This window comes from Ptychodera flava, unplaced genomic scaffold (genome assembly GCF_041260155.1).
Source record: "Ptychodera flava strain L36383 unplaced genomic scaffold, AS_Pfla_20210202 Scaffold_33__1_contigs__length_2856901_pilon, whole genome shotgun sequence".
Taxonomy (NCBI): domain Eukaryota; kingdom Metazoa; phylum Hemichordata; class Enteropneusta; family Ptychoderidae; genus Ptychodera; species Ptychodera flava.
Genome location: NW_027248355.1, coordinates 312,427 through 384,515, shown reverse-complemented (window position 1 = coordinate 384,515; position 72,089 = coordinate 312,427). Strand labels below are relative to the sequence as shown.

General features: G+C 35.7%; 1 protein-coding gene and 1 long non-coding RNA gene across 4 annotated transcripts; one reads left to right on the top strand and one right to left on the bottom strand.

The window, feature by feature from the left end:
• Nucleotides 1-35,339: 35,339 nt before the first annotated feature.
• LOC139127604 (uncharacterized) lies at nucleotides 35,340-55,801 on the bottom strand. 3 transcript variants are annotated; one of them, XM_070693515.1, is made up of 20 exons: nucleotides 55,264-55,801; nucleotides 54,383-54,561; nucleotides 54,112-54,219; nucleotides 52,881-52,959; nucleotides 51,867-52,003; nucleotides 50,834-50,953; nucleotides 48,896-49,026; nucleotides 48,155-48,308; nucleotides 47,489-47,692; nucleotides 46,577-47,002; nucleotides 45,763-45,857; nucleotides 44,894-44,977; nucleotides 43,250-43,367; nucleotides 42,372-42,536; nucleotides 41,768-41,967; nucleotides 40,602-40,751; nucleotides 38,704-38,809; nucleotides 37,551-37,612; nucleotides 36,634-36,757; nucleotides 35,340-36,091 (listed from the first exon to the last, which is right to left on the bottom strand). In XM_070693515.1, the coding sequence occupies exons 2-20, from the start codon at nucleotides 54,533-54,535 to the stop codon at nucleotides 35,807-35,809; spliced, it is 2,901 nt and encodes a 966-aa protein (XP_070549616.1). In that variant the 5' UTR covers nucleotides 54,536-54,561; nucleotides 55,264-55,801; the 3' UTR covers nucleotides 35,340-35,806. The 3 variants fall into 3 exon arrangements, 2 of the variants coding, with proteins under 2 accessions (XP_070549616.1, XP_070549617.1); XR_011551060.1 differs by having other exon boundaries at nucleotides 35,919-36,091; nucleotides 36,634-36,741; nucleotides 54,383-55,801; XM_070693516.1 differs by lacking the exon at nucleotides 36,634-36,757 and having other exon boundaries at nucleotides 35,919-36,091; nucleotides 54,383-55,801.
• Nucleotides 55,802-58,236: 2,435 nt separating this feature from the next.
• LOC139127603 (uncharacterized) lies at nucleotides 58,237-63,436 on the top strand. The gene is made up of 4 exons (XR_011551059.1): nucleotides 58,237-58,254; nucleotides 59,960-60,067; nucleotides 62,039-62,163; nucleotides 62,959-63,436. It is a non-coding gene; the product is annotated as an uncharacterized lncRNA (long non-coding RNA).
• Nucleotides 63,437-72,089: the final 8,653 nt, after the last annotated feature.

The following is a 72,089-nucleotide window of genomic DNA, read 5'->3' as shown; positions in this document are numbered from 1 at the left end:
CATTTCAAATGCTCGCACTTTTCAGAAACAATGTCGATCTCTCTACAACAGCGGCATTCCTTCGGCGTCGGCATGATTTGACAGCGACTGCAGACGCACCATGCACGGGTTGACAGGCGTGATTGATCAGCGAGAGGAATATGATTTTCGTCATCTGACTCAGAGCTGGAAGAGTCACTTTCCAAACTCTGACCGCTGTCACTTTCTGAAGATGTCGGCCTTGGGTCGTCGATTGATCGTTCGGTTCGAAGTTGTAGCCGATGATTTTCGCCATTATGTTTTCCGTCGAGTGCTGAGACTTGCGGACCGCGCGTCTGTTTATTACGTAGTACAGCTGTAAGTAACCTCGCTTTGAACTCGCTATGTACCAGACGACGCGCGTCGATGAACAAGTTTGATACGTCACTTCCGGTTTACATTCGTTCTTCTTGTGGCCACTGCGTTAATACGCGCAAGTGAAAGTGAATGAAACCAATGCTATTTTGTGTATTTTTCACTATATAACGACCTGATTACCTAAGAAAGTTTGGGTAAATTTCCCCTTTAAATCCAATTTTTCAGAGATTACTAATAAAACGTAAACACTTTAAGTAATAAATCATGGTTGGGACGAAGGCCTTAACAATGTATGCTTTCAAGGACTATATGGAATAGGCCGCCTGAACACATGAATAAGAAATGATTTGTGTGTCTTTATTGATGCACTCTTCAAGGCCATGCGCGATATTCCTGTTGGAATCGAATAAAGGGTAAAGGATAAGTGTCATACCGTGCGTGTCATACAATATCATTGAGTCATTCATGCATTAAGGATATATCTAAATTTCTCCACAGCATAGGCAAACTCCTCTTCACCTGGCAGTACAAAACGACAGTGATGTCACTACAAGATTGCTGTTGCAATCTAAAGCATCCATTGACGTACAAGATAAAGTAAGTCTGAATTGCACTTTACCATGTCGATAATTATTTACATGATTCGTACATTCATCGAGGAAGCCATGATTTATAATACATCCAATTGTATTGCAAAATTCCAAACATGTTTCCTACAACATAACAAAGGAGCCGATTGATTGTAAAACATCAATGACGGCATGAAAAAGAATTTTAACGCATAACATTTATGGTAGCCTGCCGTGGTAGTGAAAGAGAAGGTTGTAGCCTAGCCAAGCCTTTAAATATTGTAGAAATTGATTAGCATAGGGACACACCTGTCATCGGGTCAAAAAGAAAGTCATGTTTTGCCTAAATACTGCCATTACTTTTCATCACTCTGAGTTCGTTATTTTCAGCTTAAATTAATATGGCATGGGTTCTAATATCTACTTAAAACCGTAACGACTATAAAAATGGATAAGTAAAAATTTTGTAACAAAGCAAAATTTAACAAATGGATTGGTAAGCCTGTAAGAAAATTGTTACTGGTGTGAAATTGAACTATTCAGCAAAAATGCTGTACTTTTGAAAGGCAATAATCGTCCTGAAAGCCTAAAATGCACCTGTTATGTTTGTCTTGCGCTTCAGTTGAAACGCTAATCAAAACCATGCTCATTTTCATGGGAACATGGGACAGTCAACGTGATGCATTAAAGCTCTGTCACAATTAAACACTTATATCATAATTTTTCAGAGATTACTAATAAAACGTAAACACTTTAAGTAATAAATCATGGTTGAGATGAATGCCCGAACAAGGTATGCTTTCAGCAGACGATATGGAATAACCCGCCTGAACAGATGAATATAAAGAGATTTTTTTCGTCTCAATTAATGCACTCTTCAAGGCCATGCGCGATATTCCTGTTGGAATCGAATAAGGGGTATAGGATAAGTGTTATATAGTGGTTGTCATGCAATTTCTTGAGTCATTCTATCATTTACGATATATTTATATTTTTCCACAGCATAGGCAAACTCCTCTTCACCTGGCAGTACAAAACGACAGTGATGTCACTACAAGATTGCTGTTGCAATCTAAAGCATCCATTGACGTACTAGATGAAGTAAGTCTGAATTGCACTTTACCATGTCGATAATTATTTACATGATTCGTACATTCATCGAGGAAGCCATGATTTATAATACATCCAATTGTAATGCAAAATTTCAAACATGTTTCCTACAACATTGCAAAGGAGCCAATTGATTGTAAAATATAAATAATCAATAACAGCATGAAAAAGAATATTAACGCATAGTTGATTAATCAGTGAAAGTAAGCAAACATGGGTTAACATTTACCGGCAAGCGCGAGAGGAAAGCCAAACATCGCCTGTTAATTTCGGCTTTCCTCTCGCCCGCACTCATATATTAACGTTAATGATCAAGGCGGAAACTCATGTTAGTTATATTACCAAAAACCGAACATAACTGTCAAAATTTACGAAAATTCTTCATGCAAGACACAACTTAGCTCCAGAACATTTGCAATGCTCGACGCGGCACCATTTTACAAGTGGTATAGCCACAAACTGATGACGTCAAAGATGTGTGTACTTATGGAAATGAGGTCAAAGGCTACGTTCTAAAAGGGGCGATAAATTATTTTGGGGTAAGAGTTAGGAATGGGGGCTTGGAAACTTAGGGGAAATGATTGAAAAGAAAGGTCCCATTTTTTTACTATCTTCACTCCTTTCCTTCATCTTATAGTATCCTATTACTCTATCCACGTCTTCTTCATACGCCCTGATACCTATGTGGAAGCAACGGTTGATTAATGACAGGGAGAGAAGTTTATTAGTTTATTAGTTACAATTTTTTTACACAACAACTAATACCGCTGCTAGGGATCGAACCCAGCACCTCCAGCATGTGAAGTACTACCTATAAACTGTATTCCACGAGAACAAGGTGCTAGAAATGCATTGTTCCATATAAACGTTAGGATGATAATGCGAAGCTGGAACTGATGAATTTAGAATGTTCGGTTGTAATGATTTGAAAGCCTTTTACGCATTTTCCTTCTATTATTGAATTTATGCCTCTGCATTGATTTATTGCCTGTCTTTATTTTTCTCTGCATTGTCGTGTCGTTGTGCAGATTTGTTATTGTTTGAATATTTTTCATATTATTTGTTGTATTTGCACAGTTCAAGCATAAAATTGTCACTTGTTTAGGATGTTTTATATGTTGAAAACTTTGTGTTTGACATTTATTATTGAATTTGTCATTTGCTGCCTTTTTATAATACGAAAGGTATGTGTTCCGTTTTTGACAGGATGCACTTTTAAATAAAACTGGTTCATCACCCAACATGTATGAAATGCAATATTTCATTGCTATTGTAGATGAAAACGTGAACAGCAATTCGTTGGATATGCCATGAAAATTACATTATAAAATTTCCGCCGATCGACAAAGTGAATTAAGTACAGAAGCAAACAAAATTCAATGCCAATACAATGATTTAGGGTCCATACACTGTCACTAGCACGAACTTCATCAGGTTTTTAGCATTCCCAGTGTCACACATCAGCGGCAGTGGCCATCTGAGCTGTAAACTTAGGCGCGATATTATTTTTTAGACCCTCTCAAAAAATTTGGCACGATATGGTGTTATGTGCAGTGTTGAATCGATGAAGGGGCTTTAAATTCTAATGAGAGAGAAATATGTTGAACAAATGACATCCACGCCTTAGCTTTATCGCTGAAACGCCTCCGCCACATGAACTAATAAAGATAAGTTGGAAATAAGTCTGAAGATGTGAAGCCCATCCAAGTTCGCTTGGCATGCATCCACATGCCTTCCAATGTGTTGATGTGGGCGAAGGTTTAAGGATCCACCAAATGAAAACAATGATTAGCGGTGAAATGAAAGAACTGGGGCACAGTACAATAATTACCCACAATACTCTTTGATTTGTATCCTTGAAGGTTACTTTTCTAAAAACTTTTTCAGTTCTGCATGTAAGCACAAGTTTGTAGCATCATAATATTTTTTAAATAATATCTAGTAAAAGTACGTTTAGATATTTCAGTGAAAGTTTGAAAATAACCACTAAACAACCATAAAAGTCACATTCTGCAGGTACTACAAATGCAATACTTTTTAGGCAGCAAGTTATGACGAACTGAAGGGGTCATTCTCTGAGAAAACTTAGCATGCAAATTTCTTTTGTCACTTCCATTGCAAAAAATCAATATCGTTTTGTTTCATAAAACAGGTGCAACTAGTCTCCCTACTTTCCATCACATTATTCTGTATGGCTGAGGACACAATATCTGGCAAATTTCACAAAAATGCTATCTCCTCTCTCAATTATGCATAATTTTCCAAATTATTTAAAATGAGAATTGAGAAGAATGGTGTGCATAAAAGTACGTTTTCAAAATTTTGATAAATAGTCTGTGAATTTGTCTACACATGGGAGACATAGTAGACTTCACTCAGGTATCTCCGAGGATACAAATCGCAATGAATTATGGGAAATCTACAGTACTGTGTGGGGGGGAGACTTCAACAACGAAGAATAAGCCCCCCCCCCTACCTCTCATCAGAACAATACTGTAACCTGGATGAACAAATCGATAAAGCATTTGCATTACGTACGCCGGTCAATAGAAATTAAAAGCAAGCTCAAATATCGCGACCAAGACTCCAATCACCAAATGTCTGTCACTGTGTCGACTCAAGCTGTATTTTGACTTCCGGAACTTGAATTCATTATAGATGTTTTTTTTGTTTTTTCACATCCATTGATTCATAAATTTTCATAATACAGCCTGGCAAAAAACTATTGGGGCATGATCGCAAAGGTAGAGGAAAAAAAATTGTGAACAAAAATTAAACCAATCAATAACAGAGTTTGAACTATCGTACAGGTGTGATTTTTGGTCTGTAGAAGAAGTAATGCAATTGAAAACATACAAAGATTTTATGGCCGTCATATTGACTATTATTTGCATTTGAATGAACTCTGAATTGTGCTATGTAACTGTGCGCCGTCTTTGGCAACGGCTATATTGAAAAGGGGTCAATATGGCCATCGCCGTCTGGGTCAGTTTGTACATGACAACAAATTTGATGAATAAAACGTGAGCGGGGACATATTGTACCAGGAATGAGACGGGATTATTGCCGCGATCACATGAACTAACTAACCCTAACCCTAAAAGTCGGTGATGGTCTTCATTTGCTTGATTTTGTGTCGGGTGAAGCACACTGGGAACCAGAAATAGGGGTTAGCTGACCAAATTGTCGGAACGGAGCGAGCGAAGCGAGTGCAGTTCCGACAATTTGGTTAGCTAACCCCAATTCCTAGCCCCCACTGTAACAGGGATGCAGACAAGGCAAAATAATTTTTTCCCCTTTTAGGCTAACCAGAAATATCTCAGAAAAGATACGCTGATACTGCTTACGTCGTGCTTACGTCGTTGGACCATTTTCAGCTTTTGTGCCAGGTGTTGGTACAACGAAGCGTCTTTTAGTATTATTGTACCTATATCGCATCGCAATTGCCAAGTGGCATCAGAATTCGAACGAAACAATAGTCCCCCCTGGAGAGACTGTGACGAAAATAATATTCAATCAAACTGTACAGGAAAAATAGTCGCCGTTTCCACACAATGCCTTGCATGCAAATGCTGTTCGAGTCGTTTGATTTTGGTATTATCGATGTGTACGTGATTCACACCTTCCGACCGGCTTAGCCTATTAACTAACCCCGAACTTTCGGGCTTGCATACATGGCGAGTTAGCATCGGTGAAGTTGTAATGAATATTTGCAATGCAGAAGTATGAATTTACCGAAATAAAAAAAAATCCAAATCGGGCAAAAAAGAATCGGCGATTCCGATGAACAATTTATTTTTTTCTTTCTGGCCTTACCTAATGCTTATACGGTATCTAAGTCGGTAAAATTATGCAAAACAAGAGTCAACAAAGCGGGAGGCGTGCAATTAAACGGCATAACTTAGATATCTCATGAAATTGAAAATCAAAAAGCCAGGAAGGTAGAACCGCGAAAGGGTTGTCAGTAAACGACTTTCAGAACGGTTTATATTAAGTCACATGAACATTTTTGATGAATAGGAAACGTTCTGTGCTTTAGAAATACGGGTGAAGATCCAGTGTGAAGTACAGCGTGTCAACCTTTCAGTCTCTGGTATTAAAATTAGTATTTTCACCTTAATATCCAAGGAAATTAGTATATTACCCACTTTCTTTCTTTTTCATCGTGTAAATCAACAGAATTCTTTCCATCCCCTGTCAATTAGAATAAATGACTCTTTTCTATGTCAATCGAGCAACATTATTGTTATAATGTTGCTAAATTGTAGTGTTTTGAAATTTGTTGCTAAATTCGCATACCTTCCTAATTGACCAATAAAAGTTCCTAAACCACATGCTACTTATTCATTGCAAAGGTAAAGAACGTTTCCCGTGTGCCAAAATGAACAGTTGGCGATATATTTTGCGAAACTGTGAAAACATGGTTGAAGAGGGGACCATGTGTCAGTCAGTACGGCCGAGGCAAAACCGGGGGCAGAAAACGAAAGCGGCGATGTCAGGAAAGGCGATAGCTTATTTTCCTAAAGTTGAACGAAATGCTCTGTCTGGTTATGCTAGTCAATCAATAGAATCTTATTTCGTTCCAAATCGATAAAATCATGGACAATCTCGATTCTTCCGTCTGTGAATAGACATTGCTAACTTATTCTTTCTCTTTTTTGTTGATTGATGAAAGTATCTTTGTCTTCTATATTTAGTCCCAATTTGACCTATGTAATATCCTAACCTAAACTGTCTCTGATTGACCTCGCTAACAAACAAAGGCTTGTCGGCCAAAGTGCATGTATAGTTGACAAGATGTTTTGCGAAACGGTAAAAAAAGTGTTCGAAGCACGGACATACTAATCAGCTTGGCGATGTTGCCGTGAGTGTGTGGGGGTTCGAATCCCGTTTGGGTTATAGAAAAATTTATATTTCAATGGCTCAGTCACAATCAGGGTGCTCTAGAGCGTTTCACTTTTGTCAAAATTCCATCATGTAGACACACATCAAAATTTACTAAATTCACAAAGCTTAAGGTTTGGTACATATTTGCTTGAAAAGTTGTGAACCAAACTTTCTCAGTATTTTCATGGCAACCAGCTCTTTATTGTGTTGACACACCATCACGGACACTGCAAAATGTTATGTATTGATGGAGAAATAAGGTAGTAGACTATACAACATTTGTACAAATACTCTTTTTAAAAGTTGAACCAGAAATATATACATCTGTTGTAGAAAATAAGGTGAATTTATCAGGATTTTACCCAGCTTTACATGATTTCCTGCAAAATGATTTGTTACGAAAAAAAAAAAGAATTTTTCATTTTTTCTCCACATGAGCTTATGATTCCGCTAGACTACAGATTTGCCGTTTAGTACATTTAAATTATTTTACTGCAATTTTTGAAGTCTTTAGAAAACATTAATAGTATGTGCAGCAAAATTTGGCTCATTTTTTGTTAGTTTTCTAGTCATTTTTGTTGTATGGCAAAAGCGTCACGGACACTACACATTCAGGAATATGTGTGTGAAACAAACTATTCTTTAATATAACCAGTAAACCTGTAAAAACAGTAAAATTATTACAAGAATTGATTACAAACAAATCAAAAACATATTATTAAGGAAGTTTGACATAAAGAATATTTGAAGTACTGGTATTTTTCAATAACCAGAAAGTTTTATCAGAAACACAACACTAAATGCAAATTTTTTTTAAATAACTGGTATGTAGAAAATGATAACTGGTATGTAAAAAATGCTATACAATGCAAAACTGTCCTAGTAACACTATAAAGTGATCAATAAATGATTTACTGAACATTTGGTTTCCAACATATTATTGTGATCTGTATTTCAGTAGCGTCACGGATACTACACATTTGAATACTTAAAGGGGCAACTTCTTTATCAGTTTTAACAGACAATATTAAACACAAATTCTCTGTAACAGAAGACTAATAAAAGTCATGCAGAGCGTAATATAATACTCTCTTGCCACTCATAGTGATATTTGTAGGTGACTGGAGTATTTTAAGTATTTGGTCAGCATCTATTGAGTATAAGGGGGAAAGAGGTTGTAAATCTGACTATTTATGGTGGTACTGCATTAGTGTGGGCTCCATTATGGATCTTTGTCAACAGTGATGTATATAAGAGGAGGAATTATGTCCCGTAATGTTATTTTTCTGTTTATCCCCTTGTTTGCATTATAAGGTTGTATTATTTGTGTTTGATAAAATTTAAGTCGTGTGTTGTTTGTTTGTGGAAAGCTATGGCGAGACATAGTCGGATCTAGTGGTGTCTTTTGAATGCTGTGATCCTGAAAGCAATGTTTCAAAACCCAAGTGTTTGGTTCTCCTCAGTCGCAAAGCCCTGTCTTTCCTAAGTTGTTGTTTCAGATATTTTAATTTTTTATGCTTGTTCTTGTTGTCGTTTTCATGTGTTATTGGCTTAAAAAAAATAAAGCCAATATTTCCATATTTTTATCTTGTGTTGAGATTTTTTTTGTGAATTTTGTTTTTTAGTTTTTCCTTTTTCCCTGTATTCTATGTAAATTAATTTGCTTGTAAAGAAATCAAATATCTCCTTAAAATCGTTTGGGTCATTGGCTGTACAGATGTATCTGAGAATTTCACCTTCAATTCCTTTAAATTTGATTTGGGTAACATGGTTCTTTGTGCAGGTATTGGAATGTTCCAAGTAGTTTTGTTAGGGTTTTAATATACAAAATATTTTCTTGGTTGTACCTTGGGCCATTCAAATTTTGACGTCGAGAAATGTTATTTTTTTCTAGTTATTTCTTAACTGTAAATTTAAATGTTGGATGCATTTTCTTTATTCTATGGCTGAACTCTGCCAGTTGGTTTTGTTGCAGTAAAAAATATGAAAATGTATTTCTGAATCTTTTTCAAAAGTGAATCACATTTTGGTATTCATAGATGATTTCCATTTCCAGTTTATGAAATGCAATCATGGCAATCCCAAGCAATGCATTTCATCCTATTAAACAGCCTCATATTTGGCGATAGAATTCATTGCCGAATAGCCATAAAACTTGAAAGAAAGTCTTGCAAAATACTGGCAGGAACTTGAAAAGGACGAAACATTAAAAATCCTTTTCCCTAACCACCCAATAATAACCCACAAAAGGAACAAGAACATAAAAGACACACTTGTCAAAACAAAGTCCACAAAAAGAGACGAAACGTTAACAATAATGTCAACACAAGATAAAGATATAAAAATATTGATGTTATTTGAAGCCATTAAGGTGGTTGGAAAGGCTATTTTTGCACCAATTCTATTCTCAGAGTTAATGTCAAGTTTCAAGTGTTAGAATCAAGATATTTAGTTCAAATTTTCAGGATAACTCCCTTAGTTAATATTTTCTCCAAAGAATATAAAAATTGTATATTTGCAGCCATGATTTTGAAATATGACACCAGTAAATATTAAAATTTAATTTTTCATATTTTTTTTACATATTTGAATTTAATAATAATTGGATTGTATTAATATTACCAAATTAATTATAAATATGTTGACACTATTTATTGTAAGATTTGTACGGCAGATTTGTAAATAAAATTGTTTTTATGATTTTACATGGGTTTATATATCAAAAAATTATTAAAAATTCTTTCAAATTTCAAAATGTGATTTTTCAAAAAGTACTTCAAATACAGGAAAATTGTGCCGTACAAATCTTATTTGTAACCTTGTTAAAAGGCTGTAAAAATTCCATGTCCATATCTCATTTCAAAGTTGGATTAAATTGGTATACAATTATGTAGGAAAACTGTTATTCTGTCAAAAATGTTGAAAACAAGCCATATTTGCACCCCTCTTTTGAAGTCATAGAGCAGTTTTTTGGGTTAATCTCACTTTTGACACCTCTTTGACACTCAAAGAATCTAAAAATGCATTTACAATAGCAGTCACTCACTCTGAATGCCAGCACCGCCTTGTCAAACTTTCCTGGAAAACAGCAAATAATGACTTTCCCTTTTCAAACATTTTATTAAAAGCTAGGGGACCTCTACCATAGTTATATACACTAAGGACCCCCCAACTTCTTCTTATTTGGTCAGTTTTTCAGAAGTTTTAACAGGCTATAACTCTGCAATGCCTTTGTGCCCAAATGTCTAGTTTTTTTTATTCCACAGAGAATGTTGACTACTTTTATATTTTAAATAGTTTTGTTGAAATTTATAGCTGACGCTCTAGCCTTTCCAACCACCTTAACACGTTAAAACATCAACATCAACAAGTATAACAAAAAAAATATCTGACACAACAACATGGGAAAGGCAGAACTTTGAGACTGAGGAGAAACCACACACTTGGGTTTCCAACAGATTTCAGGATCACAGCATTCAATAGACACCACATGATAGATCCGACTATGTCTAACCATAGCTTTCCCTTAACAACCAACACACGATTGAAATTTATCAAACACTTATAATATATAATGCAAACAAAGGCTTGAAACAGAAAAATAATTTTAAGGGACATAAACCTTCCCCTTATATGCATCACTCATCATCATAAATAGTCAGATTTGCAACCACTTTCCCCCTTATATAATTTTAAAACCACATTTTCTTTTGTTTTTAAAAGGATTTATTATGGTCTATGAAGTTTACTTCAGATGTCAGGTGATTTTAAATGTAAATGCAGTAAAAATGGTTAACCACTTGTTAGGTGTAGTGTCTGTGAATGAAGCCAGTTGCAAATGGAAAGTGGTTTAATGTGAAAGTAAATTAGTTTGTTCAGTTTATGCCTTAATTTCACTATAAATAACATTTTTATCTTAAAGTTATATAGGGAAATAATGATAACACTATTTCTGTTCCTTTTTTAAACCCCTATACCGTTATTTCATAGGACAGTTTTTTTTACATTACAATCTTAAAATGTAGAAAAACATTTTTCACTGGTTTAATATATTTCATTTGATGTCTTACTCAAAAACTAAGTTACTCTCTTATAAAAAATGTAACTTCAGCTGGTAAACAATAGAATTACCAACTTAAATCACTGTAACAAGTAATGTATGGACTTGGTGTCACGGATACTACGGCTGTCACAGACACTGCATTCGGCCCCTTTTTGATACACTGAAACAATACAAGTGGTAAATGGATTATATTTTTATAACATATAAGAAAGGCAAACAGGGCCACTTTGACTAATGACATCAGATCCCTACTATCTGAATATGGCTGAAAGTTATGAGGGTGTCATGGACATTACAAAATGTTGGGACAAAAAATGTTGGCAACTTTCATGATTTGTCATTCATAATCAGTACACTGACCATACAAACATTTAGTACCAACTAATAACAGTTGGTCTTCCAATCAAATAGATGTTTTAGGAAACATTCTAGAGTAATGTTTTCCAAGTGATAATAGAGAGATAAATCAATGTTGTTGTTAAAATATATAAAGGGTAACGACACACTAATTTCACCTTTTATCACGCCATTGCCATTCAAATCCATGCATTAAGATGAAATAACTTGCAAAAGAACGAAGAAATGCTATGTGATACTTTAAATATTCTTAATAAACGAAAAAATTAATCTAAAAGTTCCAAAAAGTGAGTTTACAAATGTGCCTTTTCAAAAGAAATAGCATAACGCCCATTTTGACCATTTTTAGGGTACTTTTCCACTACTCAGCTCAAATAATCACAAAAACTCAATTTTTCGAAGGGGCCTGTTTGGTTCTACCGGTTGTTTCATATTAAGAACAATTTTTCATTAAATTTTGCTCATTATTTTTTTATATTAGAGCGTAACATGTCGAAATCTGTCTAGACAACCCTGATTGTGACTGACCCGCAAGTTGTGTGGTAGAGTTATTGATATTATAGTCTTTCCACAAAAACGGGTATAACTTTGTGATGGGTGAAGAATAAGTCAAATAAAAGCTTTTCGGACATTATATTTTTACATGTCAATCTTTCAACACGCATCTCATCTATTGTATGCCAGGCTTGTACAGTCAGGGGAAGTGTACTACACGCATGGTTTATGTAATCTAGCCGCGCCTTGCATGCTTGAACTCGGAGTTCATAACGATCTGAAGTGGGATTCGATTGAACGTAAACCGTCAAACTGCCGGCAACGGTATTGTTCCGTCACTCCACTGATTGACACTCCTTCAATACATGTAAATGTTGTCATGCGGTGTCCTGTCTATAAAATATTTAAATTTAGTCAGCCAGAATTACAGTCATTGCCGCCATGCTGCATCATTCAAATTCACATTTAGCGGACATTACAATTTTCGGGAAACACAGAGTTCTGACTGCCAGTACAGCAACTAGGATTAAGAAAGTAACACACCGGCCGTTTGTGTCCCGGCCACAGTACTACATGTAACGGATGTTAACCTATTGCTAGCTGCAGTACAGTAGATCGAGTTCCTTTTCTGCAGCTAATTAACCCCTTGATCGTACCGTTGTAGGCAATGACCGTGGTCAGGGGAGCAAACAGATTACATCGCCAATGCTCAACCCATAACGTAAACACTATGTACAACCATGCCCAATAACCACCAACTCAAACACTGATCCCGGTCAATGTCGAGCCAGGCTTGTAAACATATATATCATACTTGCTCATATATGCAAATATGTGAACCTACAATAAAATTAAACAAACACGCATTAACATTGCGGCAAGTGTGAACTTAATCGGACAAACATTTAATGAACATAGATAACTCATTAATTTGAAATCCCCATTAGTGAATATATAACGCCTTTGAAACATTCAAGACTGAGATTCGAACGAGCATCGTAGATGCTCTATAACTCATGTTAATGTTCTTGCAACAAAATGCAGTTGGCAGTGCAGCCTTAGGGAGCCGTCATTATTTGTGGCCTGGGGGGGGGTCGGAGGAATCTGAGGGGGGGTCACTCAAAAAATCGAAAGCTACAAGGGGGGGTTGCTCAAAGTGGAGAACAAGAAAGGGGGGGCTACTCAATTTTGTTGACATGTATTGAAGCATTTAGTGGAGTATATATATATATATATATATATTATATATATATATATATATATATATATATATATAAATCATAATACAGGTGGTTTCAAGTAGAAACTAAAATCTCATTACACTATGTGTTTCACGTTATTGTGATCTTCAGACGAGAATGATCAGCTATTGACATGGCAAGCCTTATGTTAGAGGCTAGTACTGAGTACATTTTTCAGTATTTCCTGATTAAAGATTGATATACTTGCCTGATCATTAATGAGAAACGTCTGCTTTCTATATTCTACATTGTATAGGTTACTGATAGGGGAAAATGTGTAAAGCAAGCTTATTCTGATGCTATAAAGTTTAAAACCAGTTGAATGCCTTGACAACAAACCCATCTTTTATTGCAGGAAAATAATAATAAATAATAAATGTGAATAAATGTATGTCTGTCGCTATTTTTTCGGTTTCAAAAAATATAGTTGAAATCAGTGAACTGAAATATAAGTTTTGGAATACTGTCTCAGATTTATTTTCCTTTGAGTTTTTTATACGAAAAAAATACTCCCCAAGTGCCACCAAATAACACCATTTTAACCTCTATTTTTCAAAAGCTCCAATGGCAGGAGGGGGGACACCCCCCTCCTGACCTCCCCCCGCGACCGCTTATGCGATCTCTTGTGGTGCTTTCGCACCACATCTTCCCCCTCTTGAAAAAAAACCCTACAGAATAACTGCATGTCACCAGAGCACTGGATACAGACCTGTACATCAGCCCCTGCCACAGCAATTGGAACCTCCTTCCGACAAAGACCTATACCACAGGGTTTAATCAGGGTCTGTACAGGGCCTGTCGCAGCAGCAATCCATTTTACTGTATAGATATTTAACTTTCCCATATTTTTGGGGGGGGAGGGGGGGTCACTCAAATTTTCTGTAGCAGAGAGGGGGGTTACTCAAACACGTTATGGTTGGCAGGGGCGGTTACTCGAAATTTTGGAGTTTCGAAAGCAATTCCTCCGACCCCCCAGGCCGTATATAATGACGGCCCCCTTATAGAGCTACTCTCGTCACTAGTAGATCTACGCGGTGATTATGTTACATCGCATAGTAAACTGTGAGTTATACCAAAGCAATACTACGGAGCAAATACCTTCTAATTGTTCAGTACAGCGCCGCCATCTTTATAATCTCTGCCACTGCGATTGTAAATAGCAACATATCTTTCAAGATGGTGGTGCCAGAAAGAGAAGTTTCGATATCGGCAAACTGTGGATAGGAGACAAAAGGTAGAACATAAAACTATTGCGTTTTTGTTAGATATGCTTCCGCAGATATGTCGGATTATTGAAATACAGCTAGGGAAGAGTTACAGCCAATGATCACAAGATCGCGAAAGGTATGTTGATGTCGCGACGCCGAATTCTAGAACATGCAATTGAAGCATAGTATCTCTTGATGATATATGTGATATATGCAGTGTCGGATCAAGAATGCGGCTTGGCGTCACTGACGCACATTGTCTTTTGGAATGTCGAGGCGACCGGTTGAACCCTTAAAAGTGTGAAAGTATAGACGACATGATGTCGCATGCAAATACAAGGGAAGTCACAGTGTAAACAATTTGATATCACAAATGAAGTTGACCGAAGGTACGCGCACTGATATGATTGGCGGGTTGATGTACAGCGTTAAACGAACGTCGGGGATGGAACTTCCCCTTTGTGATTCCCCAGTGTTAGTTGCTCTCTCTGTGTACGCTGATTGACATGTTACAACCCAATACTAATGTAGTAACACATATGTATACAGTGATTGTGATTGTGAATCTGTGATTGGCTTAGTATTTATTTGATAGCATATTGGTAGATTCAGTTGTTGATCAAGTTCTACACGTCTGTTCAACTGGAAGCTTTAGTCAACAGACTTTTGTACTCCTGCAGACTCGCCCAAATCAACAAAGTTGCTCACGAATTTTTGTTCAAACTGTCAAGGATTACGTGTTTTTTTCAAACCGATATCTGGTTATAAAGGTGCAACAGCAAGGGAAGATGTCGAAATGCCGAAATACGTAAAAAGATGCATTTGGGAATCTCGCAAGCTTTCACCGAAATCGATGATGACAGTTCCAGACGGCGACGGCGATGATACGCACTTGCATGACGTCAGTAGCACTTCTAAAATTGATAAGGAGATCGATTAGGTACCACCGCCATCGAAAATCTTAAAAACCCAACACGAAAGTTTTGTTAAAGATGGTTAAATGATTTTTTCTTGGCCAAGTCATTCTTAGGAAGACGAAGGTATGAAATGCCAACTTTGTATTGACGGTTAGAGGAATAATACTTTCACTGAGGCAAAGGGGTGACAAAACTTTCGTTCTACAACACTGGATCACGTTTCGTATGCGGACCAGCAAAACGCATTGTCTAAAATGAGGATGAGGTCAGCTTTTCAAAGTTCGGCAAAGCATCACAAACAAACGTCAATGAGAGAGTTGTAATGGGATTGAGGTCAGTTTACTGAATGGCTTAAAATAATATCGCCATGCACAAATATCCGTCACTCATGACATTGATCGATCTTCAAGAATGTGAAAGAACCAAAAGCATGGGCGTTTGAAAGAATGCTACGTATACATCAAAGCCTACCGGACATGATTTCATCGTCGCGATTTCTGTGATTATTGAAAATGTTGTTGTTAATGTCCGTACCAGCCGTACGTAGCAGTTTTGATAGATAGAAGTGCTGACATTTCTGTGTCTAAGGAACTTAATGTGTACATAGGCGTTGCATCATCCATAGACTTTCAACCGCGAACTTACTTTTTGGAAATTAGCTGTTTGCAACTGGACGCAGTACAGCGGAACCTGTCTGTAAGAAAGTGTTTGCTGCTCTCGTAGCCAGCAATGTAATGCTTGACAAAGTGATGGCGATGGGCACTGACGGAGCGTCGGTAATGACGGGTTCTAAACGAGAGTCAGTGCTAGGCTGAAGGCAGACAATCCCTATCTCGTGAACACACGCCGCACTGCGCATGGTTTATCGATAGTTACTAGTCAGGCTGCTCCAGCAGTTCCATATCTCCATAATGTTTACAAAAATATCTGACCGAAATGATCTACTACTTCAGTCTTTCTGCTTTAAGCACATCAACTTGCAGTGCATACAGGACTTCCTTGATCTCAAAATCCAAATCAGGGAAATTCACGCCGTAAGATCGTTTGTTTTATACTGCATTGGATGCCCAGTACCGTACATGTAGCTGTGATGCCCTGGTGAAGGGGATTGAGATCCAGCAGCTTAGGGCTCGGGAAAAATCTAACAAAAGATGAATTCGTTACTACAATGTACTTTTAGATGAACTTGTGCAGTAGCCTACGGCCAGATTGTTAATTGCATCATGACTCACAGTCTCCGATAATACTGTCGCAATTGGCTTTAGTGGGAAGTGGTCACGTTTCACTGAAACTTATTATCAATATGAAGTGAAGTGACCGACCATGGTGTCAATAATGGTGTCTTCATATCATCTTGCATCTCATTGATTATGCGCCTACCTATTGTGGCCCATCGAAGAGTTTTAAAATTGAAATCTGAAGAAAAGTGGTCTCTTATGGACTACATTTTTATGTCATTTTACGCTGGGAAAAGTTATAGCGAATGTATTGACCATGTGTAGTTATTCGGCAGAACCCCATGAAGTTAAAATTGTATATTTCTGCCATTGTTTCTACAGGATTTCTTTCAAATAAATGAAACCATAGCGAAAAGGAATTAATGGTCATTAAAAGACGTTAGCTTAATCACTGATGTGGTGTTAAACGACGTCTAAAGGAAAATCCTCGATGCACAGAAAAATACCTTATTGAAAATAAACGAAATAGTAAAAGAAACCTTTGACGCGAATTAGCCATGTTAGGGGGTAGAGGAATTATTTTTCAGTCATGATGTGTTGTATCATTAGCTTAATTGTTGATGCAATATACGATAAGGAATGATGCAGCCCTTCCCTGAACAGGAATTATCAAATACCGTTGTGTTATATGCGGGCATTCTGCCATGATGTGTATAAAAGGTCTTCGTAAACGCTGACATCTGATATCGGCAATTATGGCACCTAGCGGGCCACCACGATTCCTGTACTTTTCAAATTTGCATTTTAAAATAAATCGTCTGACTATTGACAAGTGAGCATAAACTAACCTCTACTGTGCGATGTCAACAGAAGTTATTCTGAACTTACAAGATGGAAGAAAATTAATTGTGAAAAACAGACACATGTATTACATTAGATAGCATCGATAATGTACCTATGTTACAACTATCTGGTACAGAGAGTCTACATAAGATTGAATCCCACATATCGACTTCTGTTAGTAAAGACTCACATAAAACAAATCAGAATCCATTACGAATGTAGAGACTTTCTTTCCATTGTAGACGAACTTCCATTGCCATCGTCTAAGTTACTGCTTCTCCCATGTCTTGGTGTGTCTAGGAATTGAGCAATATAGAGGGGAACACCCTTTGTGTGTCGTACTATGGAAAAAAATTGATCATTTTTAACCATTATCCAAATTGTGGACTTCAACTTTAAAATTTACAATAATGAAGATGAAGTGACTTAATTCAGTCATACATGCATTAGATGGTTATCTAGTACATAAAATCACCATACCACCCGTTGTGCATGTTAATATCACGAGCAACTGCACCGTCAATGTCATTATATTCCAATGGCCTTGTATTATTTTGTGCAGGGATGATAGGCGAAAGGTACCGAGTAAACGGCCCCTCAACATATTTCATGATAATACAAAAAATGGCATATGATGTTTGGTCCGTATCGAGTCAAATACCTCCAAGTGTGTGTCCAAGTTTTTGTAACAACTACCTTCATACTACAAGTATATTTACAGGGTGAACTAAACATACCTAGTTTGGCCTTCTATTTAGTGTTGGAAGGCGTCGAAAATCACATTTATAGGTTTTACTTCCACCTTGGCTTTGTGTTGTCATTTTGTTTTACTGTCGGGAATGCGAATCTTTGGACTATGCACTGATACAAGATGTGCAAACTTGTAAAGGAAATAAGGTTGAAGGTATTGTCCGTGATGCAAGTAACAAGAGACATATTCTAGGTATAAAATTTTGGAATAATTACAACTCGTTCTGTCCTTCTATTTTGCAAAAGAGAGATTTTACAAGTTAATTGGGGTCACAAAGTTCAGGGTCGAGACATTAATACAGTTTTCGACATTGAAAACTCTTCAAGACACACATGCTTCACGTAAGCTTACAGGCTTTGCAATCACTCCAAACATAACTAAGTTGACTTTCACAACTAGTATGACATAATTGCCGCGTTTAGTTGGATAAAATTCCAAACACATCAGTTATCTTTGGCGTCTTTTCATTTCGGACAAAATCAAAACCTCTGTCGGAAACTTGTCATGTGATTATGTCAACTAGCATTACTTCAAAATGCACATCAACATGTTGTGATCAGAACATTTTTTGCAAATGTAATGAGCATATCCATTGGCATATGGTATAAAATATTTCGGGTTTGTTCATATATTTTCCCAATTCTTAAATAGATTCTGTGCAAATCGAATGACATTAGAGGAAATAATTTGCAGTGACATCGGTCACATTTCTATGGTGTACCTTTTAAAGATGCAAATTTTACCCAAACTTTATACACGGTCCCTCCACAAAACGGTCAAGAAACGCCACCAGTTTCTTTTGTTATAGTCCGGGTTTCGATTGGGCTTTCTGTTGATTTTAACTGATGGGGATAATCCCGGATTATCACGCGTGCGGGGGGAGGTGTTAACAGTTACGTGCATAAAATTATCGTAAGCAGAAACTTAATTCTCCCAGAATGCATTCTGATTATTGTCTGCGCATGCGTCTAAAGGCCAACGTTTGTTTACATCTGCCTGCCGTGGAGTCACGCAGCGTGAACTATGTCCAAGTTCGGAGACGAATCCATCAATTTTGACGACTCCCATGTTGATTGGGACTTCATTTTGGAAGATAAAAATCCTGCGTCAACACGTACTGCTGCGAAACCCAAGCCTTGCGTGGTCTTCCAATGTCCACAGTGTAGCAACGGATACAATCAGTTTGTATATAAGCTTAAATACCCATCGATGGCTGACCACGGTCTCTCGTGGGTAACATACGAAACCCATACACGACATGATTTGTATCTCACTTGATCCTCAATCAGGAAAATCCATGGCAGAGAGTTTGGCACCCAGGCTTAGGGAGGTCATGTCACCAAAATGTTGCGACACTTGTAGGGCTTCTAGATTCTCTAAATTTGGCAGTCTGAGAATTCGAAAGGTCGACAAAATCAAAACATTGGGTTCGGCAGTAACTTGTGTCTTTAAGAAAGAACAGATTCCGTCATGAACCTGATTGCCTACTTTTGAGAAGACTGAACGATCGGTAGGGACGCACTTGACACCTCTGAACGATCGATAAAGGAGAAAAAAAGGGGGAAAAAACGTGGCACTATTACCATAACGCCAACTCTCAATGGGTCGACGCACGGTCGACGGGAGCACCTTGCAAAATAAGGTCATCGTAAGAGTTCCTTGATTTCGTGCATTGAATTTTGTTGAAAACGATAAAAATTTCAAATCGAACTCTCAAAGTTTGGAACTGAGGAATTATCATGTTAAATCGATATCAAAAGGGAGTTAAGGAAGACATTTTAGGATTTTCCCATGTAATGCAGATACGACTCGTCGATCCCAAGCGACGCCATTTTGTTTTCAGTTGAAAATATAAACGCGGCAAAAAAGACAAGTTTTCTTGTCGAATTAGGTTTCAAAATAACAACACAACACGATTCCCTATTTTTTCGAAGTCTTTGCCTTGTTAGGAGGTGCATGACTTACTTTTTTGATGAAAGGTGAAAAAACAAACGGGGGAGTAAAATTCACAGTTTTTCCGAAATGCATGGCGTCGGTCAAGATCACCTCATGTCTGAACTCAGCCATAAAATATCATCCAAGATTTCTCGATAGTGACCTAGATCTTTAAGAAACTGTTTTACTCATCTTCTCACCAGTCTTCAAATACATGCGAAACAGTGCAGAAAGATGAAAATAAAGTAGCTTGATTGACTGAAAATCGTAGGATACCGGAGCGGGACCGTGTCACAAGACGCCACTGAAACAAGACGCTAACTTGCCTATGACGTCATTCGCTTCCTGCGTCCACCGCAACGCGGACTGTTGCAACTGTGTAGGTGATTAGCACCTTTGAACAAAAGCGTTTCTTGACCGTTTTGTGGAGGGACCGTGCTTTATACAAAAATTTGCTTTACTTAGTATGCTGATAGACACTATTGTCTTTTCTTCTCGCCATTGTGCATGCGACTGTGAAGCATTAATACAATACCTTCCAATGGCTAACTTACCCTACGCATTTTACAGCGTGAATCATGGTATTGTTCTGATGCAGTGTAATAACTAAATATGTGATCTGTCATCGATTTTTCTATTACACGGTCTTAAATTTAAAGTCTTCAAACTATATTTCGAAATTTTATATTTCAGGACGGAGACACACCTTTGGACATATTGGTAAAACGTTACAAAGAATATGTTAAGTTTCAGGTAAGTTAGGTGGATGTCTGGTAATAGCATTGCATATCATGTAAATAACATTTGAAATATATTTCAGTTTCTATAGTATTTTCTGATGCTTTATTCATACTACAGTACATATACATGCATAATTCTACGAGCGATAACTGTGAACCCGTAATGTGTTCCTATATCGTTCCCCTGGGAACTGTGAATATAGCAAACCTGCAGTGAGCAACATGACAATAGTTTGACATTACTGAGATATAATAAACGAGCACATTTACTTTCGGTCCCAGTGCAAACTAACATATATATAATTACACTTGTCACAGGACAACCGATATCTGCGTTTCATCATTCTACTGCTCAGTCTGGCACCTGTTGACATATCAGTAAAGGTAAATATTTATTAAATTAGAATATTATTTAAGCGTCACATTAAACTATAAAATCTTTTTTTGCCATGAATTCCATATTTATATCACATTTTCTTTAGTCCATACAAATGTTGACGAATACATGGTGCATTATGCAGCTTGCCTCTCATGTGATTTTAATTAGTTTGTTTGTATTTTATCTTTATATGCACAAAAATAGCTGATATATGTTAGCACACGCAATCTCCAATTTGCCAATACAAGATTTATTAGCCTGTTACTTAACAAAAATCTTGCCAAGTTATTTTATTATAATAATATTCAAGTGGTGAATGATATTATCGTTTGAATGACATCCTGTAATTGGCTAAAGCAATGATATGCAATTGTTTTTCAGATTAGGCTTCACCTCTTACTGCGTTAGTAAATGCGTTTCGACAAGGAAAATCGGGAAATCTGCCCCTAAACATCCAAATATGCAAATTTCATCAAAATTTAAACAAAACGGTGATTTTTGTTATACAAATTACGTTTTTATTACCAAAATGGTTACGTTTTGTTACAAATTGGGTTAGTGTTACAAATAGCGATAAGTTTTGTTTAAAATTCGGTTAGTTTTACAAATAGGGTCGATTGTTACACACAGGGGTGATATAATAGCCATGCCCGTCGAAATATCGTGATTAAACACACCGACCAACTATGTGCTACTCGCATGCACGTCCGTTATTACCGACCCTTGATACGAGTAAACGGAATAGCAGCTACCATATACATACCGGATGATTATGACTTCTCAAATAGACGTGGCTATAGACGTAGATTTAGGTTATGCCGTCAAACAAGTTTTAGATAAAACGAACAACCAAACACGGCGATATGGGTAAAAGTAAACAATGTCATTTAGTTTTGTTTTTTACACTTCGCAAGCCAGTATTTTTGCGCTCGGTAAATCTGGCCACGTATTATGTAACGACAGCTCTCACAAACACGCCGAGCTAGGATATATGTGTAACGTTTGTACAATTTCTCAAGATCAATGGATACTTTGTTTACACCTGTAATGTAATTTGCAGGATTGCTTGATTACAATACGGAGTTGTTAATTACTGTTCATTTGCTCTAAAAACTTTACCAGCTGTCTTTCCCCTCGATATGTATGTACACTCGATTATGAAAATTACATCCGTGTCGGATATTACATCAGACTAGCTGAGGCATTACTTATTCGATACAATTACTTGTAAAATGCATAAGCCTAGATTGTTCCCTCTCGACATAATTATACGGCATTTATAATTTGGTTCTTCTACGTCACAAAAAACCCGCGTCTATGTCATCAATTTCAATACGTTTTAATCAATACGTTTAAGCATCGATCGTCCATGTGCTCGTCAATGTAAACAAACAATATGACGGCCGACAATTTACCCCTCAATCGAAATACGTATATACATACCTGACTTCAAACTTTATTCCAAATAAGGAATAGAAATCAATTCATGCAACCATTTTGTTCTAGTTTTTTTAGCTCCACTGTCAGCGACGAGGAGCTTATTGAATAGGCTGAATTTCCGTCGTCGTCGTCCGTCGTTGTTGCGTCTGGCATCCGTCAACGATTGCCTTCTTCACAGAGACCGCAAGTCCGATTTATTTGAAATTTGATTTGCAGTTCACTTGAGGTGATTTCACACAAGTTTGTTCAAATCGTTGTGAAATTTGCATATTTGTATTTTTGGCCCACATTTTTGCTATTTTGATAAACAAATCTTCATCTCATAAACCACCCGTCCGATTGCTTTGAAATTTCATACGCAGTTTACTTAGGGTGATTCCAGTGAGATTTGTTAAATCGTGATGAAATTTGTATATTTGTATTTTTAAGGCATTATGTTTGTCATTTTTATCAAAAGAAATTAAGGCTATTCTTCTTCCAAACCACAGGTCAGATAGCTTTGACATTTGGTACAAAGTTCCAAGGGATGATCTTTGTCACATTTGTTCAAAATGTGCAGAAATATGCAAATTTGTATTTTTAAGGCAATATTTGTCAGTTTTGGTCAAAAAATTGATATATTGAAATTATGATTAAATCTGCAATTTGTCTGCAATTTTTTTTTCGGGAGCAATTATTGCCACTTTTGGTCACAAAATTTGATTCTCAAACAACTACTCATCAGATAGCATTGGTTGAAATGTTCTTAGAGATGATCTTTATCTGATATGTTAAAGTTCTGAAAACATCTTCCATTGTGTATTTTTGCAGCAATTTGTGCCATTTTTGTCCGGCCACTGAATGAGCTATAAACTATTTCCGCTTCCTTCATCTACACATATGTCAAAAATAGTTGTTCTTTACATAATGCAGTGGAGCTACATGTATAACGGCCGCCAGGTTGCCTGTTTTGTTTAGTTATGTTACCTTTGTGTAGTTTCATGTTCTTTCCAAGACCCTATTGACTCTCCTTCGGACGGTAATGTCATTGACATTTTTGCTACAATAGGGTCGCACAGTAGCCTTCAAAGGCATTGAACATCAATGTATTAACGGAGCAGGATGACAAAAATCCCAACGAAAATAAAAACGCTGGATTGCTACGCATGTAAATTCCACAAGTTATGAATGAATAATGTTAGGAAAAAATACTCGTTTAAAACACGGAACGGTTTAAAGGAACTACATTTATTTGCAAGAAACAACAAATTCTTAGCTTTTGCATGTTAATCCGTATTACTCTGCGATATCTGTCTTCTTTCAGTTCGGAAATACTCTTTACGCAATGACCGTAATACCACAAATCGATGATCTTTAGATCACATGTATTTTCTTTAACTACAACAGGAGACATGGCTGAGTGAGGCGTACTTATGTCTGTAATATCACCTACGTGGTGACTTTAGATTTTTAGAAAGTGTTTGCTTTTTTGAAGTGTAATCTCAATATGCTGTTTCTCCTAAACAGAAACGTTTAAAGAAGATCGGAAAACTTGGAAAGTTTGTGATTGACTCGCCCGATATGGATACACAATCCGTTGATATTTGTGATGAAAAAACGTCCAGCACATTGACATCAGGGTACAAGAATGGTAACACAACGTCAGTCGTGGTTTTCAGTGACAACACAGCAATGTCAAAGTTATCTGATAAGTTAATGAAGGAGCATGTACTAAGTTCAATTATTTTATTTGACGTTGATATGAAGAATGTAAAAAAGGTACCAAACTCTCATGCAGTATGTTTGTTCAGTGTCAGATCATTTGATCATGAGAAGGTCATGTCGTGGCCTTTGCAATCAATCAAAATTTTCCAATGTGTTGATAGCATCATACGTGTACCATGGTCTATCAAATTGTCTTGTTCACTCGATATTCTTAATATAAGCCACTGCAATCCCAAGGTTGAAAAGCGCACTCTGGCTTCTCACGAGAATAAAATGAAATATATCCACATTGCCTGTGACAGTGTAAAACAACTGTTTCTAAATGACAATGGTTTGACTGTGCTACAGGAAGATATTGGTTCAATTTCAGGATTAGAAGCCCTAAACGTGAGTAACAACTCGATACAGAGAATACCGCCATCATTGTGTAAATTGGCTGATATCCAAACTTTAAACATAGAGGGCAACCCTTCTGTTAACATCCCCCCTGACATAATAGGGAAAGGCGGAGACGCCGTTTGCAATTATTTGAAGGAATATTTAGATTCAAACACCGTGCTAAAAAACAACGTCAAAGTGATACTTCTTGGTCACGAAGGTGCAGGTAAAACAACTCTTGTAAAAGCAATTATAGGAGGCGACGCAAGAAATGTTGATAAAACCGATGGCATCGCAATTTCTAAAATGCGTCTTGACAAAAATGATATAAATTTGACTTTCTTTGACTTTGCAGGGGATGTAGATTTCCTAGAATCACATTGTCTATTCATTACCGACGACAGTGTGTTTCTACTTGTATTTGATCTTAGTAAATTTGCCATAGGAAACTCAATAAATGAAATATCGAGTCTACATCAAATTGGTAGAGTGAGATTGTGGCTTCAGACGATATTTACATATGCCCCAAATTCGTCAGTCATCCTTGTCGGTACCCATGCTGATGCAAAAATGTTAACGAAAGATGTACTCGATTTGATTTGGCAAAGGTTTCATGACACATTCCGTGTGATGAAAGAGGCACATCGCTTGTCCTACAAGAAAAATATTCGCAGCGATTGTTTAGTGTGTCATATCACCGGTGCGTCAGACAGGAAAAGTAGGTATGGAGGGATTGCTTGCTTTGTGAGTGTTGAAGGTGGTGATGAAGCAATCGTAGGTCCAGAAGAAAGCAGTTCTGAAAAGAATATCATATCATCTTTCCCTCATATAGTAGGATATTTTGAGGTTTGTAGTACGAAGAATTCCCAAAGGGAATGTTTTTGTATGGGAACAAAAGCATAAATCAAGTTAAAATAGAATTGACAAAAGTGTGCGAAAACGTGATTGAGAATGATCCTGTTATCCCTGAGAGATGGCATTTATTCCGGGAATCGCTGAAGTCTGAGCAAATGAAACGTAAAAACCCAATCATGTCATACAATGAATATCGAAAACTTGCAAGTGTGATAGGAATTGCGCAAGAGGTAGCGCTGGATAATGTGACAAGTTTCCTGTGCAGCCAGGGAGAAATAGTTGCATTTCCTTCAAAATCAGATGATGATTCCGGTGGCAGTATAGTCATACTCGACCCTCAATGGCTTGCAAATAAATTAAGAACATTAATAACGTATGAAAGGGAGGGTCAATCTAAGGAGGAATACATCGATGAAAGAGGTATCTTGTCAAGGGAGAAAATGAAAATGTGGATAGATGAGGATAAGGATCATCGCTCATTGCTTGAAGTCTTCGAGGCAATGCATGTTTGTGTTCCATTTAGTGAGGCAAGTAAAACCGCTCAAGGCGATTCAAGTCGGTCTTACTTGTTCCCATGCAAGTTGCCCGTGGGTCAACCAAGTTATGATGATTGGTTTCCAAAAACGAAAGAAAAGCAAGCTAGTTTGCTTTTCCAGTTCGTCTTTCTTCCACCTCTTTTTTTCTGTGATCTGATTGTCAGCTTGCATGACATGGCTATGTCAAAAACAGATAAAAAGCCAAAATTCACAAGAAACAATATTGTTTTCCTTTGTTATGATATTCCTGAACGCTGTGAATATTGTGTGAAAAGCAAACGTGAAAAATATACTACTAGCGTTCCGCATCTCGTGCGCTTTGAGATGCTCTATCATAGTAACAGTATACTTGCCAGTGTCAAAGGATCCCATCCTTGCTGTGTGGTTTGTCATCTAGGTAAGGTCTTGAGTCGTGTTAAAGTAAAGCCGTTGTACAGGTATGTTGTGATGAATTCAACAACATCGTTTGCATGTCCTCACTGTATTTCAACTCGTCAATTCGAAATAGGTGAAATGACAAATGGTGGAAATAGCTATATGTGTTCCATTTCTTATGATCACAACTTTGATAGTATGGAGAAATTGTTGTTATGGCACGGTGTGGACAGAATAGACTTCACAAAGCTGATGAAAGACATACATGACGACAGACATTGTCCAGGTTACTTCGTAATGTTACCACTTAACCTAGGTAGCATGTCAGTACTTGATCAGATTGCTCACTGGGTTCAATCTCACTTCTATGATGGCTATGCAGTACACTTACTGTGTGAATGGCCAAATCAGCTACACTTCATAAATTATCCAGGATATCGGATTAGAAATGTCAAAGGGTTCATTAAACAATACGGCAAACATGTGATAAGAGTTCTGAATATTGTTCAGAAAGTTGGTTATTTGCTGAATTTCGCCCTTGGTCCACAAGCTGCTGCGCCTGCATCAACAGTGGCTAATGTTGCAAAGGAAGCAAATGCCCTTCTTTTGAAAGTTGTCAATGATTTTTGTAACCAGTATCCTGACCTTGGAATAATTCTAAAAGAGACAAAGGAAGAGTCAACGAGGGGATTGGAAAAGAGTAGGAAGGGCCTTAAACGTAGGGAGTTCCAGCGATTTCTCGGCAAAAACGATGAAGATGGTCAATTTGGTGGGTTGTACCCCATTAATCATGGTGAACGTATTATTTGGGTTTGTGAGGAACATGGAAAGATTTACGAGACCCGTTAAAGGCTTTGTACCATTTTGAAAGCAGGTTCTGCTAGCTTGAGGAACGGACATTGATTCAAAATTTTCAATTTGCTATGATCATAAAACATAGGCAACGACACAAAGGAGAACGATATACGCTGTGATACACTTTTATTCAGGCTGTATCATATTACATCAACTCGACAATTTATTTATGAAATTTGATTATTATTATCAAACGTGCAGTTAAGAGTGCAGTAAAATAATTATATGAGAAAACCGAATCCGATGATTTATGTAATATTACATAAACGGCAGTATACAAAGATATTTTTCAATCTTTCTGTCATGAAATACACAAAAATGTCATGTTTTCAAGAAGTACATAGGCGCTAATTATGGTTCACAACGCAACAATCCTTCGCATTTAAAATGCAATCGAGAAATGTGCCTTTCTGATATGACATTTTGATAGATCATGGTGATAGAAGCCTAAATTGGTATATTTTATTCTCCGAAATATACCGTGCATCAACAGAAATGTCAGTGTTTGAATGTATCGATAATTTGTATTTTGCAGAAATTTAAGAATTTTCAGGTCGGTGTCCCCGTTTGATGGCTTCCGTTTTAGTACTACTTTAACCATGACATTTGCGGAGGATAGTGGACATTCAATTGGTGTGTCTTTGTGAATTTTAGAATTTGTATAATTTATTGTCAATTTCTTTAATCTAATACTGTTTGTATAATCATCAATTATTCTTAGCGATTCGGTTGTATTTTGAAGCTAATTGCAGACCTAAACTACAAATATTGTTAAGTAAAAATTACATAGATCTCATGTAAACGATCGTGTATTTCTTGAATGAGAATAATTATTTACGCTAACTTTAATTTCATTTTATCGATTCACTACTATTGGACAAATTATTACTCATAGTATGCAAATGTTCAAGAACAAGCGTTTATTGCTGAATGTTGATTAAAACCTTTACAGAAAACCAAATACAAGAATTCTCCCGGTGCCAAGGATTGATTTCACCATTTCTATAAAGTAAAATATGGTTGTTTAGAGAGAGCACAACATTATGCTGTACTGAAAATTAACTAAACATTGCTGTTTTATTTTGAAATTCTGACGGCATTTTTCGTACAAGAAAGAACCTTTACATTCTACATGAAACGTTTCTTCATTCTTCCCGTTCATTTATTCGGTGAATTGAGTTGATGGCGATGGTGGTTTGCAAGAATAACTTACAAATAATCATTTCATCAACAGCATTCTAAAAGACATCTAAAATGCTTGATGAAATGTATCAATTTATTTTTTTTCACTTCAGAGGAAAGTGACCATTGTCTTGAATCTCAGCTGTCTTCCATGCACCATGTTCTATACCTTCATCTGCAAATTGCTACGTCTCATTTTACGCGTTTTTTGAGTTCACATACACTAAGCTTGTTCGACCGATTTCATAATGCACGACACCATTTAAAAAAACACAACACAGTGCCGAAATAATCTAATCAATCCGTTTAATCTACTTTGCTTGTTAAACAAGGTTTTACAAAGGTGAATGATACGTTGGCAATTGTGATCACCAAGCAATGTCGATGAAATATTTTTCATTTGTAAAAGTAACGAAAAGACTATTGTGCTATTTTAAGGGAGTACGCGCCTCGAAAGTTAAAGCCTTAAACTTTTGCTCGGTGACAAACTTGCCTGAATGAGACTTTCAACCATTATCTTTCAAAATAAACAATAAAGATCAGGGGTAACCGTACAAAGTTTTGAACCAGCAAAAGTAATTACCCGACATTTTGCGATATTTGAAATTCAAAATGGCCGCCATTCCTGTGTTAACTATAGAGGAAACACAATTTTTTTTTAATTTTCGAAAACCTAAGCCGGTGAAAAATTTCTTTCTCCAAGAGCTTTAAAACGACCCCCACAAGTGGTAGTTCAGCAAAAAAACTGTAGAAATTTGAGAGTCCGAGTATTTCTTCCCGAGGCACGTTCTACCTTAAGGTTATTTTGTTTGTTTTGTCAGCGAGAATGTATTTCATTAGCTCTTAGTCGTATTGACGGTTTCAATTAAATTAGTCGTTTGTTTAATTGCAAAGAAAACAGAAGAGGTTCCTACGTCCTTATTGATGTTGCCAAGCAGGGCTTTATGAGGAGCATTGCCTATCTTTTGAATTTATATACAGTAAGAAGTACTACAGGATTGTACACCCAGTCTGTAAGGCACTAATGTACGCCCTTTATGAAATTATTTTAGTAGATATTTTATGTCTAGTGTGTGTACATTTATTATGATTCTGTAAACGTTCGATTTATATATACGTTTTACATACTATGTTTTTAAAAATCATCTTGTTTTTTATATACCTGCCCTGAGGCGCAATGAAATATAATAAAGTATATGAGTGTTCCCATGAACATAGGTCTATAAACACATTATTTTTTCGTTTCCCAAGTGAAAAATGGAGCTTTAATTTTGCAATAAGGGAGCCGTCATTATTTTTAGTGTGGGAGGTTGGAGAAATTTCAGCGGAAACTCTGAAATGTCGAGTAATCTCTCTGCCAACGCTGATGAATTTGAGAACCCCCCCCCCCCCACATAAAAAAATAACTGCCCCCCCTTCAAAAACTTACACATCAAGACATGTATTTGTAAAATTTAAAGTTTACATTTACAAAAATCCAGCAATGGTAAAGACCTTACATATCCTAGTGTACCCTAATAGATTATCATCGGTTATCCCATGGCGGTTAAAAAAGATGAAACCAACAAATTTGAATTAAAAATTGCCAATGAAATATAAATGTAAAAGCCAACGCTATAACCAGTATCCACCAGATAGTATTGTTTAATTTGGATGGGTATCATGACAAGGTTTTGATTAAGATATATAACAAGGCAGAATTTGAAAGTGCAGCAGGGAGAACACATTGGAACCAACAGAGTTAATCCAAACCTGTCAGCTTCAATATCAGGATTAAAGAGGACCAAATTTTTTTAACGAGGACAGTGTTTACTATCAATGCTTTCTCAGACTTTATGTTAAACTTTAACTTTTCTCAATTAATGACAGCAAGTGCTGATCTACATAAACAATATTGTTACCTCTTTACACCTCCAGGTATTGCTATCATCTCAATCTGAACGTCTTAAGCACTAATATTTTACCAGACGGAGTAACGTGATGGTACTTTTAATTTTGTAGACTGCCTTATGATTTTTCTATCGAAGGCCACGTAGCTTTAAGCAGATGTTGCATTATCAAGAGCTGACCCGGGCGCAGAGCAAATTTTGCTATGTGAAAAAGTGTGATGTCGTCTGCTTCTGTTGACATGGCAGTGTTCAGTGTAACAAACAATAGACACGGCGCTATTATGACTCCGAGATCATGAGAGAAATGAATTGTAAAAACAGGAAATGTTTTGTAAGGCCAGAGAAAAAAATCTTGCGCATCGGATTTTTTGGACCAAGGTCCAGAAGCTGCGCGTTAAAGTTTTATCTTTTTTAGGCCAAAGGTAACCGTGGTCCCTCGGACTTTTTAGCTGGGATGCAGAAAACCACAATAACAGTAATCTTTTCCCCTTTTAGGCTAACCAGAATGTATCAGACAAGATACACTGACACTGATTATTGAATCCAACACTATATTTCTCGACAATAACATAGGGAATAACATATTTTATCATATACCCATGACCGTATCTGTGTCTCCTCTGACGCGTCGTGACGTGGAACGTAAAACATCAGTCTGATACGGCACGTTATACGTCATCAATTGTTGTTTATTTCCGATTTTGATGTTATGATGTTCATCTTGCATTTAACGATCAAATTCATCTTTTTTCACTTCAATCAAAATTTATCAATATAAAACGAAACATATTACTAGTACATATGAATTTAACGTTCCTTTATTTCAGATCTAAAGAGAGTTACAGGACAGGTTGTTGTAGAAAATTAAAATTTGATGTTTACAATCTGTTGTATTTCGCGCTACTTCGTCGTTCCTGTTTACGTCAGCCATGTTTCAGCAAGAGTTATTAAAGTGAATTCAAACTTACAATATTGTCCGTGTAATAATTATCCATCAGAACACCGGGACGGAGACAAGAATAAGTAAATTGGCTCCATTTCTTTTATGAACTGAGGTAAATTGCGCTGAAATAATCATGTTTAGACTGTATACACTCGACACGATGCGATCGACGACTTGATCAGCTGTTGTAAACAAAATGTATCAATGCGCTCATACCAGCAGCAGAATATAAAAACATAGTCCCGTCGAAAGACTGACAAAAACTAATAAAATTTCTTTATTTTTAATTACCTTTTACATAAATATACGGTCATGGCTTACGATAAATCGGTTATCCCATATTATACAGTTGGTATTTACACAACATACATATTCTGAGTATTTCAACATGATTTCAGAATAAAACTGATATGCACGGCAAATCACTGAAATCCAACAACTCAGTATTAACCTTCAATATCTTCCTGCGAGAACCTAGCATCTGAGTTTTATTTCTTTCAATTTACTTCGGCCCCATGTCTTTGTCTTTTTACCGCTTTGTCGAAACATTTTACACAATGGTCTAACATCTGAATGGAGAGACATAGTGGTCGTTCAGAAGGTTTCTCTTGTTCTGCTTCATAGAAACAGCAAGCTGATAATGTTGTTGCACTAGTACTGTAGTAAGGTGTTTCCTCTTGACTGGTACAGGCCACTGCTTGGCGTACAACAACATCACTATATGAATTTGCCGAAATATTAAAAAAATCCAAATCGGGCAAAGTAGAAGCGCGAATCCGGTGAACAATATATTTTGTTCATTCTGGCCTAATTGATAAATATCAAAACTCCATATTTGACGGTAAATATATCTTGCAGTGAAGTTTAATTAGTCCCCCTTTATGTATTGAGCTTACCGAATGCGGGTCAATGGTGTTGGGTAGGACGAGGTCCTAACACTACTATTGTAATGTTATGCACTATTTTCCGTGATTTTGATTCCCCCACCGTTCCGCTTCATGCAGACTTTCGACCAAGACAATCTTGATCAATAGTAACATTTAACCATCACAACTGAAGGAAATATACAGTTTTGACGACAATAGGGCAAGTGGAGACTTTTTGTTCACCGATTTCAACGGGAAAATGTACAGGTTGTGTGTTATGACTTGAATTGTCCAGTAAAAAACAGTAGCAAATTCAGGAAAAATTGTCAAATTGTAACTTATTTTTCTTCCTCTTGTTTTTTTTCCTAAAAAGGTAACTGTTTCTTGCTATTTCTTACTCCTCGATATTACTAATACAGACCGAAGACGATGTCCTCGTTACATTATGGAAGAGAAATGTGTGACTGTGATGAGAAAGTGTATCGTAACTTTCTCACCAACGGTGAGACTTTCATGTCATTTTACCAGGTGTGAAATATCTTGAAATTCTGACTGGTCACGTGACTTTGAGACTTTGTCTTGAATCTCACCAGTGATCAGCGAGATTTTCGAGTCTTGCCAGGGATCAGGAACTAGTACAGCACGTTTATAAGTATAGGAAATCTACCCATGACATTGACATTTTTAGAGTGTTCTGAGACCTGTTTGATATATACACGTGTTAATTTGAATGCTTATTAACTCAAAAGCTTGTTTTGTCTAAATTGACAGTATTTAGTAGTGGCAAAATAATCCTTGATGAAGATTTAAAAATACAGCGTGTTACCATTTACACGGCAATATTTCGTCGGAGTGCTCAGACTTCGTACCTGCAAAATCATTGATGATGTACGCTTATATATAATACACAAATTTAAAATTATCGAAAATATTATTTTAGACTTGAAACTTTTCAGTTGATGAAAATTCGCGCATATTTTCAGTGCTTGCTTCGTGCGAAATCCGTGGAGATTGAAAGTTTTTGTTTTCCATATAATACGTGAGTATACTTGTGGAATAATTATCGGGTTATAACATTAAATGTATAATGACTAAACCTTTGATCAAATCGGCGCCGTGGTTGCAATGGTTTAGAACTCATAATTCGTACGAGTTTTAAAACCACGTGCACAAACGCTCGCAGAAAGAACGTGTATTTCTATTATGCGATTGTACTGATTGTACTCATTGATTTGTACTGCAATCACGAGATTTGTGTGACATTCCGAGACTGTCGAACATCGCGCATTCCCTTCCGAAGTGAATGCATCGATGTTGTTGTAGCAGCAGCAAAAAAACAACAGAAATTTGTGTATTCGTACGTACTATATTCGGCGGGAAACACTTTTCCCTAGAGTAAGTTCTTCTTTGCCTTTGAAATCACTTTCCTCGAAGGGTTTATGTTATCCAAGCGTTCATCTTATCTTTGTACCAGCATAATTCTCAGTATTGTGAGGTGAGTAACATCCGATTGAAAACTATCCGTATGACCAGCACTGACGATCAGATTATCGATTTCATCGATCTTTCGTTCCGTATCCTTAACATCAATGCGGTCGCACGTTTATATTCGGTAAGGATTCGGTACACATTGGTTATTTTGACCGAACCTTCTAAATTTTTTTGCATAGAGACTGCGTTTTATTTGCGGTTAAATGTAATCGACCACATTGGGCGGAAATATTGCACAGGTTACTTTTCCTTCGTTCATTTTTTTTCAATTCTAAAAGAAAAGTACCTATGTCCATAATTCTCCATACACCTGAAAGGATTTCCCTTGCAGTGAGATTGTACCCTGACAAAGTCACCGTTTACTGACTAAAAATAAAGGCTTGTAATAAGCAATGGATAAATTGATTACGTTGTTCATGTGTAAAATATACATTTTCTATTTCAGATTAAATAGAGTTGCGTGATTCCAATTACCGTGTAGTATTTTGTTCAGATTATAACATTTAAACAAAATTATAATATTAAATAGAAACCCTTGTTTGAGACTTTTAACTCAGTGGTTTCTTTAACGTCTTTTGATATCTGCCTTAACTATCCATTAGCCAGGAAGTGTAATCTACAAAGGCCACAATAAGGTTAAGTCAAACCATGGACTGTTTCGTTCTTGGCAGAAAAGTTTAATCGAACTGTGCACGTGTTTTCCTACAGACTTACGCCTTGCAAAGAAGATAAGATTTGTCAAAGTAACGTTTCAGTGTTTTCTAGGATCGAGCCATTACAACTACAGAGGTTCGAAAATCTTTGGTGCCGATAGAGTCTCTTTGGACGGCCTTAGTCGCCCCGTTACATCGTAGAGTTCAACAGTAGGATTTCCAATACTTTCAACACTTCAAATTGAGTAATCGGCCGATCTCGTAAACTACCAACATTGCACCGCATATCCGCTTTCAAATCTCATTTTCTAAGCATGGCATTCTATAACGTATATATTGTATATACAGAGATTAATATAAACATGTGTTATATCTGCGGCCGATAGGAAGGCTCCCCATTCGTCATTCTCATATGCAGAATTCTGCAATTACAAATCCCAAAATGTCCTTCAAAATGTCATGTTCTCAGTTCTCTATTTTTCAGAGGATCGAATATTTTGTGAGCCAAGTGCATGATGCAAGTTTGATTAGACTCTTTCATAGTCCTCGTATACACACTGAGGCTGGTGGTATAGCTAGTGTTTATTTGTGTTTGGCCGTTTATCTTCAATTATCGATCCGTATTATGCACCGTAGAGTTCAACAAGGTTCCTATTGATTACTACACCACTAAAGTTAAACAGGCATGCAACACTGTTGGAACATTACTGTAACAGTGCTGTACAGCAGGAGTGTAACGGCAAAGTAACCGCACCCATGTAACATGACTGTTGCTTGTGTACTGGAACAGTACTGTTGTAGCAGCACTGCAACACACCTGCCCCAGCATCGCTGTAACAGCGCTGCTGGGGCAGGTGTGTAACATGGCTGTCACAACATTACTGTAACACTGCTGTTGGAGCAGTGCTGTTACAGCGCTGCTGGGACAGGAGTGTTGCAGTGCTGTTTCTTTAATGTAACACTGTAATCATAGTCACCACCTTTTGTACTATTCACCTGATACCATGTAATTCTAGTTATTATATCATGATTTTGTTTTATTTGTTGTGACGGCATAATTATCTGTGCTCATTACTGACTTTTTCTTACCTTTTCAGCCGTATGCTGATAAAATATGATACGTAGAAATAAAGAAAAACACACACTTTCAACACAATACATGATTTCTTTCAAATTGTTTATCTTTATTAGTAAATACAAATAGTTGTCATTTATTCATTAAAGTGTCTGATGTGAACTTATGTCTTACAGAAAAGTACACAAAAATACAATGTGTAGTGATGCCACATCCAGCCCTTGGGCTTATAAGACACTGAAATACATTTGAGTTCACATTACAAACTAACAACAACAATTTGGTTTAGTGAGGACTCTCCAGAGTTTATACATACATAGCTTCCTTTCTTTCATTCTAAGCTTCAATTTTATACTGTAATTGCAAATTATGGCTGCATTCAAAAAGGGTTTTTCATCTTCAAATGCCAACCAATACAAAATCACACATTCTGGCCAATCACAATAATAAATATAAAACAGGAAATGTTGTTGAATCCAATATTACAGCTTTACAGAGCACTATTTTATGGTTAGAATGTAAGTTCATTAGTTAACAAATGAAAACCTATTCAATCTAAAAATTTGTATGACTCCTCATGGACAAAAGTGTCCTTCTTTGTATTTTTTTTACACGACATGTGGTGTACTCACAACAATGAACAAATGATTGGAGATTAATGATACGGTTTGAGTTAATTATTATATTTTTATCTGATAATTTAAATATTTCACAATTATAATGATCATATCTCGCTGGCTGGCATGGTGATAGTGTTTGTATGCATATTAAACTCAGATCTTCTTCTTTTCCATCTGCAGCAGTTGCCACCTTCACACATCTCTGTAGTTTACCATAGGACTACATACAAAAGAAAAAAAAAATACTTTACTTGAATGATACCTGGTATAAACAGAATTAAGTGTTAGGCAAGGTGTGATAACAATAGTCACATTGCAGTATTTCATGTACATTGCATGAAACTCTTGATTGCACAATAATTGTTTTATGCATATGCATATCACCTGAAAAAAAATACAAGTTTGCCATGTTTGTCATAACACTTGTAAATTGGGATTTTTATAATTAAAAAGGTTTTAGACTGAATATTTGAATTGAATTTGATATTGTATACACACAAAGAAGTTACCAGTGTGTAGACTACGAAAAAGGTGTTAGATTAATGATGTTGAAAAAAATTCAGAGATTACTTTGTTTGGGTTAACTTTCATATCAGGTCATAAAACGGCAGGTTTTATTTTTGCATGTGCAACATGGAAAATGGCAATACCTATGCAATATTATAAAGCAATATTTTAGCGTGTATTTGCTATATGGGAAATGCTTTACCGCCATATTCCTCTTAGAGAAAATATCTACCTACTGATAAGAATAAAACATACTTTTCCATTTGAACTTGAATAGCTCATAAAAGCACCACAGTTGACCAGCCCATTCTCTGCTTGAACCGCCTTAAAGTTGGTTACATGTATGTTGTCAATGGAGACACTCTGATCAACCAGATATCTGGAGATGAAAAATTAATTTAATTTAAACCATACCCACAGAATGTAATATCTTGCACACAGGGTTTATTTTTATGCAACACAAGAATTATATTTGAATAATTTATCTCGGTTGGATAATAGCTGAAGAAGTACGGTATGCTTAAATGTATTATGAAAAATACATTACAGTGAATTGTTGGATCAAAAATGACAAGATTTTACTTCAAAAATCCATACGTGCAGGAATTTGACCAGAGAATACAACAGACAGTGACTGACAACCACCTAACCTGACTGATAAGCCCATTATTGCTGACAGCTTAGCTAGTGAATACAACTGACCTATATCACAGCCTGTCAAATGACCCTTCAACCTTCTTTGTTAAGCAAGAGAACTACGATTGAATGTATCAAAAAACATAATTCTGGGAAAGAGGTTATGATGATGGCCAATTAAAATAAAAAGAGATACTGCATATAATACAGTTAAAAAACCCTTGAGCCAGCTGCTGGAAATGACTTAGGTCAAGTGTGTTTGCTTTGACAGCCACAATCAATTTTTCAATCGCCACTGACAATAAGAACATGTCAAAATAAAGGTAATCATTTTAACTGTTTCCACATGCAGCGTTCAGTTGTTTTTAACTGAACAAGACAAACTGCAACATGTGTTTTGATATGGGGTTCTTATCAACAACGAAAAAACACAGCTGACTGCAGTCATTTCCAGCAGCTCAAATGATTGTGATTGTATTGTCATCATGTTATGCCCTGGTAACTCTAATTGATAAAATTGACAAATGATATTTCACCTCATTAAATTGGTAAAACAGCTGTTATCTTCATTAGCTTCCATATCACAAGTTCCTACAAGCTGTTGATAAATATGAGAAATAGATTAAAAACAAGATTTAAAGATATGATTTTTTACCCTAGGGCGACAGTTAAAACTTGAATAAAAAGTAATAAATTATGTCGAAACATGACATTTTACGTAAATTAAAGAAAAAATTCGAAGGGGCATCAAGCGGTTACACTGATATCAGTCCAAGTGCAAGACAGGTGTATCTCCTATGCTAGAACACAGGAGTTACACGTGTCTTGCACTAGGCCATCAATTTGTCCATTTCGTCATGCTGCTAGAGGGTCTGAATGGTGCCATCTCTGGAACAATATTGCAAAGACAGTATTTTCAAGAAGTTACAATTTTGCAATCGCAATTTGTATGCGCAGCAATGGCCATGTAGCAATGTGAATGGGTTCTATGCTGTGCTTTGTTGTTTTTTGACCAAATATTGGAAAAATTCCCCCAAAATACAATTATGCAAATCACCACAATTTGAACAAACTTGAAGGAGGTAACTTCAATGAACCCCCATACCGAGTTTCAAATCAATCCGACTTGCAGTTTCAGAGAAGAAGATTTTTGACTAAAAATGGGAAAAATTACAAAAAAATTCATGAAAAATAGCAAATTCAAGATATTGACCCAAGACACACAAAATCATATAAGGTCTACCTAAAGTACTTACATGCCAATTTTTTAAAGAATCTGACAAGTGGTTGTTGAGATTTGCAATTTTGACCATTTTTGCATTAATCCAGTTAATTTGCATATTTTTGGGCAATGACAACTTCATTTGAACAAAATCCCATCTACAGCCCATCATCCATCTACACACCAAACATCGAGATTAAACTTCCAGCGGTTTTCAAGTTTTTGATGTTGAAGGACATACATACATACCAAATGGGAGCTAAAAATCTGAGAAACATTTTAGAAGGGCTTTATAACAGCTTGCATTTGTGCAAATTTGAGACAGATATATTGAAACAAGAACTGCAGCCTCAAGGAAAAAGCAATATATTTCTGGTAACTCACAACACCCTCAGGATTATAGACGGGTGCATAGCCCATGTGACCAGGCAATATGTGTTCACTAGTCATGATGTATATAGTTATACCTTTCTCAGATATCCTTTGCTGTGTTCCACAGTCTCTCTCCTTCCATACATGAATTGCTGAACTTCAGACTTTTTGTTCATACGTTTCACACCTTCACCACAACATCTGGGAATTGATATTACAAAATATATATGATTAGACTTGATTCACACGTTTTTTGAGTGAAATTGAATAAAACTAACATGAGATGATGCTTGTTAACATAACATTTAGTTTTACACTCAATATAGTATGTATTCTCTTGCGGTGACATGATAAAACAAGCAGTCTAATAGCCCTAGATTTGTTCTGGTAATTAAGAGAGTTAAAATTATGACAAGTGAGTACTGACATCTGTATTTAATACCAGGCCAACTGTTCAAACTAATGTTTTGTTCTACAAATATTGGCCCAAAAAATGGCAAAAAAAGTCAAATTTATGCATATGAAACAAAACTGAGTCAAGTAACCCATGTGAACTTGTAAAAAAAAACAGTATAGAATGGTTATAACAGGGTTCTATGTTGCTGACAGCAGAACTAAAGGGATACCAATTACATCAGTAAAGAATTAATATTGACTGACCATATACCACGGATAAAATGGGACAGGAAACGACAGTAGAATTACATTATTAGGAAATGGGATTATCTGCCAAATGAACTCTGATGGAAAAATTATAAGGTATGATCAACAAATCTTGCCCAAGCCCCAGTGGATGGTTGACATCCGGTGGCTGAAGGTTGGGTTACATCATGAAGATTATGGATTTTCTCAAAAAAAATAGTTGATCCATTCAGTTTTTTTTTAATATTAGACTGGAATGGAATAAGAAAGTCCTTGTTGTGTTCTGTTGTTGATAAACTTTCTTGCATGGAATTTTAGCTTGCTGTTGGAAGAAAAATCAAGCAATACGTAATTTGTGTTTTGTTTACATGGGCGATGACATGTGACACAACCGTGTTGTCTAAATCGTGGAGATTGTGTCAGTTTCTCACAAATAAAATGGATGATCCACTGAATACTCTATTAAATATGAGAGTTTCATTTACTTAAAAGTGTGTCAGTTAGTTCTTCAGATAGATTGCCGTTAAACAAAAATAACACAGTCCAGACTTGTGATTGTTTTTATTTACATAGCAATGATGCTGGATAAGTTGTTTACATTATTTACGATTTCTTGAAGAAAATGGATGAGCCACCGCAATCTGTAATGAACATGAGAGATTTATTACTTAAAAGTGCACTAGTGTGTTGTTATTATTAATTTCTTACGTAGAATTTTAGTTTGCCATTGAAAGAAAAATCACACAGCACAGAATTTGTGAGTGACTCTTTGTTATGGGCGATGACATCAGGGAATTATCATGATGATTGTTCATGTTTGGTTATTTTACATGTTGTACGTACCTTTAAAGAAATCGCCAAGTACTAGGGTTGTTCTCTGATTGCAGATATACATGAATTTTATTCAGTCTGAGAAAACTGCAACAAATTGACTGCTGCCACTCTCACACTCATCATACATTGACATGTCTGCTCTTTGAGTTAACCAGCATGTTGAGAAATGCGTGAGTTTTACCAACTTTACATAATCAAGTCACTTGATTTGCTGTATTTCACGTGATTTGCATCGTTAACAGGATTAGTTGACCAAACGCTAAGCAAACGCAAATTGATTTATTCTACACAAGCTCGTACATGGGAAATACTGCTGTTTTCTGTCCCGTTTTCTCCACGGTCTATGGGCTGACCTACAAATTTAAATTAAAAATAATAATATCGCCAAAAGTTTTTAATAAAACAAACAACTCAGTAGGGACTACTTTTTTTAATCTTCTGTAAAATACCACTTTTATTTTGCCAACAAGAACCAAGTAATCTGCAGTACATATGCTATAATAATGGTTGCTCTTACCTATAGTCAGTAATATCTTTCCAATAACCTCCTTGTAGTATGAAGCGGATCTGTTGTAGCCGCCCAAAGTTGATGGCCAAGTCTCTTGATGTGTTGTGGTGGTTAGTAAAGAGGTACTGTACACGCACAAGCCCCATTAGTGACTCACATCTGAAAATAATATGTTGTATATTAGATTTCCATTGGCTGGACCTTACCGCTCGTAGCAATAGTTGTGTTTTATTGTCAACTGCAATTTCTTCATCGGTTTAACAAATTATTTTCACTCTTTGCGCTTGCAAAATTCTCATTATCACCATATGCATAACCTAGGTAACCTAGGTAGTTATTTCCACTATTATGACTTTATTCTGTGGGGATATGAACCGATAAGGAAGCGTTGGGTATTTTGTTATTCAAGTCAGCATCAGCAATAGTTCTAAAGATGCCAATGCAATCCAGTTTGTTGTCACCTTCTTCAGGAGATTGACAGAGTGACAACATCTCAAAATTTTCAGTTAATAAGAATTTCAATTTTTATTACCTGTTCCAGTTTAAATGTTTGCTTGCATCTGTACCATTTTTTGAGTTTCAGTTAAAGTTTAACAGTAACTGACTGCGAGAAACGATTATGTGGACCAAGCCATGATAGTGTGGGCCAGTCGTCGCAGAAATGTCGATGATTTGTTTCTCACCTGTTGAATGCACTAGTCACAGCCTTATACTCTGACTTCATACTTGTCTTAGTTGTGGTCATGAGCCAGACCACATCACACATTATACACAAACAACTTCAAAATATTTCTGCTTTTTTCACATGAATATTTTCTATTACTATTTATTTTCCTTTACAGATAAACATGGGTCTATGCATATGATAAATGTAAATACCCCAGCATCCCTTACTTATGCGTTGCAGGCAAGTGATTCACCCATGTAGCTCGGAGGAATACAGTCGCTACACAGGAAATCACTTGTTTGTGACACAGTCATAGTACTTTGGAATACAGTGGAATTGTTGAGTAACCTTGGTAACTGATTGGGAAACTGACTGGATTGATATGTGCATGAAAACCTCAGTAAAATTTCTTCATACCACCTCCACCCCTTACAGAAACAGTGTGTTGCCTCGTAAAATTCTGATCCACTCATCAAATAAACAATGAATACTTTTTAAGAAAAATTACCTTTCAGTATCAGTGCAATCACAAGGGCCATAATCCATGATATCATCCACCAAGTGGAGTAACATGTGGACCTTGGGTTTATTCAATGATGAAGGAAAAAGTGTCCTTATTTGGCGAACAAGGTTATGTACCAATCCTTTCATCTCCGATACATGTAGTTCATCGATGAGTAGGCAGTCCTTGTGTACAAGTATGAACACCTGTGACAAATGAATATTGTGAAACTTGATTGACATACAACTTAACCTGATACAAACAATGGGGATGGATCAAAAAATGTTTGTTCGGGGATTAAATAAAAAGTTTGGTGATGCTGATTTACTCATTTTTACCTCATTTAAGATTGATAATTCATGAGAAAGTATTTTCCTTTTAAACATTTAATAACAGAGAATGCATGTTACTTTGATGAAAGTTTATGCAATGTAAACAGTTGCGTCAGCTGCGAAAATGTAATACAAACTTCATGAAACTTGAAAATATGCTGGTGCAGGTAGTCTAGATCATAGATGCGAGAAAAATTCAGACTAATCACTGGAATCAATGTAGTTTTTATTCTTTCTGGTACTACTCAGGTAAAGTATTAAAATTGATATCAACCTACCTCACTTATTAGGTGCCACAGTCTGAGGTGTTGTGCAGAGATATTTCCTGCCAGTATAAATATGGCTATCTGGGCCCAAAGCTTAAAATCTCTCCCAACATATGACTGAAATTTATCAATAAAGGATGGCGATAATGTCCTCTTGAAAGGAGTCCAGTCAAATGCCTAGCACAAGAAGCAGAAATTAATTCTTTGACCACATAGACTATTTTTACTTCTAAGAGTTAATTTCTTAAAATACAATAAAAATGAGTACAAAATGTGATTTTAATAGGTTTATATGTCAAAGATGGGCTAAAACAGACTACAATCAGGTGTCTGTCAGATCAATATCTCTACTAATCTTCCATCAAATTTGGCTCATACTTTTAAAAGTATGTCACTTACTACAAAAATTCATTACAATATACAAACTAGCATTCATTTGACATAAGTGTTAATTAGTACCTATGGCTTAGATTTCTGGGTATAAACTTTCCATAAGACTTTCTTGCATGCCTCGATGTGAATGCAAATCAATGCCCTTGCAGCAGGAGGTATCAGGCAAATTGTCACTAGCTATTGGGCACATAACCCCATGTATTCAGGCAATAATATTTAAAGGGAAATGTTACCCAGCAATTATGTGTTCAGCAATAAAAAATCTATGAAAAACTGGTGCGAATTCTATCTTAGTCATTAACTTTCACTCACTCATAGCGATGGCACCCATTTTAAAACCTCTGATTATAGCATTGCACTGACACTTGAAGGGCTTCCCCATAGTCTATAGCATAGATTTTTTATTGCTGAACACATAATTGCTGGGTAACGTTTCCCTTTAATACTGAATGACAGTTTATAATTACTCACAATAAAAGAGAAAGAGGAGTACTTACCTTCAGCTTGAGTTCAAGTAGCTCTCTGTCCCTGGCTGTCATTGATTCAAATGTCAGCTGTGTAAATATCTTTACAATGCCAAGTTCAATGTTGTGTAACCTTTCAAATGCCAGAGATCTGAAAAGTAACATGCATTATTCAGAATTCATAAAAACAAATCAATTCATCACATATGTATTTAAAATGACCAGAGTTGAAAACAACTTCATGCAAAAATACAGTAGGAAACCCCTGTACATGCTTGTAAACATATTCTTTACACCACTGTTAATCTGACTGCTGGTATTGTGTGAGTTTAAAAAAAACAAAACAATTCAGAATACAGACTTTTAATGTATATGTGACATAGCCATTTTTGGAGTAACCCTGCATCACAAAGTCAAGTGGAAATTGAGATTCAGATAGAACAGAAATAAATCGCTTATTCTACTGTATACTGTCTTGTTTCATTTTTCCTTTAGCTTTCCCATAAAATTTATGAAACTTCATTCTATCTAACAGTCAAACTGGGATTATCACATGCACAAGCCAATGTTGTCTTCCGTGAACAGAAAATACCGTAATTTATCCTCTGGTCATTCTAAGTCATGACAACCCGCATCTATGTCATCACTTTCACCATGCCGGAACTTCTTTTTGTGTTGTTTGTCTCTGTTCCTTTCATTTTAAACAAACAAGATGGCGCTTATGTCGTTGCCGCCAAATCCTCGCCAAATGCTGCAAGAAAATATCAACAAATTTCCCAAATCGACAGACAATGTCTCCACAATAGTTTGATAAAATATTACAATTGTCCTGCTTGCTACGTCCCCCAAAAATAGAGACCATCGGCACATGATCAGCAGCAGCACAGTGCGAGAAAGATGAACGAGTCGTAAAAAATCACAGTGACGTTACTATGGCACCAAAATGATTGACAGTTGGTGCGTTGCGGATGAATATTAATGAAAACGTAGTTCCCCATCTCAAAACTTATTGTTTGCTATGTATTTTAAATAAAATATGGATAAGTTTGGCTTGTGCATGTGATAGGTATGTTATTCCCTAATATTTTTCTTTGAACAAAGAAAAATATTAGGGAATAATATATAATTAAACTGGGTAACCCAATCTTAATCTACTTTTTCTACACAGAAAAATATGAACATTATTACATATGTACCACAGTTTACTTGCATCGAAGCGCGCGCGTACTACCGGTATTTGCACTGCAGTGCAAATACCAAAAACATTATTCCATACCTGCATGCAAATGAATAGAACAGCGCGTGATCCTTGTCTTTCAATGTGTGTCGCGTAAACTATTTAAAATGTGTTCGCTTGTGTTTTTAATTCCTGTGTTTTCTCGATAAAATAAACAGGGGGAAACATATGTAATAATAACAGAACCCCATGGCGAGCGAGCAAGCTTGCCGTACCTGGGGTATTTGCACTCGTGTTTGCGTTGAATCCGGCTGTCCTTTCACTCGCTGCGCTCGTGAAAGCATGACCGCCGGATCCCCCGCAAACACTCGTGCAAATACCGCTGGTACGGCGCGCTTGCACTCTCTCGCCATGGGGTTCTGTCATATTATTAACCAAATGATTTCTTAATTGTGTTCATATATCATACATGTACTCAATGATAATTTGACCCATCATACCTGCCATTATCAAATGTCTCTAACTCCATCAAAGGGTTTTCATGCTCATAGAGTCCAAACTGGGTTCTCAATTTCTTCTTTGAACTGGGATACAAAAGGAAATATTTTATCACTAACACGTTAATAAATTCTTATCACATGAATTCAAAAGATATCACAATCAATAATTTTACACTAATCATAGAAACAAAAACCTCATCTGATGAAAACAATAATTATTTGCTCACATGAGCATATGGTTTAGCCGTGTGTGTGTGTGTCTGTCTGTATTCCTGATATCTCAAGGACAGCACATCAGATTTCAACTGAATTTAATACACATGTACAGGACCAAAATGGCTAGAACTGAAAAGATTTTGGTTGTTGTGGCTTGTAGTTTAATGAAGCTATCACAGTTTTAATTTTTCTGATACATGGTTGTCTACGGGAAGCATGATGACCATAGTGTCATAAAACAAGACTTACTGTACCAATTACCATGAAACTTACCATGCAAGCTATTATCTGAATAATAACATAGTTCAAGAAGCACCATGCCAAATTAATAATAATTTGCATATTTAATGAACTTTACTAATTAGTGATATAATTTAATACTGCTGCTAGAAATCTCTGCAGGAGAATGACACAGAACAAACTATTTCCACCTTATCATACCGATACTTTGACAGTGCATTTAGCTGATTATTAAGTCTTTTCCACCTTACCACACTGATACTGTGAGGATAAATTTATCTGTTAATATGTTTAGGTAAACATAAGGAAGTCTGATATTGTGGCAATTTACACATGTTAGCAATGCTGACCAGAAAAACCTGCCTTTTCTTATGGAGATAACTAACCAAAAACTCATGTTCATAAATACTAACCTTTCTGTCTGAGCAGACGCTATTTCCCTCATGCTGTCTTTAGTAATGTCTTTTGTTCTAGGGTTGCCCAATGTACATGGATCATCTCTAGAAACCTACATGGATAATCAAGAATAGTTAGAAAGAAACAGATTTGGTCAAAATATCAACACTCTTTCAAAGATGACATTAGTCGTTCTCATTGTTACATATTGGAAAATATAATGTCACTGTTCAATATTAAAAAACAACAATCTTGTCTAGTACTGCAAACTAGGAATTTCACAAGAAAATGCAGTCAACAAATAACAGGGATAAAAAAAATACTGCTAATAAGACAGTGTTGCCCCCAAATGAATTGTCTAAAAAATCAGTCAACAGGATTCTGAGTGTCTTTGACAGTAATTGGGGAAAATTACTATAAAATACAATTATGCAAATTACCACAATTTGACAAAATAGCAACAATGCACTATCTGAAATATACCATTAAAAGGGACACCAAAGAAAATTAGAAAGGTGTATACAACATGTAGTTTTGAATAAGAAGATTTCTCATCTAAAACTCAATAAATCGAAATATTCTTACAGATGCAAACTTATACATACATACATACATACATACATACATACATACATACATACATATCATACATACATACATACATACATACATTCATACATGTACATATATACATACATACTTTTATCCTAGCTTATAAGAATAGCCTCCAGCTAACAAATCATCAAGCATTACAAATATTATCCTTGCAGCTCTATGGCCAACCCTTTTAAAGTTGATTTCATTTCATTGGTGTATATTTACTGTACTTACGGTACAGCGTTGACAAAATTTGATGGATGTTGCACCAGTATGATTGACCATCTCTGATTGTCGAACATTGTCAGCTTTAACAAGAAGGACTGGTGAAATCACCAACACTTCTGAATCCAGATCACCATGGTACATTACCACTCCTGTTTTCTCCAAAACCTTCAATTCTGCTACAAGTGGCTTGCTCAATTCTACTGCACCAACACTGGTAGATGCGTTCACAACAGAGATATTTTGAAGTTTATTATTCTCTTTCTTTGGGAGGCCTCCCAACATGATACACCACACACTGAGGGGACTCCATTTCCTGGTTCTGCTGCTCCCAACATCATCCGAAAATAAAACAACAGGAACAGTAACTATACTCTTACCAAGTTGTCTAGCTAATTTCTTGGTAGGATGTCCGCTTATTGCTGATTTGATAAACTGGAACAGATAAACAAAATACAAGTTAGTGTCAATCATATGATTGTCCACATTGAACCATTATGTATCTTTTCTATACATGTAATCTGATAAAATTTAAAACAAGCGACCTTGCCGCTGATATAGCTCCACTGTGATATTAAAGAAAACTGAAATGATGACACCAATGATTTTTAATTTTTTTATGTACTAATGATTGTCTACACAGTTTTGCTGTGGTTGACTCCTACAAACCTACATTCCAAACTTCAAATTAATTGGACTTGTGGTTTCAGAGAACATTTTTTGCCAAAAAAGTTTCAATGGTTGTAATGACTGAAACTGGTGTGTTGGTATCAGTTTCAAACACATTTAAACCTTTCACCCCCAGTTCCCTGTATACAGGTCCAACTTTACCATAGAAAACAATGGATTTGGGACAAACCATGGTGGTGAAAGGGATTCAAACACATTTAAATGTAGGATGAAGAAATCAAATTTTAGTACCTCATTTGGCAGTCTTTGTAGTCCTTTCTCTGTCATCTTCCAACCAACAGTTTCAAAGTTTAAACTTCCTTGGTATTGATATTTCAACTGGTCACTATGAATATTCAACACTCTATTGGTGTGACATACTTTGTTATTATGAATTTCACAGATAATCAGCTTCACAAATACATCTGGCTGTCCTCCACATTCTGCCTGTGTCATCTGTAAATAAACTGATTATGGTAAGCAAATAGACTCAAAAAGTTAAGCTGCATGTGGGCGCTTTTGTACTTTTGACAAAACACATGACTGAAGGTTCAGTGTTCGATATCTGTTCTAAAACAAAATGTTATTGAACCGATCAGATTGTAGCACCTAGTTTATTGACAGTATAATGGTTAATAAAACTGCTCACGCAACTTGCACGTGTGTGATTGAGATTAGCATATTCAGAACAACAGCTAGTCTGTTGTCATGCCTACATCCTGTCCTAGTCATTATAATAGTAAAATACCCATATGACCTCCAATTTACATGTCTGAGATGTCTGTCTTGACAGATGTGGGCAGCACTTTACTTCGGATCCTTTGATTTTACATTGACAATGATTGATATGGTTTAGGTGGTGTTGACTTTTATTTTTCAATATTTTGGCAGAAAAATATAGCCACAACTACATAATACCTCTATATATATTGATGAAATGTAGCCAAGGTTTTCTATTCCTTCATTGTCAAACCATACAAAGTCCTTCAAGAAATAAGCTTCATTGTTCACCTCAACCATTGGAGTGTGGTATGTTTGATGAAGTTTCCATTTCTTGGCTTCATACATTTCTCTGTTTAGGTAAACAAAGGCATGTTAATAGGACATTTAGTTCAAACTTCTAGCATTTAATTCATTTGGTTGGTGTTGATCGAAATGCAAGACGACACCGATGATCAGTAGTATGACTGAACATGAAATTGGGATTATTAAAAGTACAGATAATTATTACAGGCCATTTGACAGATTCGGACTCACGCTGGGTGTACTTGTATTGCTAAAGATGAACTGCTACAATTTCATGGGGCTAATGCCCTCACAAATTACTACGGCATGTCAACAGAAAAGGAATCCCCATCTCCCTGTTTAGATGGAACACTGGGACGAAATTAAAATTATGTTGATCTATGCTTGAAAAAATATCTCAGATTTTTATGCAGACCTTCAGACCACAAAAAAAATTCATAAATAAGTCATGGAACGCAAAATGTAAGGGTGTTTACCAATTTACACATCAACAGGAGTGTGTTTCTACCAATCACTGATCAAATACATCAACTTGTCATCCTAAACAAAATATGGCGGATCACACTGCATAGATTAAAATATTATATGGCAGTCAGATTACATCTTATGTTGGACAAAAAGAATAGCAAATACCTGATAGCATTATTTGTTGATTTCTTTGGATAATGAACCAGTTTGAAGGATAAACTAGGAATAGCCAGTTTTCGACGTATGATATCAATGACAGAAAGAGAATAATATGATTGACCCTGGCAGTCTGAAAACTAAAGAAGAATATACCAGAAATTCATTATTTGTTTGCATGGTGTCACATGATAACAGGACATGCATATGCATGCATGCATGCATGGATGCATACAGTATCCTTGTCCATCTTATTCTGTCAGGGTATGTCTAGGATAAAGACTGATATATTGGACCCATTATTACATACACATGCTGGTAGATCACATGTACTGAAAGATTTACTACTGAGGGAATGTGATGCTACAATAACAACAGTTAAAATTATAACTTGTGAACTAAAAGTACTACTTAACTGTGTTTGTGACAGTGTTGTCTTGAATTTTAAATTTTAGACAGAAGTGAATCATACTACTGTATAAAACTTTCCGCAAAGCTATAGCTACAGATGATAGCATGGACATACATGTATGGGCTGAGTCAACTATACAAGTTCTCCTGTACTTTATCAGCATTGTCTCAAAATATATTTTAACAGGCGGCCTAGCGGCCGATATAGCTCCGCTGTGATATTTAAATGAATTGAGACGATGAAACCGATGACAAAAGTGTCATTTATAAAGAACCAAAGCTAAACTGTCGAGAAAATCATTTTGTTTGTTAAAAATTTTGCAAAACTTGTCAAAGGGTACGGTATACCAGTAAATATGGAAATTTTTCAATAACTGCAACAAATATGGGTAAAGTAGCCCATGGGAAACTGAATAAAAATCAATCACAATTCTCAGATTTTATGATAAAAAATGGGACAAACTACACACACAAAAAATGATATATGCAAATTTCACACAAATTTGAACAAATGTGACGAAGGTCAACTAAAGGAACCTCAATATCAAGTTTCAAGTCAATCTAACATGCTGTTTTATAGATGATTTTTTGACCAAAAATAGGAAAAATAGTGCCAATGGCACTGCAGCTACCTAAGACTTGAAAGGTACCAAAGAATTAAGTTGGGAAAATTCCCCATAAAGACAATTACGCAAAATTAACCACAATTTGAACAAATCTGACAGAAGTTAGCCCTACAAACTTCCAAGTTCTGAATCAGGTGGACTTGTGGTTTCAAAGAAGATGCTTTGAGGAAAATGACAAAAAATTCATGAAAAAGAGCAAAGTCAAGATATTGACTCAAGATGCAAGTACATACATGTATATGCAAATTCAATACAATTATGCAAATTTCACAGCTATTTCATCTAATCTGACTTACGTCACCCCTAGGTACCTCCGTACAAAGTTTCAAATGAATTGAACTTGCAGTTTCAGAGAAAACAATTTTTTGACCAAAAACAGGAAAAATTGCCCCAAAAATTCAGTTATGCAAATTTCACCACAATTTCATCTAATCTGACTTACATCACCCCTAAGCACCTCTATACCAAGTTTCAAATGAATTGGACGTGTGGTTTCTGAGAAAACAATTTTTTGACCAAAACAGGGAAAAATTGCCCCAAATATACAATTATGCAACTTTCACCACAATTTCATGTAATGTGACCGACTTCACCCCTAGGAACCTCCATACCAAGTTTCAAATCAATGGGACATGCAATTTCAGAGAAGAAGATTTTTTGACCAAAAACAGGGAAAATTGCCCCAAAAATACAATTATGCAAATTTTGCCACGATTTGAAGAAATCTGACTGAGGTTATCCCTAGGAACCTCTATACCAAGTTTCAAATCAATTGGACTTGCGGTTTCAGAGAAGAAGTCCATTGTTGACGGACGACGGATGGACAACGACGGACAATCAGCCTATCAGATAAGCTCCGCATCTCTGACAGCGGAGCTAAAAAATCCACACTCAACATACTGGTACATACCACACTAGGTTCCAGAGTCCCTGGCAACTCAGCCAAATGCTGTTTGACCTGGTAAAGTGTTGGTGTGGTAAGGTCTCGTTTTCTTAATAGATAAAATATATACTTTAAGTTTGCATCTCCCTGTTCAGAAACAATAAATTCATGTGGTAAATATAACAGATCATCATCAAGTATAATACATTCCAAAGAGATAGACAAGGGCAATTTATTAAAATATGTATATGACATCAAATAAAACAAGTCATTAACAATGGCATAGTCCCCTTGTAATTGGGAATTTGTCACTGAAAGTGACTGCAAATTAACATAAATATGATATGATGCACATGAACCATAACAAAATGGCTGCCTGGTTATATCGCCAAACTAATTGATGTGCCTATGGCCATAGGATACTAGCCTTGTGTAAAGTTTGAAAGGAAATTGACCAAGGCATGTCTGAGATACCGGCATGGACAGACACATGGATGGACGGAACCCAAACTACAAGTCCCCTGGACTTGGTCCGGGGGACTAACAAAAGATACAATTCAAACACCATAAGATACAGGTTAACATTTTGTCAAATCTACAGGGTGCACAGTAGATGATAATAGGCCATTTTCATGACCCCTAATTTAAATGACACCACATCCTGGTCTTTTCGGTGGTATGACATCCCTCAACATCGAGTGATTCTCACTTTTGCAACAGATTACATCTCCAGTTTTGTTCTAGGATGATTGTGAATGCATAAATTGAATTTTATGGTCAACTGTTACAGAGTTTGAACTCGAAATGGTAAACTCATACCAACAAAAAAGCAAGGATGTAAGGTCACACAGGGATCGTTCTGGGCCTATTCAGCTTCCCCTTTATTACTGATGTGATCATCCATATACCTGCCATGTACAAAGAAACACAAACATTCTGGTACTGTTTTCAAACAAAACATTTTTAAGATCACCTTTTAAGTTATAGAAAATCGTTGTATTAGTACTTAATGGTCTACCGTCTAGTTATAAAAGAGAAACAAAAGTAATTAAAACATTACCAGGGGTCTTGGCGCACAGAGAAGACAAGCCAGTTCAGCATAGTGTTCATTTCTAAATGGGTGAAAACTCTGATCCAATGGATCTTTCTCTTCAGTAAACATAGTTTCATCTGTGTCATCATCTGTATCTTCATACACTGTGTATTATAAATACGTACCATTATAAAAAAGAAATGTCATATTAAGCATAAATTTGACATAAAAACATTAAGAGTGTGCTGATAAAAAATTTATAAGGATGGCCAATATGGAAAAATCTGAAATTGGAAACAGCAAAAAAAATCAAAATTAACTATCTGGTTGCCATACAGACTCAAACATTTGGCTGTGTGCAGGCAGTAAGTCATCCAAGCCCTTTAAAGACGCCATTCTCAATCCCTGGTTGTCCTATTAGTGGATGTGTGAAGTGCTCGTTAACAGTTTGTCTTTCTATTGTTCTCCATTGAAATTTTTATCAATTAAATAAATTTCCTGTTAGATAAATCAGATAATTGAGTGGAGCCTTTAAAGCAATTGAAAGAACACTCTTCACCTGAATATCTGTTCACCAATAAAACCTTGTTGAAACCACAACCAATGAATACACATGCAGCCTTATTTATTTGTGGTATGACAAGTGGGAAGCATGTTCATGGCATTCTCGCAAGCCAGAGCCGTATTTCCGCTCAGCAAAAAAAAAAAGCAAAAAGTTACAGCTACCGTGGCTTTAATCAGGGTTCCCTTGATATTATATCAACACAATCCTATTATGAGGATACATGTATGTTACCAGGGTTCCCTAATGATCTACAACTGTAGCAAATGATTTTAAGAAAATGGATTTTTTTTACCAAAAGTCAAACTATTACAATGTATGTCCATATGTAAATACTGTATATGTACCGTATTCATCTGATCATAAGTCCCTGCTCACATTCATAATCAAAGATAGATAATGTTTTGTTCTACAAGCATTGACAAAAACATTGGTTCTATAATGGGACGAATATGGTAATACACAGAGATCATACTCACAATCATTCCATTGATTAATTTTCTCTATATCTGTCACATCATCTTCTTGGGTAGAGTTATTTTCCATACGAATATAACCCTGGTGAGAATAACATATTTATTTATTTATAAATTGCATCTTTTACACATGAAAAATAGTATCATTTTATTATATTATTGGCTATTTTTCTCAATTATAAATATTATACTACTTCTTTATATATTGCCTATTTTACTCAATTTAATAAATGCTATCCAGCTAATTTTGTAGAGACAAGCCCTCTATCAGCTACATTAGTTCAACACAATTTTGGCGAATATTACAAATTTATCTCAAATATTAGAACTTTGTCTGTGTTGTCACATTTTTCCACATTTCCAAACCAGTACTAAATTAACCACTCGATATTTACTAATTTTAATATTAGATTGCCCATGCATTAATTAGCTTTTCAATTTTAATTTGACTCAGAAATCTCCTAAATAAAATTTGATTGGAGATTTTTACTTCTTTCTGAATTAAGCATCTATTGAAACTTGCACCAAATATTGTTAAAAACATATGAAATACGATAAGAGGAAAAATGATGGAAGGTAGGTATGATAGAAAAGTACAACAATTGCTATTTATGTATCCATTTTGACAAGTTACAAATGAACTCACTACCAAGCCATCATGAATAAAATTGTGCACGTAAGTAGACAACCCAGTAAACTGGACACTCAAATTCATTATTCACACTGAATGTAGTTGAGTGATGCAAACAACAAATATGATCTAGACCCAATATGCATAAAAGTGGGCTTTCTGTAATTTACAAGCATTTGGCACGAGTATGTTGATCATCTTGAAAGAGGGAATACTGGCCATTGCATCATATACAAATAGTTAATACTTGTCAAAGTAAGTAAAGTCTTTGTTTTGTGTCTACACAAAATTCAAAAAGGTACACGGGTAATTGAAATGCCTGGCATTTTCAACTTATAAACAAATCCTGCAGATGTGTACAATGCACTTTCATTGTCAACAATTCAATTCAAACTAAAATTCTATGCCAACAAATTATTGCTTTCTAAACATGCACATGTTGTGTTCACAAGATTAGTACAAAAAAGTTACATGGAAGAAAAAAGATTAAATTTTCAGCTACTGTTCTAAGTAATTTAAAATTTAAGTGAAGAGTCAAGACACAAAACTTCCTTGCTTTGTGGATAAAAAATTTAAATTAAATTTTTATATGGAAGAACATACCTGAAGAAATACCATTGAGTGATGAGACGATGTAACAGCTGTTGAGGCAGTCAATGAAGTCTGGGTAACAACAGACGTTGTCGTACTTGTACATAGTCTTTTTGTAATCTAAAAGGGTCATAAATACTGTACACTTTCACTTGTGATATAAAGTATCTGTATACTAATACATTGCTTTACCAAAACTACAGAAAGATTCTCATTAAAATGAAGGTTAATATTACTTCTGTTGATTCTTTAGATTAATTGATTAATTTTAACCAATACCTACCTGAGATGGTTGCTCAACCTCGTCTTTGCCATAGTTATCACGCAACAAAAGCTCTTGTTGATATTTATGTTTCTTACTGTCACCATGCCTATCTAGATATCTGGCTGATGCAAAATTCACACCACACACTCTACAAACGTATCCCTGTGACATATCTCCTAAGTTAGTAGCCTGGGGCGCTAGAATACAAACAATACAACTATTAAATGAACACACACACACCAAAAAATAGCATTTATACTTGTCCAAAAACCACTGGTTCATATTTCAGTAATTTTTCAATTTTACTTAAGATATTGGTAAGACATTATTTAAAAAGAAATATCAAGACAACGTTTGAGTGCTAGCATTCAAGAATACTGAAGTTTTTTAATAACTAGCTACCATAGCAACTTCACTTTATGAACCTTTCAATAGGGTGTGGGCCTCTTCAGTCTCTTTGATGAGAAATTCTAATTTGAAAATTATGTGATAATATGAGCATCAACATAGGTTATTAAAAATGGAGAAAAATGAATGTCATATTAATTATAACCTAGCTCTTTATCATTTTCTCTCTTTCTCTCTCTCTCTGGTCGCCAGCTACACCGTACCTTTAAGCTAGGCGAACGCCGCTACTGGTGTACACGGCAATATCATGAATATGATCTATACAAACGTACATTGGTGACGCTGAGATTAGCATTGCTGCGAAAACGAGCCCTGCCACTCCAATGACCAAACTAGGCTACGGATTCGCAGCAAAGAATAGCATCGCAATTGTTTTGTCCACAAAAAAATAAAATAACAAAGCTTCGTGAACACGTTTGAAGGTTTCGTATGACAGGGCACTATTGAAATTTATGACATGAATGATGAATAAACAAGGATTGTTAACCTACCGTGATACGGCGCGCGTAATCAATACTGGCTTGTTCGATTAATATGGGTAGAAGAAGTTATTCGAACTCATTCGGGCTGGGCCAAGCATGTGGGATATCACGTTTTTGCGAAGGCGACTGAAGTATCCGTTTGCTGCGGCGTTAGACGAGACTGATCATTGTCGACAAGCGACTGTACACTGTCTGAAATCAGCTGATACGGGCAATGTCCACCCTTCCTGTGAACCGTTACGCTATTGACTGCGCTATGAAAACTGCGCCCTCAAGTTAAATTTTTAGCCAACGGGAAACGCCGATACATCTACTTGTGACTAGAAAGTAACTTTGCAGAGCATTTGTGATCTCGACATCCCGTCAATAACTTTTTTTTTTATCCATTTTTTTTTTCATAAGCAAACAAAATAAACGTACATAACAGTGTCCTTCATTAATTACATTAATAATGCAAAGTCTTGCCCACTTTAAAGAAAGCATGTAGCTGTAATACACAATTTACAGGTACCATACCCAAGAGATTTATCGCAAGTGTCGTCCGCTTTACCGGCACGCGCCGGTTGAGTGATCGGCTGTAGTTCAGCGCGCACCGCAGCTCAGGCGATACGGTACGCGGTACGGTATTCGATGCATACGACAACTCCACAATGGCTTCAAGTTCACCAGTATTCAGTGGCAGCAGTCAGGCGAAAAAAAGACCGGCACTTGAATTCCGAAACAGTAATGACACAGTGAAAGTGAGGAGAACTACGGAGGACTTCGGCACCGTAAAAAGTAAGCGTTTCTATATAAATTTTGTCGTTTTTATGAAAAAATCTATCTTAGTGATACTGTACTGACGACATATGCAGACGAACGTTTGTTTCCCCATTTCCCCCAAAACCCCGCCTCACTATGTTGACTGTTTTAAATATGAATAGCATGGAATCCCCAAAATAGCCCCGCCGCGCCTCATCACATATTGACTGTTTTAAATTTAAATATGAATAGAATTTTGACGCAAGGGAAGCCCTTCATTCATGCAAGTATGTTACTATGCGCACTGTCAGGACTGGGGCTGGGGGGAGGGGGAAATAAATAAATAATAAAATAAACGAAGGGAAGACATGCTAGGAGTTTTTTTTTTTAATGTATTTATCAAAATTTTTTCTATAATTTTTCTCTTGAACCACAGTACTCACTAAGTTTTCAGTCTGCTTCAAGGGAGATGATGACATCACAGTCACTGTAATAGCAATATTAAATTATATTTTACTCTATTTTATCAACTTATTTTAAACAAAAACAAAACAAACAAACCCCCCAAAATGGTTTTGAAGAGTCTAAGTGATGAGTCCTCTTTTTTTCTTGTGTTAAAAAATTTTCAATCATATGTTCAATGTTGTCATTTTTTTTACAAGCAGAGCTATCAAACTCAATCATAGAAGCTTCAACTGTGTGCTTTAATTTATGAATTTCTAAACAATATAGCGAAAATATCAAATTAGGGGTGTATACACGTTAATCATAGACAATGCCTTTATTCAGTTACCCAGGCTGCTCTTTGTCATTGTTGACATAGAAAAGTTTTCATCAAATATAAAATTTACTGGTAAATAATAATACACCTGTGTTTAATGTGCTTTTAAGAATGATACTGGACTTGGAGTAAAATTAGGTTAACATATAAAGTCAAATTAGATTATAATAATAAAGCTACAACAGCTATCAACCTTACCATGACTTATTTAATATTTGGGTATTTTTTGTCAATTGTTACTAATACAAACAAATCTCATCAAATTTTCATTTAGGCCTACTATGTATACCCTACAGAGTGTCAATTCATATATCAAAACTAAAATCTTTCATATCTATTAAATTAATTTATTAGAAATAGCTAATTCTATTGAATGTGATTTATGAAACAGGTCAAGGCAAACAAAACAACAAAGGCAATGCAACACTTTCAAAATCTACCAGCAATACCTCTACAAGGAACACCGGCAGTAACAGCTCCAGTAGTAGTACGAGTTCGTGCAACAACCCTGGATTGTTGAGATCCATATACGACTCACTAAAGCTACTTCACACCAAAATTGACCAAGTGAGTGAAGAACAAAAGAAGATAAAGGCTACTTTACTAAAATCAGCAAAAATGCAGATAACCCAATTTGAGGTTAGAAAAGGGTCATATGAGTATGTAAGTATTTAATACTGTAATTATTATATACTTTCAAACTGTCCTTTGTGTTATTTGAAAAAAAATGCAAAGGACAGTTTGTAGGCCAGATAGTTGTTATCATATCCATTGATACACAGAAATAAAATACAATTATGTGTGTGTTTATATATATGTCACAGGACTTTATGTAATAACCTGAGAAACCACTGACTCGTTTTCTTGTAATTTTCGGAAATTGTCCAGAAAAATTAAATGTAGTCATAACATATAAAATAAACATGATGTCACCATGCTTGATTTATCATGGATCTCCTCTAACTATTCTTACCATAGAGAGCCATCATGACTCATCATTTCTTCCTGCATATTTTTATTCCTTAAATTATCCGTACAGTTGTAATTGCTTCTATGACAATCTGTAATATTTCTTGTATCCATCAACTAATATTATAACACATACAAAAAGCATCCTTCAAAGAAGTAGCACTGACATATCAATATATTCAAACCTTGTTTTTGTTTTACAGTTAAATATTTTGCATCAACTGGATAAATGTACACAGTCAAAGGATGAGGGGTATTCCTATGCTGTGTACCACATAAATCCACAAAAAGACCCATTTCATATTATATTTTTTTAACTTTATATATAGGTCTACATTATAATCTCTTCTTACAAAAATTAACAATATTTTGATGATGGGTAAACCCCTACCTTAAATTAAGTGTCTATGTTGTTTGTCTTTCATTATTATCACAGAATACACTGGTTAGCCTACTAGCTAAACTATACTTAAACAAACCAACAGAGAGTTCCCAGGCAAGAAATCTATGTAAGTATATTAATTTAATAATAAGTGGTCAAGCATCTGTTAAAGGTCTTCCGTGTTAACTTTTATTAATTGGTTAGAATTGAAATGAATTCAGCAATGTAGTACCATATTTGTTAGTCTATTATTTGTTATTTGACCAAAAAAAATCATATTATTTTAAAGTTCCACTATAGCTATAACTTTTGACAATTCAGTATTTTTATTCCGTTTATCAAGTCCAGTTTCCAGTTCAAATCCATGAAGTATGATGAAATACCCAGTGTTCAGTTTGTCTACACAGACTATTTGTGTACAGTCAGCATTGTTATTGTTGAACATTGAATTAATGTCTGGACTAGAATTTATTTGTAAACAATAAGAATAGTCATAATCTCAACAATGACTGGTCCGATTCCTTAAAAAATTGGCATGTAAGTAGTATAGGCATACCTAATATGATTGTGTGCATCTTGGGTCAATATCTAGAATTTGTTATTTTTCATGTTTTTTTTATTTTAAGTTTTCTCATTTTTGGTCAAAAAATCTTCTTCTCTGAAACCGCAAGTCCCATTCATTTGAAACTTGGTATGGGGGTTGCTAGGGGTGTCCTAAGTCAGATTTGTTCAAATTGTGGTGAAATTTTCATAATTGTATTTTTGGGGCAATTTTTCCCATTTATGGTCAAATAATCTTTTTCTCTGAAATGGCAGGTCTGATTGGTTTGAAACTTAGTATGGAGGTTTCTAGGGGTAACATCTTAACTTAGTATAGAGGTTTTTAGGGTGACCTCAGTAAGATGTGATCAAATTGTGGTGAAATTCGCATATTTGTATTTTTGGGCATTTTTTTCTATTTTTCAGTTAAAAATCTAGACCACAAGTTGGCTTTATTTGAAAGTTTGTGTGTGGGTGACCTCTGTTAGATTTTTTTCAAGTTGTGGTGAATTTGCTAGGGCAATCTTCCTATATTGTCTTTTGCAAATTTTTTTTTAAATCGACTCTTCTGCAGTAAAGAGATCCAATTAATGACTTTCAACACAGTCTAGCATTGGTTTCAAAAAGTCTGTTGTTGGAAGGGGTATTGACATTGAAATTGACAGTTTATAAAGCTCATCTGATAAGATAGCACACAGCCATCTGTGTGTTTACACAAGAGATTAAGTATGTTTGCTTTTGGAAGAATGTTTATGTGAATTTGATCAAGAAATTTAGTTACTCAAAACTCCTTCTCTTTGATATGTCTAGTTTCTAATTGTTGAAAAATCTGTGTAATTGTATTTTGGGGCAATTTCTCCCATTTTGGGGCAAAAATCTCTGAATCCTATCATTTGATTTTTAATACAGTTGACCATGGGCTATGTGACCCAGTGCCACTTTTATATTATACAACAAATTATTATATTGGAGCGACACTGACTAATTGGCGGTATTGTATTTTTAAGGTAGAGTTGTAAACTTTATGGAATTGACAGTGTCTTTGCTTCAATTATTTATGCTTTTAGACCAGTAAATTTTCATGCAATGTTATCCATCCAACTTTTAATTTGTAAAACCTGTCCATAATTCTTATTTTAAATTAATATCGTAATTTTTTTTAAAATTCTTCTAATACCAAAGACCATGGAAATATGAAAGCAATTATGAGTATACATCTTGAAAACTCATCTAATGCATAATTTCATGATAACATCAATATTATTTATAAAATTATTTTGGTCAACAAATAGGACAAAATAAAGGAAGAGTTTGGCGACTACAACGTCAATGCGATAAGAAAAATGATGACTTTCTGTCAACGGAAAGTGAGTGAGTGGAAGCAGGAGGAAGTGAGGAAGGTAACTACGATGCATTCTTCATTTACACGCTCTACACATACACAAATTTTTATGTGCATGTATAATACTTTTAAAATTTGAAAGAGTTGAATTATATAAAAATCAAATTTGATGGACAAATTGAAAGAGCATATATTTGGCCTGTAAAATAGCAAATTTTTCTTGTGATGTCTTACAACATACTGATGTTCTTCACTTTCATGGAGAAATGTTATGTTATTTTGTGATACAGGGCTGACTTTCTATAACACTGAATTATAAAGGTATACAAAGTGGGCAATGTAACTTAGACAAAAACAGTGCTCAATTCTACATAAGGTTGAAATAAAGGGGGTAATTAGGTTCCGACAGAAAAAAATGGATGATTAAAAAGGTGGTAGAATGAATAGGGTTTTACGGTATATTATAGGTTACATCTCCTGCATGGGACCATGTGCCCGAGGACAGGTGAAACTTTGCCTGATGTCAGAAGGGCAAATAGTCTCCTGCACTCAAGGCAAATAGTTCCCAGCTGGGGCTGTAATGCTTTTATTGAATGCCTCGAACAAAATTTAAGACCTAAAAACTTTATTAATTCAACCCCTTTAATTCCAACATTATGTAGAATTGAACACTATTTTTCTCACAATACATTGACCATGCACCTTGCCATTACTTGTTACCTTTTCCAATCATACCGTACTTTTCAACTTCAATATTACAGAAGGAGAGAGAGAATATACATCTGATAAATTCATTTAAGGTCATTCACTAGAAAATGTTAAAACTGTTATATCTACATGAAAGTGAAGAAACATTAGTATGTTGTCTGATATCAAAAGAAAATTTCTCATTTTGCAGTTCAAAAATGTGCTCTTTAAATTTGTCAATGTGAATATTGTATAATTCAACTACGTAATATTTTAATTAGTTTTCCCTGATTGAATTATTAGGGTTTTAATGGTACTCTTTTTTATAACTTTTTTTTATACATATAACATTCTTGTGACTTGCTTTTTCCACTGAGAAAACGAAAATCTGTCAACCGTCAGAAAATAAAATAACTTTAGCTGTTGAACGGCAGTTAACTTTATTAAAATCAATGTAAAGCAGAGAAAAATAGTTCCAGTTCAATTTCAGACCAGTGATGATTTAACAAGTTTGCATACATGACATTTGATATATGGGGCATGTAATAAACATATATAGATATACATGGTGACCGTAATGGACAATGGGCTAAAATGAAACGCTAGTTTCTCAGACTGTTATTCATACATTTGAATATTTTGGCTTATGGCTATGCAGCATCTCTACACTAGAAAGGGTACACACAACTTGACATGGATTAACCAACATTAAATCTACACCAACTGTGATGCTTGATACTTTACAGCTGCTAATTATTTTTATCAGGTGTTGTATGTTCTATTTACAGTCATCCGTCATCCTGAAAAAGAAAATATCTACATTTTTACTGCGGTATTTTGCCACTTAAATCAGTAACACCCATTAAAATCCACAGTATCTCTTATAACAGTGAAGATGTTAGTCCCACTGTCACCCTATTCCATGTGAAAGAGGGTAAATACCCAGACACAATCTATTCTGTCTTTTAAAGGCACCCTTCTCATCCTTGGTCCTCAGATTTGTGGATGAGTGAAGTGATCGTTAACAGTTTGTCTTTCTTTTATTCTCCATTGAATTTTTTATCAACAAAATAAATTTCCTGTTAGATAAATCTGATAAGTTATAACGGAGTGGGCCTTTAAGTAAATTATTGTTCAAGGCTAATAATCAATATCATGTCCTCAGACAATTTGATTAGATTTACAATTTTACAATTTTATTCGATTCAATTTTGTGTAATAGATACACACTAAATACCATGTTTGAATAAATTCTAATGATTCATCTTTCCAATGTTTCTCCTTGCAATTTTTATGTGTCAACTCTAACTAATGATACATTTTTGTCTTTGAACATTACTAGATAACATCAGTAGAAGATGACAAGCGCCATTTTCATCAATGGACACTCTTTCGTTGGCAGAAAGTGTCTGCCAACCGAAAATGGTGAATGTCACACCAAAGATAATGTATGCGTTGAGCCTCATCGTAAGTGGTTTGTAAATACTTACATAAATGTACATTGAAAATAACGTAGTCATGCTATTACAATGTATTCATCAAATTACAAGATCCTGCTCTTTTATCAGACAAAAAAAAATACTTGTTTCCTTTGTAAAGCATCTATTTATAATTTCCAAATGGAAAAAAATCCACAGTATGTTCTAGAATAATCTATTTTGTTGCCAGTATTAAGGTAGTGGACTACCCAGAGGCTATATCCAAAACAAGCCATTGCATAGGATTGCATGTAGAAATGTCAGAAAACATACTAGGAATGTTGTCAATTTCCTGAAACTTTGACAAAAAAGCCATTGAAAGATACCTTATTGAAACACATAATAAAAAATACAATGTCACTATGCTTGATTTTTAGACAGAGTCATAAATGTACATTTTCCTTTGAGAAACAACAGGTAAAAAAGTGCTGACTCAGCATTTTTCCACAATTTTTAATAGATTAAACAGGTGGTATCTTTATTCAGCAACTTCATAATGTTTTTTTTATCGTTTATATTTGAAATACTACACATAGATTCTACTTAAGAATCACAAGTGTGACGACATGACAATATCTTTATCCACCAGGGCTATTCTTTCTTATTAAGAATGACGCACTACAGTCATGTTAGGTGCTCTAAATCATGGGGTGATGGGTAATTGAATGTGAATGATCTGATGTAACATGCCCATGTTTTTGAAAATTAACAATTTCACTGACCCATCCATTTGTGAAACTACAACTTTCAATACACATCCAACAATAATTTTATTTTTTTTCAGAGAAAGTTCCAGAGGGACGAGGAGCCGGAACGGTCCGGGTTCTGGACTACATACCAAAATTGGTACCATAATGTAGGAAAAAATCTCAAAGTAGATCAAGTAATGGCCGAGGACGAGGAATATTATGAAACCTTGGTAGAAGAGGAATAATGTGACCGAACCAAATGACCTCAGCATAGTTATAAAAAATATACTGCTTCAAAATTAAAAAACAGTTCATTTTTTTAATAATATGTGTTTTAATATATTTCACAAGTTTTGATATTTAATTGTAACTTATTCTCTTTCAATGAATTTTTAATGTTCAAAACATTTTGAATTTCAATATTAAACTATATACAACAAAATGATACTCTTAATTCTTGGGCTTGCATGGGTGTGTGTGTGTGCATGTAGTCAGTAAAGCTTTTTTTCACAATTCACTACAATTTATGTGTATATTCAATTAAATTTGACAACTCATACAGAAAGAGAACCATGATGCCTTTGAATGAATGATTTTAAACTATTGAAAACAATAATAAAAAAATAAATTAAAAGCAGCCGGAACTAAAAATGTCCAATGGATGGAGGTCCAACATTGCTAGTTTAACCCTTTCAAGCAGCTGTGTGTTACATGTATGCTGCAACAGACCTGTAACACTCCTGCCGAATTCAAACTGTCACAGTCATGCTGGAGCAGCCATGTAACACTCCTACTCCAACAGCGCTGTAACAGCACTGCTGGAGCAGCCGTGTAGCACTCCTGCTCCAGCAGCGCTGTAACAGCGCTGCTGGAGCAGGAGTGCTACAGCCCTGATACAGCATATATGTAACAGTGCTGTTGTGACATTGATGTTGCAGTAACTACACAGCAATGTTCCAACAATGGCGAAGTGCAGTTACATTAGTGTTTCATTAGTGAACCATCACTGTCACAACTGGTCTGTAACCATGCTGCAATGGTGCTGTTTCAGGCTAGTTATGTTACAGGCCTGCAGACAATTAGCTGTGTATGACGGCCTCAAGTTTAGTCATGGCCTTATTAAGAAACATGCTATTTGCTGGCAGCTATCGGCTATATTTACGCGCGTGTTTATGGACAAGTATAACTAGGTATGAGATTATCGTCAATGAAAAGATAACTGTTATATAGTAAATGCCAGTGAAAGTATAATTAGCAGAAGTCGGAAAAAATAACTCTCGACAGATTTAATTTCAATAATTTGAAATAATTTTGCCACATTTCTTTTCTATATATCACAACTAAACGTGTTTCATTATTCGCTTGCAATGCTAATTGAGCCTTACAAAGTTATTAAGAAGTTTGTGGCGAACACTAGGCTAAATTATGAACGGCGGAAATGTAATGCGTTAGTCACGTGACCTCGGACTTTCCGTGTTGTTAAAATACTCTACGTATTAACTCAAATCTGAACAAACACATGTAATATTTAAATAAACTCAACAGCAGAAACTCGACTTTTAGCTGTCTTTTGCTTGTGGTTTAGTGAATCATATTTTGCAAATTTACCTCGTTGCTATACCGATTCACTTTCAACAAAGTGTTCGTCACAGCATAAAGTGCGCCATCAACAGAACATCTGATAAATTTCATATCCTTTGTCGATTTAAAAAGAGACATCAGGGTCTGTGGATTAATTTAGACCACCCGTACCATCATTTAGATTCAGACCAATGCTCGCTGAAATCTTAACCTTTCGTCAATGGTGTCTTTGCAACAAAATGTTTATATCATTGAATTAACAAAAAAATGGGTAAATTTTCATATGCTTTGGATGGTCTTGCCAACACGTGAATTTGATGCGTGTTAGAAGTACAGATATTTAGGTAAACTGATTTTTTCTACCCTCGATAGAGCTCATTGTAAACTCATTTGCATTGTTTCCTTTTTCTTACAAAGCGAGAGTTAAGAGGTTATTTTACTTGCCAAAATGTTTCACGGCTTTGCCGTTTACCAAAGCATCAAAAACCCCATTGTTATGAGCTTTACGTCAAGAGAGTGACAAAAGAAGAGAGCAAGACTATTAAAAAATGAACCTGTTTATGTACATAACATTGTTGTAAATTGTTAATCTATTATAATTTTATTATGGTCACAGGGACAATGTATATATAGTTCCAGTTTCGAGGTTTGTTTTTTTCCAACTTTTTGCTCTTACTTAATTAACATGTTAACAAGATAATGTTAGGTAAAAGGTGTCCTTTCTCAAAATTATTTAGTGACGTTCGATTTGGTGTTCGCTTCTTAATACATGTTATAATATTTTCAGGAATCCAAGGAAAACACGGCTTGATACAGCTTTGCAAACTACAGAGAGATGAAGGTAAAACCACGTCCAAACAATCAAAACTTCACAAAGAAATCCTTGAAGATAATCTTGGTTTCTTTTTTCCGATATGGTAAAACAACTTTAAAGATCAATTGAAAAGACATCCAGTCTTTTCTCAAAAAAGAAGTCAAATATTTTTACCGATTTGCAAATCAAACTTAAAGTGTTCAGATACATGTAATATTTACATTTCGCCTTGTATTCAATCCACGATGCTTGCTGGTTAGTATTCAGACGTGGATGAAACACATCAATGTGCCTGAATCCCCCTACACAACAGCTACAGTACTTGGACTATAAATGCCCCCACCCCAACCCCCGGTAAAGGTGGATTTTCATTAAAACGGTACCGCTGATACGTGGTTCACATCTACGATGCCCACTGTATAACCGTTCCACTCCAATCCCTAGGGCAGACGTACAGCGCCAGGGAAGCTGTTTTTCCAATTGGGTGGCTGAATGTTGCAGTTATAATTGAAAATACAAATAGACTCTAAGTAACTGTGAATGTTGTCAAACGACCAATCAGATATAACCATAGGGGATTGCACAAAAGTCCGTCCCTAGGGGTAGGGGTTCGTATTTGTCCTTTGGCAATCTTAAGCGAAGTTTTGCCACTGTGTTGCATCTATTATCTGACCAGTTTGATTGCCTAATTCGCTAAAGCAAGCAAACGTAAATTACTAATCTGTGGACGCTGTCACCAGATTATCACTGGATTTACTTTGACAAAGTCATCAACGAACTCGATAGCAAGGTATAACAGCTTCTGTTAGACCTTGCTGGTACGTTCGTCGTCGACTTTATCAAAGTTAGTTCATAGATAATCTGGTGACAGCGTCAACAGATTAGTAATTTAACCTTGCTTGCTTTTGCGCATTAGGCAAATAAACTCTTCAGATAGTAGACGCAGCATGGTGATAAAACGTTTACGCAAGATTGTCGGGGGTAGTACTAAGTTAAGGCCAAAACACAAAAGTTTGACAGATGCTGAGTCCTCTTTGGATTCAATCTCCGGCGTCGACGCCTTTAAATTTGGTGTGAGGGAACAACGCCAACTTGTTTGTAAATTTTACCCAGACGTCGCTCTCCGCAGATTGTAAGAATATTGAACAGTTGCCTACATCCTGGAATAACTCGTTGTCTAATCAGGACAGCGAAGATCAATCTCTTCCATCGAGATCGAGTAAGGCGTCTTTACACAGCCAAGGAGTTACAGAAATAACGACAACGTTTATACTACATGCGATTGAAGCCCTTTATGGTAAAGCGAGCTCATTGACTTCCAACAACATGTATGTAGGAGACTGAAAAAATAAGGAAATAATACTTTAGATGAACAGTTAATGTTTTGCAGACAATGTTTGCAGGTATAACTTTAATATATTAGTATGATTACTTCATTTTTTATTTTGTTTTATGTATTTTCGATTGAATTTACGCTTTCTTAAAACATCAGCATGTCAAATTACAGATAAGCTCAGACGTTTTACCTCTCAGGCATCTGTGGATAATATCATTGAACACAAAAAGACCGCTTCTCATCATGAAGTGATGTCTAGTTAATTGGCTTGCAAAGTGACAATTGTAGTGTTACTGTAGTGAGGGAGCTTACTTGTACTAAACATAGCAAGGTAGATTCGAACGAGTCCTTGTCTTTCTTTATCAGATAATTTATCAACACAAGATCACAAAGGCCAGGGAGAAGAAGAAAATAAACGCGGACATCTCGATGGTAAGTCTTGTTGACTGATTTCTTAAAGCGACGTCGACGGATCCCATTATTTTCAGAACGGAATTTTAATTACTTGTGTGTGTTATCTGGTTCGATGTGCTAGAATAGACCCTATGATGAATGCTGGCAGGGACCTTTATCACATTGGTTCTGAAATAGCTGGAAGTAAATGATTTTTCTTGTCTTCCTATATCAGACGTACCCCGTGTCCTATCTGGTTGTCTGTAACACTAAGCTTTATCACAGCAACATTTACTTAATATCCTTCTCTTTAAGGAACTTTCATTTTTTACGAAAGGAAGGTTGAAAATCAGAGGGTTTAACTTTTACAAAACATTAGGGGGCTGAAATTTACAATTTTGACAAAAGAATTCTAACACAATAATTGTCAACTGGGAGAAAGATGTTGAAGGGAGATAAACTCAAAAGTTGGCCGGCAATTGTGTCAAACAAAGCTGGAGAGTCTAAGCAGACTGGACCATGATGAACGGGTGATGATAATGAGGAGGATGATGATGATAATGAGGATGATGATGATGATGATGATAATGATGGGGAGAAAGAGCTCGAAGACGAGGCGCATAGTGAGCAAGAAGATGTAGATTTGGTAAATCGCAAGAAAATGGCACATAATGTGGTGGCAGCGACATTGATAATGAACTCTTTCTAGCATCTAGTTTGGTTCCCTGACCCGTCTCTACCGCTGGCTGCGCTGCTAATGAAATTAAAAATAGAAATTGGTGATGGAACCAGATTATCATGCATCAGGCAGACAGTGTACTACATAAAAATCATCCAATTACATGGACTAGCTTTCAGGGTGGACATGATTATGTGGTATGTTGAACATACATCCATATCTGACGGGTGGTCGGCAAATACAAATTTTATCAAGACTGATCATTTTATTGTTAATTTCGTATTTGTCTCCTTTTTTGATATCAATGAACACGAGCAAAATAATTTCCCCCTTTTTGGTAATTACAAAAGGTGTAAAAATCCTCATGTTATCATTTTCATTTCAGTGCATATTGAAGAATAAATCTTACAGTGGAAAAATAAAAACAAGAACATTTCTCCTACATAATTATTCTTCATATCATTTTAAACACGTAGTTCTTTTTTTTTAACTAGAAATGCTCAATAAGGCGATTACATTAATGAAAATCGTACGACAACCGAATGTTTATAATATGTTGAAAGACAATATATACACTGTAAAAATAGCGGACGCTAGACGCGTCTTTACGCGTTCAAAATGTACATGTCGGTGTTCAAATTTGAACGGCTAGTGTTCATATTGTTAACACCAGTGTTCATAATATTAACAATGATGTTCTAAACCTGAACACGTAGTGTTAACAACCATCTCCTTCAAGTGTTCAAAAACTGAGCATCACAGAAATTTTACAATACTGTGAAACAATTAACAATCTTTTGTGTTTTTTACTTTACAATGACTATATTAAATTTACAATTGCTTCACTGTCCGGTAAACGTACACGGATTTTGGTGTAACGAATTTCACACTAAGTGAAATATATTTCCGGCCGACAATTGCTGAAAGCATATTTTTTCTAAGAAAGGAAGTATACAAATAATTTCACACGTTTATTACGGGTTGAAAGTTCAAAAATTAGAAAAGAAAATCTGAAAACCACCATGAACGTTTTAGTTTTAACATCGGCGTGCAAGAGGCGTTCTACTTCTAAACACTTGGTGTTCAAGTTTGGTGCCTTTTCCTATCCAAAGATGCATCAAAACGGAAGTTGCGACATTTTTCTTGTAAGCGCACCCTGAAGTCGTGATCGTGCGGAAGCAAGACCAGAAAGGGTAAGTTTCCTCTCCAAAATAGTAAAAGGTATTAGATTTTTGAAGCATCTATATTATCGTCCTTTGAAATTAATTGTATTGTACCTTGAAATAGCTTAACTACGTGAGGAAACCTTTTTTTCTTTCATGGCTGCTATACCAACAATTAGCTGTGACTACGCAGTGGTACTTTTGGCCATAGCCTATCGATCGATCTCACTCGGGTCAAGGGTCATCAAAACACATCTGTAGCGATAACCCTTGACCTGAGCGCTATCGATACGCCTTGCATAGTAATGCTGCGTAATCACAGCTAATACATGTCTTTTAGCAAACACAATCGCATGTAAAACATCAGTTAAACATCGTAGAGTATAAAATGTATTGTTCAGCATAGGAGAGTTTGGCTTTTTATCTTCATCAGTTGGTGACAAGAAGCAGCAAATATTTTGTAACAGTATTAAAGAGAGGCACTGTATAAGAAAGTCTCCCCTTTTCCTTAACCTAATCAGCTCCTTGTCTTTCATTTAAAGTTTCATCTCGCCATATTACCTATTGTTGCATTTTTTCAGGATGTAAAAAGTTGGATTTAACTGAAAATCGAAGAGTTGTTATAGAAGCTGGTGGTACAGATAACGAAGAAGATGAGTGTACAGGTAGCTGTCTGGAAACAAGCTTGAGAACCTCAGTTCATCTCTAATGTAGATTTAAACTTCCAAGGGTCAGTAACTGAATTTTGATAAATTTCTGTATTTTTGTTCTGAATTAATCAAAGCTTTGGTAGCATGCTATAATCAACTAAATGTTGTCGGAGAATAAGCTTTCGCAGACGTGTAGTCTCCCTTATTTAAATTAAAGCTGAAAGCGACAGACCATTCAGAGTAAAAATGTCCGCTCTGAATTACTGATTTTTCTGAAATTTTCACTCTGAATTTTCTGTCACTTTTTGTTTCAATTTTCATCCCCCCTTGCATCTGATGAAGGAGACTTCACGTCTTTGAAAGCTTATGCCCTTGTAACATTTAGTTGATCATAGCGTGCTACCAAACCGTATATTATTTTGTATTGTAGCTCAACACGTCTCGTGTACTTAGCAACTGGTTTTTAGCTTTGCTGTCAGCTACATAGGCGGATGTGTAGCATTGTCCTCAAATTTGTACATCCAAAGGTTTTTCTTCAAAACAGCCTGTACGAATCCTTAAATATTTGGATTACAGGTCCCAAGGGATTATCCTAATCAGATATGTTCAAATTATGATGAAATATGCAAATTTATATTTTTGAGGCTAATTTTGCTATTCTTTGGACAAAAATCTTCTTCTATTTTTCTGCCGTCTTCAATATTGGTAAACATGTCCCTAAAAATGACCTTAGTCAAATTTGTGCTAGTTGTGATTAATATTCAAATTTTTATATTTCATGGCAATTTTTGTCATTTGTGGTCAAAAAATCTTTAAAAAATCTCTTTCAACACTCCTAATCGAACAGTTTTGATATTTAGGACATAGATCTCTACTGATAGTCGTTTTTAGATTTTTCAAATTATGCAGACATTTGCAATTTTGTAATTTTAGGACATTAAAGATATTTCAGACATTTTTAAGACATAAAGGGATTACCAGAATGTGATATATTTAAGTTATGATGAAATGAACATTTCTTTCATTTTAAGGGCGATTTTTACCATTTTGGTAAAAAAATTGTATAAAATTAATAGCAGGGTACACCAGAATTTGAAAGGTCTTTATGAATATGTTTTAAATTTCTCAGAAGTATATTTTTGAAATGTCAGCCATTTATTTCAGGGTTTATTTAAAGATATTACAAACAAACAAACCTTTTTGTTTATGAAGAAATTTGTTGGACTAGGAAGTAGGTTTTACCCTGCCAAGGACCAACTTTCCCCACTTTCTGCATGTTGTGCCTTATTGTGACACTCTGACACTTTGACATGTTGTGTTTACTTTAGTGTGGACAACTATATACCACGTTCACTAGAGAAGCCTTGACTAACTTTTTTTTTCTTCAAAATTTACAATTGTCTATACAAGAGGAAATGTCTTTAAGAAACCATCTTACAAAAATGGAGTATGCATTTCATACATATACTTTTCAACACAACAAGTATGCCAAATTTTGAGCTTTTTCAGATTATTTTTGTACATTTTAAACAAGTATGAACATAAAACGTCATCCACAATATGGTGATTTTTATTATGTTTTTGGTAGGAAGGTGTTAACACTGTTGGTTTTTTCCTCTGACAAACTTTACATACAAAGTTGCAATGTTTATTTGCCCATTTTACAGTAAATTATTGTATTTTACTCTTGAAATGTTTCGTGTATTTTTAGAATAAAATAATTTTACTGGATATCAATGGTCTTTAATGTTATTTCAAGGCTTGAACACCCCGTGAACGCCCAAAATTAAAGGTGTTCAACAAGCGCGCATCATGTGTTCTAGCCTTTAACACACTTATCGTTGAACGGCGTCCATGCGTTCAAAAAGTGTTACAGCCCTTTGAACGCGTAAAAGCGTTCAATTTTTTGAACACATTTCATGTGCAACGTGTGTTCAGATATGGAACACCATGGTGTTCAATATAATGTCTGATGAACACGTAGCGTTCAAAATCTGCACACGTATGTTCAAAAATTGAACGTTGGTTGAACACGTAGTGTTAGATTTCTGAACGTCTAGAGGCGTTCAAAAAGTGTTACAAAAAGGCGTTTAATTGGTGTTCTATCCTTGAACACTTAACTTTACAGTGTACGCAACCACCTACACTGTAAAGTTAAGTGTTCAATGACAGAACACCAATTAAACGCCTTTTTGTAACACTTTTTGAACGCGTCTAGACGTTCAGAAATTTAACACTTACGTGTTCAACCAACGTTCAATTTTTGAACACACGTGTGCAGAATTTGAACACTGTGTGTTCATCAGACATTATATTGAACACCATGTGTTCCATATCTGAACACACGTTGCACATGAAATGTGTTCAAAAAATTGAACGCATTTACGCGTTCAAAGGGATGTAACACTTTTTGAACGCATGGACGCCGTTCAACGATAAATGTGTTAAAGGATAGAACACATGATATGCACTTGTTGAACACCTTTAATTTTGGGCGTTCAGGGGGTGTTCAAGCCTGGAAATAACAAAACAGACCACTGATATTCAGTAAAAATATTTTATTCTAAAATTACACATAAATTCCTTGAGTAAAATACAATAATTTAGTGT

What these genes read in the sequence shown, in the direction of transcription:
- LOC139127604 (XM_070693515.1), bottom strand. Translation starts at nt 54,535, where the DNA reads ATGTCACAGGGATACGTTTGTAGAGTGTGTGGTGTGAATTTTGCATCA. An exon ending in GAGACATTTGATAATGGCAG is followed by an intron (nt 43,368 to 44,893) that starts GTATGATGGGTC and finishes GTTACTTTTCAG; the next exon opens with ATCTCTGGCATTTGAAAGGT. An exon ending in ATTCAAGTTCAAATGGAAAA is followed by an intron (nt 36,092 to 36,633) that starts GTATGTTTTATT and finishes TTTTGTATGTAG; the next exon opens with TCCTATGGTAAACTACAGAG.